We start from the raw sequence: 71,280 nt of genomic DNA, 5'->3' as shown, positions 1-71,280 counted from the left end.
GTGCAGTTACCTCATCAAGTTCTACTTTCCTCCCACTCACTTCTTTCGAGAGAAACTCCTTCTCTAGAAAGATTCCGAATTTAGCAACAAAAGTCTTGCCTTCGGATCTGTGATAGAAGGTGTATCCAACAGTCTCCTTTGGATATCCTATGAAGACACATTTCTCCGATTTGGGTTCGAGCTTATCAGGTTAAAGTTTTTTCACATAAGCATCGCAGCCCCAAACTTTAAGAAACGACAACTTTGGTTTCTTGCCAAACCATAGTTCATAAGGCGTCGTCTCAACGGATTTCGATGGTGTCCTATTTAACGTGAATGTGGTCGTCTCCAAAGCATAACCCCAAAACGATAGCGGTAAATCTGTAAGAGACATCATAGATCGCACCATATCAAGTAAAGTACGATTACGACGTTCGGACACACCATTACGTTGTGGTGTTCCGGGTGACGTGAGTTGCGAAACTATTCCGCATTGTTTCAAATGTACACCAAACTCGTAACTCAAATATTCTCCTCCACGATCAGATCGCAGAAACTTTATTTTCTTGTTACGATGATTTTCAACTTCACTCTGAAATTCTTTGAACTTTTCAAATGTTTCAGACTTATGTTTCATCAAGTAGATATACCCATATCTACTCAAGTCATCTGTGAAGGTGAGAAAATAACGATATCCGCCACGAGCCTCAACATTCATTGGACCACATACATCTGTATGTATGATTTCCAACAAATCTGTTGCTCTCTCCATAGTACCGGAGAACGGCGTTTTAGTCATCTTGCCCATGAGGCACGGTTCACAAGTACCAAGTGACTCATAATCAAGTGGTTCCAAAAGTCCATCAGTATGGAGTTTCTTCATGCGCTTTACACTGATATGACCTAAACGGCAGTGCCACAAATAAGTTGCACTATCATTATCAACTCTGCATCTTTTGGCTTCAACATTATGAATATGTGTGTCACTACTATCGAGATTCAATAAGAACAGACCACTCTTCAAGGGTGCATGACCATAAAAGATATTACTCATATAAATAGAACAACCATTATTCTCTGATTTAAATGAATAACCGTCTCGCATCAAACAAGATCCAGATATAATGTTCATGCTCAACGCTGGCACCAAATAACAATTATTTAGGTCTAATACTAATCCCGAAGGTAGATGTAGAGGTACCGTGCCGACCGCGATCACATCGACTTTGGAACCATTTCCCACGCGCATCGTCACCTCGTCCTTAGCCAATCTTCGCTTAATCTGTAGTCCCTGTTTCGAGTTGCAAATATTAGCAACAGAACCAGTATCAAATACCCAGGTGCTACTGCGAGCATTAGTAAGGTACACATCAATAACATGTATATCACATATACCTTTGTTCACCTTGCCATCCTTCTTATCCGCCAAATACTTGGGGCAGTTCCGCTTCCAGTGACCAGTCTGCTTGCATTAGAAGCACTCAGTTTCAGGCTTGGGTCCAGATTTGGGTTTCTTCTCCTGAGCAGCAACTTGCTTGCTGTTCTTCTTGAAGTTCCCTTTCTTCTTCCCTTTGGCCCTTTTCTTGAAACCAGTGGTCTTGTTGACCATCAACACTTGATGCTCCTTTTTGATTTCTACCTCCGCAGCTTTTAGCATTGCGAAGAGCTCGGGAATTGTCTTATCCATCCCTTGCATGTTATAGTTCATCACGAAGCTCTTGTAGCTAGGTGGAAGTGATTGGAGAATTCTGTCAATGACGCAATCATCCGGAAGATTAACTCCCAATTGAATCAAGTGATTATTATACCCAGACATTTTGAGTATATGCTCACTGACAGAACTGTTCTCCTCCATCTTGCAGCTATAGAACTTATTGGAGACTTAATATCTCTCAATTCGGGCATTTGCTTGAAATATTAACTCCAACTCCTGGAACATCTCATATGCTCCATGACGTTCAAAACGTCGTTGAAGACCCGATTCTAAGCCGTAAAGCATGGCACATTGAACTATCGAGTAGTCATCAGCTTTGCTCTGCCAGACGTTCTTAACATCGTCAGTTGCATCAGCAGCAGGCCTGGCACCCAGCGGTGCTTCCAGGACGTAATTCTTCTGTGCAGCAATGAGGATAATCCTCAAGTTACGGACCTAGTCCGTGTAATTGCTACCATCATCTTTCAATTTTGCTTTCTCAAGGAACGCATTAAAATTCAACGGAACAACAGCACGGGCCATCTATCTACAATCAAACATAAACAAGCAAGATACTATCAGGGACTAAGTTCATGATAAATTTAAGTTCAATTAATCATATTACTAAAGAACTCCCACTTAGATAGACATCCCTCTAATCCTCTAAGTGATCACGTGATCCATATCAACTAAACCATGTCCGATCATCACGTGAGATGGAGTAGTTTCAATAGTGAACATCATTCTGTTGATCATATCTACTATATGACTCACGCTCGACCTTTCGGTCTCCGTGTTCCGAGGCCATATCTGTTATATGCTAGGCTCGTCAAGTTAAACCTGAGTATTTCGCGTGTGCAACTGTTTTGCACCCGTTGTATTTGAACGTAGAGCCTATCACACCCGATCATCACATGGTGTCTCAGCACGAAGAACTTTCGCAACGGTGCATACTCAGGAAGAACACTTTTACTATGATAATTTAGTGAGGGATCATCTTATAATGCTACCGTCAATCAAAGCAAGATAAGATGCATAAAAGATAAACATCACATGCAATCAATATAAGTGATATGATATGGCCATCATCATCTTGTGCTTGTGATCTCCATCTTCGAAGCACCGTCATGATCACCATCGTCACCGGCGCGACACCGTGATCACCATCGTAGCATCGTTGTCGTCTCGCCAATCTTATGCTTCTACGACTATCGCTACCGCTTAGTGATAAATTAAAGCATTACAGGGCGATTGCATTGCATACAATAAAGCGAAAACCATATGGCTCCTGTCAGTTGCCGATAACTCGGTTACAAAACATGATCATCTTATACAATAAAATTTAGCATCATGTCTTGACCATATCACATCACAACATGCCCTGCAAAAACAAGTTAGACATCCTCTACTTTGTTGTTGCAAATTTTACGTGGCTGCTACGGGCTTAGCAAGAACCAATCTTACCTACGCATCAAAACCACAACGATAGTTTGTCAAGTTGGTGATGTTTTAACCTTCGCAAGGACCGGGCGTAGCCACACTCGGTTCAACTAAAGTTGGAGAAACTGACACCCGCCAGCCACCTGTGTGCAAAGCACGGCGGTAGAACCAGTCTCGCGTAAGCGTACGCGTAATGTCGGTCCGGGCCGCTTCATCCAACAATACCGCCGAACCAAAGTATGACATGCTGGTAAGCAGTATGACTTATATCGCCCACAACTCACTTGTGTTCTACTGTGCATATAACATCAACACATAAAACCTAGGTTCTGATACCACTGTTGGGGAACGTAGTAATTTCAAAAAAATTCCTACGCACACGCAAGATCATGGTGATGCATAGCAACAAGAGAGGAGAGTGTTGTCTACGTACCCTCGTAGACCGAAGCGGAAGCGTTGACGCAACGTAGAGGAAGTAGTCGTACGTCTTCCCGATCCGACCGATCCAAGCACCGTTACTCCGGCACCTCTGAGTTCTTGGCACACGTTCAGCTCAATGACGATCTCCGGGCTCCGATCCAGGAAAGCGTCGGGGAGGAGTTCCGTCAGCACGACGGCGTGGTGACGATCTTGATGTTCTACCGTCGCAGGGCTTCGCGTAATCACCGCTACAATATGACCGAGGTGGAATATGGTGGAGGGGGGCACCGCACACGGCTAAGGAACGATCACGAAGATCAACTTGTGTGTCTAGAGGTGCCCCCCTGCCCCCGTATATAAAGGAGCAAGGGGGGTGCGGCCGGCCAGGAGGAGGGCGCGCCAGGAGGAGTCCTACTCCCACCGGGAGTAGGATCCCCCCCCCTTCCTAGTTGGAATAGGATTCGGGAGGGGGAAAGAGGAGAGAGAGAAGGAAGGGGGGGCGCCGCCCCCCTCTCCTTGTCCTATTCGGACTAGGGGGGAGGGGCGCGCGGCACAGCCCTGGCCACTTCTCCTCTCTTCCACTAAAACCCACTAAGGCCCATTTACCTCCCGGGGGGTTCCGGTAACCTCCCGGTACTCCGGTAAAATCCCGATTTCACGCGGAACACTTCCGATATCCAAATATAGGCTTCCAGTATATCAATCTTTATGTCTCGACCATTTCGAGACTCCTCGTCACGTCCGTGATCATATCCGGGACTCCGAACAAACTTCGGTACATCAAAATATATAAACTCATAATGAAACTGTCATCGTAACGTTAAGCGTGCGGACCCTACGGTTCGAGAACAATGTAGACATGACCGAGACACATCTCCGGTCAATAACCAATAGCGGAACCTGGATGCTCATGTTGGCACCTACATATTCTACGAAGATCTTTATCGGTCAGACCGCATAACAACATACGTTGTTCCCTTTGTCATCGGTATGTTACTTGCCCGAGATTCGATCGTCGGTATTTCAATACCTAGTTCAATCTCGTTACCGGCAAGTCTCTTTACTCGTTCCATAATACATCATCTCGCAGCTAACTCATTAGTTGCAATGCTTGCAAGGCTTATGTGATGTGCACTACCGAGAGGGCCCAGAGATACCTCTCCGACAATCGGAGTGACAAATCCTAATCTCGAAATACACCAACCCAACATGTACCTTTGGAGACACCTGTAGAGCTCCTTTATAATCACCCAGTTACGTTGTGACGTTTGGTAGCACACAAAGTGTTCCTCCGGCAAACGGGAGTTGCATAATCTCATAGTCATAGGAACATGTATAAGTCATGAAGAAAGCAATAGCAACATACTAAACGATCAAGTGCTAAGCTAACGGAATGGGTCAAGTCAATCAGATCATTCACCTAATGATGTGATCCCGTTAATCAAATATCAACTCTTTGTCCATGGTTAGGAAACATAACCATCTTTGATTAATGAGCTAGTCAAGTAGAGGCATACTAGTGACACTCTGTTTGTCTATGTATTCACACATGTATTATGTTTCCGGTTAATATAATTCTAGCATGAATAATAAAGATTTATCATGAAACAAGGAAATAAATAATAACTTTATTATTGCCTCTAGGGCATATTTCCTTCACATTCTTCCTTAGAAAACTTTATTTTTTATTTTTAAAATTCTTATTTCATTTTCTTTCCTCTACCGGGGCAACAGCAATGTCAATAGTTCAATCTTCTTAGGAAACTACATTTTTGCGAACATTCAATTGTTATATGCTTATAATTGCATATTATGGAAATGTGCAATTTATGTGTAAATAACGTACAAATCTTTTCATTATTTGTTCTATTCTTTTTTCTTCTTCTTAAAGAGTAATACCAATACCACTAATTCATTCTTCATTAGAGAGCTTCATTATCTTGAATTTTGTTTTTGTTTTTTATTGTATTTTTCTTTCTTCTTTAAGGGTAATATGAATATCACTAATTCATTCCTTCTTAGTAAACTTACGTTTTGCAAAAAAAATCACTATTATATGCTTATTCTCACATATTATATATAAGTGCCATTTGAGTGAAAATTGTGTACAAATTTTGTATTTTTCATTTTATTTTTATTCTATTTTTTGTTCTTAAAGGTAATACTAATGCCACTAATTCATATTTCGTGAGAAAACTTCATTATTTTATTTAATTTTTATTTTTATTTTTATTTCAGTTTACCTAAGGGTAATACCAATGTCACTAATTCATTTCTTCTTAGTAAAAAATTTCACTATTATATGCTTATTTTTGCATATTATAAAAATTGCAATTTTCTGCAAATTGTGTGCAAATTATATCATTATTTTATTTTATTTCATTTCCTTTCTTCTTAATTGGTATTAATGCTGCTAATTCATTCTTTCTTAGAAAAGTTCATTATTTTGGTGTTGCCTTTTTTTCATTCTTCATTCTTTTAAAAGGGTAACCCAATGCCACTAATTCGGCCTTCGATACTAAACTCTTTTCTTACGAAAATTCCACTATTACATGCTTATTATTTCATATTATTAAAAAGTGAAATTGTTGTGCAAATTTTGTCATGATTTTCTATATTTTTCTTCTTCTTAAAGGTTAATAACAATGCTAGTAATTTATTTTGTCTTATAAAACTTCAATATTTTGATTTTTAGAAGTAGAGACGTGGATCAAATACCAATGCCACCAATTCATTCTTTCTTTATAAAACTTACATTTTGCAAAAAAGTATTATATGTGCATTTTTCGTATTACAAAAAAGTGCAATTTCTCTGTAAAATGTTTGGGTATTTTTTATTATGTGTTTTAGTTTTCATTTCTTTTTCCTTTTTATTTGAGGGTAATACTAATGCTACTAATATATTCATTTTAAAAAACTTATTTTTTTTGCAAAAGTTCCACTATATTATTTGTTTATTCTTGTATATTATATGTTCCATTAACGTAAATCTGAATTTTTGACTGAACCTGAAGATTATCAGTATTACTCTTAATTTCTGAAACAATAGTCTATGCAAATTTACTACACGAGGTTCTATGTTTACGTGCGGTTGAGCTTCTGTGTTCATAATAAATATTCACAGTAAAATCTGAATGTGTATAGCTAGAGTGGTCAGGGTACAAAAGCTAAGTACCCTACAACGCAGCCATTTAGAGCTACCTCATTGGAATTTGTATTGTGCGTAGCACTAGGCAAAGTAGCTAAACTGAAGATGCGTATTGTCCGCATGTCGAGCTGGTAATCCTGCCATTAGAGCAGTGGACATTGCGGAAGGATTCGAGTCAGCGGCGGCTTTGGAGTCCTCACAGAAAAAGTGGCTGGCTCAAAGTATAATATTCTGTCAATTTCCATCTAGCCGGTCCCATTTTTATCTATGTGGTCTTCGTCCGTTTCCTGTGTGGTCTTTGGCAGTTTTCCTTATTAACCGCGTTTGCTTTGTTTTTGGTCGGTTTCCCTCGTTAACTAAATCAACTCTTTTTCTTTTATAATGTAATGCGGGAGCTCCCTGCCCTCTAACGAGGTTTTGTCAAAAGAAAAATCGCCATTTTAATTAAATTATTATTTGTCCCTTGGCTGCTTCCGTAAAAAAATGTGCCTCTAAAATATCCAAGTGAAATCCATAGATGTATGTTGAAAGATGGAGTACCTACATGTAACATTTAGTTACAATAAATGAACGATTATTATCAATCAATGTAAAAATAAAAGTAAGAGTAGTAAATTCTACATAGTACCTTCTCAGTAACAGGATGACTTGGAGTTTGTATCCTAACCTCTTACAACTAAAACCGAATACTTTATAAAATACACCCACGCTTTCTCACAAGGAGACGAGGGAAGGATCTCTGGGTAGGTTGATGCTATATGTATGTACAAGTTGATACCATATACACTCCTCTCTTCTATTGCTGCAAGATGCTGGTAGTCTTCGTTAAGTTGGACTTCTCCCCTTTATTTTGGCATTTCTGCAGTTTAGTCCACAGAGATTACCCCATTCCTTCCATACCGAGGCATATCTAGCATAGTTCTGATGTAAGTCTTGCGAGTACTTTGGATGAGTACTCACTGTTGCTTTAATATTTTTTACATCCAACCTGGTTGCTCCAACAGCTGGTAGCACCGCGAATGCAGGTTATCCTGATGGTGCTTACTACATGAAGACCGGCGTCGACGAGTAGTTCGGAGGTCCCAAACACGAGGCATGCGCCTTTTCGATCTAGTGACGTTGTTTTGCTCAGCCTTCTTTAAGGCAAAACTTGTTTAACTCATCTATACCAGACATAACTTGCTATTTGTACTGATGTATTATGGGTCCTCATAACCCTAGTTTGTAATATAAAGATTTATGTATTCATCTGTGTTGTAGATTTGTGTCGTGTGAGTCACCGTTCGTGATCGTGCATCATACGTGTATGATTAGTGCACGATTATGAGCGGGGGTATCACAACTCGAGTATGGAGCATGAGCTCCAGAGCCATCCTCGGTGAGCAACATAGCCATCCTCTTGTTTGTTGAAGGCAGATAGCATAGCCGTCCTCGATGACGTTCTTTAGCAACGGTAGCTACTACATTCAGGGGCGATTTTACCGTCAGGTCATCCTGGGCACATGCCCGGGTTCGACGGCGCTGCTTATCATAACTCAGGCGATGTGTTCAAGCTGTCAGATTCGAGAAAAAATGGCTAAATATGCTGTAAAATCATAAGGGTACGCTGCAAAAGAACGAACTGACCTTACAGGGCCTGTTTTGGACATTTGCTTGCCTTTTGGGCCTTGCTCGGTGCAACTAGGGGGCAATAGGGCCAGCCATTTACTTATTGTTTCCTAACATGGGCCATAGCCCCATAGTGGTCGTCAAATTTTTTTCCATGAGGAAAATTGGTCCATCTCGTGCGACTTGACAGAAGCTGAATCAATCGACTCGTTGGCTTGCTCCCGCGCCCTATTCAACCGTTTTTTTTTGCGGGGTTACTATTCAACTATTTAACAGTTTCAAGTCATAAGGTTTTGGAAAGGACATTTGTCTAGGTCTAGTTAGCACATTATTTATATGTTTATTCTCTTCAATGTGTTTAGTTTCAATGAAATTTATATAATTACTAATGTATCTTGTACTCCCTCTGTAAAGAAATATAAGAGACACTTTTATATTTCTTTGGGGAGAGAGTATCACGTAGATTCTCTTGTGTGTACATGCATGAACATTGGAGATTACAATTTTGTCATTACATCGAAATGTTTGATTGTGTGTCTACTGTTCAATGAGTTATTTACTAGTGTATATACTATATATGACGCTATGGTTTTCGTAGAGGAAAATGAATTTTCACTTATGGCGTGCCCAGGTTTTGGCAAATCGCTAGCTCCGGCACTAGTGAGAATGTTTGACCTGTTTGCTGCTTTTTAATCAGTTTTTCGATCTTTTCATTTCGTTGAAGAATGTGAAACTAATCTTCGGATTTGCAGATAATTTTCATGTTACATGTAGCTTTGTCGCCGTTGTTAGCCAATTGTTGTGTCTGACGGACTTCGTCGCCCGTATCGCGGACATTGGGATAAAGATCAAGTACGAGTGCCAGCCGTCGACGCACGTGTTGCCAGTCGCGTGCACCGCGAGCACAGATGTTTACAACGCGCTATACCTCTCCTACTTTGTAAGCTTTTTCTGCTGCACCATGCAGGCGTACTGCGTCACACTCGTCATGTGCATCATCAGTTTCTCGTCCCTCACATTATACTAAAATTTTATACTTACTATACCACTGTGTTAAGGAGTATAAATTTTCATTGCTTATTTGGCATACTTAACAACAAAACAAAGTTAAAGATTAGTTTTATATTTATCTATTATATATTTGTAATGCATATCATTAAAAAATACTCATGCGGTGTGCTGGATTCTATTTCTACATTGTAACTAAAAGAATTGATATTTGTGTGTAGTTTATACATATCTATGTTAGACATCTCTAAAACACATAATGTTATAATAGTGATTGTACTATATGATTATGATGAATACATACTTGTAGAAAATTCTAGAGTGCCAATTTAATCATATATGAGGGACTACTTCAGATATACTCGTACAAATTTTAACCACATATTTATTAAACCATACATGAGGGATTAAACAATGTACAAATTTAACCATATATTTATTATACCATGTACTCATCTAGCTCTGGTCATGCCCATATTACTCTGTTCTGCAATTAGATTTGTTCTGCCATTAGCCCTCTACTCGTTCTGCTTTGAGTGCAACTCTGTCTGCAATTAGCTATGTTTTGCCATTAGGTACCATCTACCCAATCTGCTTTGTAGTGAATAATCTCAGTCAATGCAATGCAATTAGCTATTTTCTGTCATTAGATACCATCTGCTCAGTCTGCTTTGTAGTGAGTAATCTCAGTCATTGCGGTTCTTCTGCAATTAGTTATTTTTTGTGTACCCTCCACAAGATCTGCTTTGTAGCAAATAAACTTGGCCAGTGCAGTTCCTTATGTCCACCCGCCCCCGCCCGACATCATGCGCTAGCTCCGCCACTGCTTATGTCCTGATATTATGTTGAGAGATGGATGGCTAATCCTATGTACTGAAGAGAGTCATCCTCACTAATTTTTTATCTCAACATGCAAACATGTCACCTCATTGTTCATTTATGAATGGGGTAAGTCCCAGCTCAACATGCAATCATGCATGGGAAAAGACCCACCACAAGATTCAACCATGCATGTAAAAATATGTCTCATTCAATAAATATTGTTACAACTATAATAATCAAATATAATAACTCATATTTATTTTGAATTATGGTTCTGATTTGTCAACTCAAATTTTCATCAACCAATTCCCGCAGCAACCCGCGGGGTATCCTCTAGTTAAGGGATGATCTCTTACCAACAAATGTATCACCATATTTTTAGGAACTAGAGACAAGATTAAGAGACCATCCTTTTTTGAACATCCATTTTACATCATTTTTTGTGTCACCTCTAGATACATGGCGAGATTAAGATAAGATTATCATATCAACCGCTGTTCATGCCCTTAATTAGTTAATATCCCTGAACCTCCTTAATTTATGGCAAAAACAAAGCAAGAACACCTGCAAAAAAACAAAAAAAACAAAGCAAGAACACTTATGATAAAAGTATTAAAAGGTGAAGAAAAAGAAGGGAGCAGAAACGCAATGATCTCCAACATGGTGATGACCATGGGCGGAGACAGGCCCCAGGCAGCCCAGGCGGCTGCCTGGGGCGTGAGGCCCATCTCGCTCGTACACTGTAGCAAATATATTGTAGAACAACAAAGGCTGCCTGGGGCGTGAGGCCCATCTCGTTCGTTGCCTGCCTCATCTGCCTGCGGCCTGCCTGTGCGTCTACTTCGAGTCTGGACGAACACGAACCAGCCAGCCACCCGCAGCCCGTTCCCCTGACTTGGACGAACGCTAGGCGCCGCCCGCCGCCTACCCTGCCGGCCAGCTCCGTCCCCTTCGACCCCCTTCTGCGGCATCAGGTTGCGCCGCTGCGGTGCTGCGGGCTGCTGCCCTGTCCGACGAGGCGGCGACCTCGGCAAGGCGGCAGGCTACCCGGCGTCCGGCGAGCCGCAGCACATAGCAGACAGCAAAGCAAGAGGCCAAGAGCAAAGGTATCCCTTCCTTGCTTCCTAGTTTTCTTCGAGTTCGATGTACAGCTTTGTTCGGTGGAGGCGTGGAGCTCTATTCTGAACTTCTGAATTCTGATGTATAGCTTTTAGGACAGAGACAGTGCAGCGTTGAGCTCTGTTCGTTGGAGGCGTGGAGCTCTATTCTAATCTTGTAAGCATGGCCCCCTCACTTAGGATTCACTAGGTAGAGTTCCTGTACTCTGTAATTGCTAGATGCCACCATTGTTTGCTTGATGCCACTTTTTGTTAGATGTGGAAACCTATGTAGACAGATAGTAATTTTGTTTCTATAAATGTTACAGGAAGGCAAGATGAGTAAAAGAAACAAGACATTGAATTCATTTTTTCAAGTTCGAACCACGGAAACTGCAGAAACAGGTCCTTCAACTCGAACAACTGATAATGCCCCTAGTGTTACGGCTCAACTTAAACCTGGTGATATTGAATCAGACCCTGGTAAGAGAATACCAATTGAGGATTTGGATGCAGACATTAGAGATCTTGCTAGAAGGGAGTACATTAGTATGGGTCCATGTCAACCAACTGATCATACATATGAGCAGATAAATGGTAGAAGCTTTCATGATTACTGGTATAATGATCATCGCGGCTGGTTGGAATATAGCATTGAAAAAAAACAGCCTTTTGCTTTTATTGTTTTCTATTTAAGCAACCAAGAGCTGCAAACTATGGTGTTGAGGCGTTCACGAAAAATGGATTTAAATCTTGGAAGGATGGACCTAAAGTTTTTAATCAGCATGTTGGCAAGCATGATAGTGCTCATAATAAATCTAGACAACATTATGATGATTTCAAAAATCAAAGACAAAATTTGCCACATGTGTTTGATAGGGGTTCTAAGAAGAGAGAAGAAGAATACAAAGCTCGTCTCTTCATTATATTGGGTATTGTCAAATTTTTTACACTACAAGCTCTTGCTTTTCGTGGTCATGATGAGTCTGCTAGCTCAATGAATAAGGGTAACTTCAAAGAGTTGTTGGACTTGTTCATAAAGAAAGACCCAAAGGTGGAAAAATTGTTTGGTGATGCAGGAGGGAACCATCTACTGACTTCACATGAGATACAATTGGATTTATGCAAGGCTTGTGCACAAGAGACCACCAAAGTGATTATAGAGGATATTGGAGATAGGAAATTTGCTTTACTTGTTGATGAGTCCAGAGATGCATCTATGAAAGAGCAAATGGCTATGTGTTTGAGGTTAGTACCTTTCCTCGTATTGTATGTGTTTGTTGTTGTAGACTTGTAGGTGGATTTTGTTGAAGTTTTATATTAATCGTGCTCCTTTGTCTTATGTAGGTATCTCGGCAAACGAGGGGAGGTGATTGAGAGATTCATGGCAGTTGAGCATGTTCCTGACACAAGATCAACTTCACTGAAGGTAGCTTTGGATGGTATGTTTGCTACTCTTGGCTTATCTATGTCTAATTTGAGAGGACAGGGTTATAATGGGGCTTCAAACATGAGAGGGGAATTCCGTGGGTTGCAAAGATTGATCTTGGAGGAAAATCCTTATGCTCATTATATACATTGTTTTGCCCATCAGTTACAATTAGTGGTTGTTGCTGTTGCCAAGTGTTGTTCATCAGTAAGGGATTTTTTTGAATACACAAGCATGGTGGTTAACATTGTTAATGCTTCTTGTAAAAGACGTGATCAATTGGCCCAAGAGCAACATGATGAAATAGTGCGTCAAATAGAGGCTGGGGAACTTCTTGTGGGAAAAGGAAAAAACCAATTAACTAACCTTGCTAGACCCGGTGATACACGGTGGGGATCACATCATAAAACCTTGTGTCGTCTTGTTCAGATGTGGAAACCAGTTCTAAAGGTATTAGAAAATCTACACAATGATGCAGATAATGTTGCACAAAGAACCACAACCGCAGGATTGATAAAGCAAATGGAGTCCTTTGAATTTGTTCTCATATTGCATCTTATGATTACATTATTGGGCAAGGCTAACAATCTGTCACAATGCTTGCAACTGAAAAATCAGAATATTGTACGTGCTGTTGGATTGATTAAAACCACATTGGATGATATTCAAAATATAAGGCAGAATGGTTGGGGTGAGCTCTTTAAAGAGGTAACAGACTTTTGTGTCAAGTACAACATTGTAGTGCCAAATATGGAAGATACTAGAACTGCTAATGGGCGTTCAAGGACTTGGGGTGGGCAGTTGGTAACTTACAACCATCATTTCAGAAATGAAATATTTAATGTGTTGCATGATCAACTTATTGTGGAGTTAAACAACCGCTTTGCTGAAAGGTCTACTCAATTGTTGAGATGCATTGCTTGTCTTGATCCCAAGAATTCATTTGCCAATTATAATGAAGACAAGCTAGTAGACCTTGCTAATATGTATGCTGCTGACTTCTCTACATATGAAGTTACTTTTGTCCTTAGAAACCAACTAGACTCATTCATTCGGGAAGCAAGAGTTGATCCACATTTGATGAATTGCAATGACCTTGGTCATCTTGCCATAAATATGGTTACAAGTAATATGCACACAACTTTTCCCTTGGTTTACCGTCTTGTTGAGTTAGCATTGATTTTACCTGTTGCAACCGCAACAGTGGAAAGGGCATTTTCAGCAATGAGCATTATCAAGACTGGATTGAGGAACAAAATGGGTGATGATTGGATGAATCATAGAATGGTATGTTACATTGAGCGGGATGTATTTGTGAGTATTGAAGAATCAAAGATCATTGAGCGATTTCAAGGTTATCGCAGTCGCAAATGCCTTTTGCCTCGTCCTGGACGTAAGTTTTCAAATTTTGCATCTATTATGAATTATTTTTGCTTCCTTTATTATGCACTGATTTGCATTTCAAAATTTATCATTCAAGGTTTAGCTTCTTCGACTATTGAAGATGTTGTTATGAGAGGGTCAGATCAACCAATCCTTTGATTTGGTATTAATCTTTTGGATCATCTATATATGCTACATATTGTCTTTTGATTTATCTTGCTTTATTAGTTGACCCATCATGGAACAAATGCTGTCATGGAATATTATGTTTGATGTATTATTAGTTATGCAACATAAATTGACTTTCGTATGCGTTGAAACTGGAGTTTTTCTTGGGTAGCTTTTAGCCCTTAGTTTCTCGCCTGGGGTGTCAGCCAATCCTGGCTCCGCCACTGGTGATGACTATATAGTACTAGTGGGATCATCAACCAATTAGACAATCGATCGATCCGTTGAGCTACTGGGATCCGCCGGACGGCGCCGTCGACAGCAATCATCGTCCATTGATTGGTTCGCCGTACGTTCACCCTGATCATTACACCACACACACCCGATGTATGAATACTCTCATGGTCGAAGAGGAATGGATGGATCATCGATCAGGCCCGAAAGTAGTTCGTGCATGCATGATCCTCATCGCAGTTCCTTTTGGTTTTTATCTTGTTATATCAGATCAAAGGCTTAAAGTAACGAAAACAAACTGCAGAATAGAGCTGCATATCTGGAGATCGGAGGGACCGCATGCACCTACAGCGAAGGAAAGAAACGTACGCGTACACCTACAGCGATGAGCCTGTCAGTGAGTGTGGTCCTAGGTATAGAGAAAGGGTGCTAAGCTAAGCCAAGCCCATCATTACACCCACACTACGACCTAATAATAGCTTAATTAGCTACCTTAATCATCACCGCAAGGCACCTGTGCCGGCGTGGCTTTTGGCTGCTCAGTTTGTGCGGTGGCTGATCGAGAGAAAATAAATAACAGAAAATAACGAGTAGATTGTGGTCTGGGTTGCTTGGTACTAAGCCGAGAGCGAGTGTGCGTGTCGATACAACTTAGGAGTACAGTACATGACACTGGCATGTACTACCAACATACAGTATGGAAGATTGGTCCCATGCGTCAACAAGGCATGGCGCTCCAACGTCCACGTCTTGCCCGTCACTTTGGTCACCCCCCATCCACCGGTCACCTGCACGAGTCAAGTCTGTTTAAAACCTTGATCGAGCTAGTGGAGTCAATCATAATCAAACTCTCAAACTCACAATTCCAAAAATAATCAGCACCTTGCACTCATTGGTTCGTAAAATCACCATATATCAGGGGTCACAATGCCTTACGAACATCCTTGCACATAAACAATTTGAAAATACACCCAAATCTTTTGAGGTGCCCAACTCTTCTTCCTGCTGCATTCATCGGCGGCTCGCCGCCGCCTATGGGCTTCCATCTCAACAACTTGTAAAAGCAACGATCGGAACTTCATCGATGTAGACTAGAAGACGCACACGGTCGTGATCTGCATAGCCAATCACCGCCACAAAGAGGAAAACATGGAGAGGGCCTGCAAATACTCGAAAAGGCCACGATCATCGGCCATCAGTCCAACGCCACGACAAAGGTGCACAAAGCGTCCGCTCAGATCTAAAAGAATCTAGACGACACTACACTGTCTTCAGATCCAACGAGAGTCGACGCGTCGGAGGAAAATCTGGAGAAACTTTATTTGTTGCCGCCATATGGACAGCCCAGACCCTAATTGAGAAAACTTAGACTATTAGACGAAGGTATATCTGGTTCGCGGTCTATCCCTCGACTGGTTAGGGATAGTCTATTTTTAGATGGATCATATGTGTTTGGTTTATTGGCTAGAAAGGATAAAGAGGGTCGAGGGTAACCTAGATTCTCCGAATATTCCCACAATAACTAGTTGAGCTCGGCCACGAAAAACTAGTGGATATGAGCAACCACCCCACACAGTGAAGCGTTTTCTCTTCAGACTCTCACTCACCTCGTTTTCCCCATCTTTCTCCTCTTCTGACTCGCCGACGTGATATCATGGTGCCCGCTAAGGGTGGGGGTGTGCGGCGGTGACAACTCATCGTACTCGACGGGGCTTTCAGTGCCCGGTGTCCTGACGACCTCGCCGCCTGCACCTAGCCTCAGCCGTGGTTTACACAATCTCTCTTTGCAGCTACATCGTTGTTGGCCTCCTCCCCTCTCAATTTATGTCGATCTCGGGATGTGGCAAATGGTCCACGTTAAGGATTAAGGAAGGTGTGTGTGATGCAGTATGTAAAACTCAAATGCGTTGACTTGTATTTTCGAGTGGTTGGAATTGCAAGTTTTGAGGTAAACCTCGCCATCACAATGAAAAGCATCTCCTAATCCATTGCTCATCTCTCAAGCCAAATGTATGAGTCCCAACCATTTAACATCTCAGTCAACCAAACAGCAAAAAAATGGCTATCCCTTACCAGGTGGTTAGGATACCCACATCCACCAAAATTTATCATTTGAACCGAACGCGCCCACCGGGGCATACATAGTCCATCTCAATGTTATTTGTCATGTGTCCACTCTTTTTTTGTAACTTTTTTCATGTGTTTATTTCCATGTGCATTTTTTTCTTCAATGAAATCTGAAAGCAAAAAACTATAGGTATATCAACATCAAAATGGGTCCTAAATCAAAGCTTAACACATGATTGAGTCATCCACATCACGAAGGGGAAATTGAAAATCCCAGAGCTTTACTGAACCCAACGCTATAAAACCGGCGCCCATGGCACACACCAACACACACCCTCTCCGCTCAGCTCGGCTCCCAACACACACACACCACCCGCCACAGAGACACTCGCAGCCCGGTCGCCATGGCCGGCGGCAACCTCAAGAACATGGTCATCGCCTTCCTCGTCCCGCTCCCGTCCATCCTCTTCTACCTCGCCTTCGTCCGCCCCCACGACGACCACAGCACCGTCGCAGCCAACCCGGTGTCCTCGTGGTGCGCCGCGCACCCGCTCCTCCTCGCCAACGCCCTCTTCCTCCTCAACGTCGACGTCCTCTTCTGGCTCATCGGACACCTCCTCTCCAACAACTGGGTAAGCGAAATCCCATCTCGCCGCTCCAATGATTGTCATCGCCTTGCTATGTGTCGCTGGACGTCGCTCGCACTGAACCTGTTTGACGAAATGCCGGTTTGACGAAATGTGTGGCTTGCGTCGCAGCTCATCGACCTGTACTGGACCGTAATCCCGGTGATGCTGCTGCACTACTTCCGGGCGCACCCGGCCTCCGTGGCAAACGCGGTGAGGTCGGCGGCCGTGGTCGCGCTGACCTGGGTGTGGAGCGCCAGGCTGACGCACAACTACTTCAGGAGGGAAGGGTGGCAGTGGGGCAAGCAGGAGGACTGGAGGTTCTCCGAGATGCGCGGGCAGTACGGCAAGACGTGGTGGTGGATGTCCTTCTTCGCCGTCTACCTCTCGCAGCAGGTAAATTCAGGCATTTCGACCATTCAGTAGAATGCTTGCTTGTTTTCAGAACTTTTGGTACATGAGTGAATTGTGTTTGAAGAAATACCCTGCTGCTATTTTTGCTACATAAATCAGCTGGGTCGAAATTCATGGTGGTCATACACTTGTTATGCCTGATTGACAAAAGTGGCGTGTTTGTTGGACGCAGGTGTTTCTGATTGGCATATGCCTGCCGATGTACGCCATCCACTCCAGTGACCAGCCATTGGGTATCTGGGACCTCGTGGCGACAGTTGTCTGCATCGCCGGAGTCGTGATCGCCTATTTTGCTGACACCCAGCTGCACGAGTTCGTCACCAGGAACGAAAAACTGAAGCAGCTGGGCGAACCGACAGTCCCCACCCTCGAGGACGGCCTGTGGGGGTACTCGCGCCACCCGAACTACTTTGGCGAGCAGCTCTGGTGGTGGGGTGTGTATCTCTTCGCCTGGAACCTGGGGCAGCGGTGGATGTTCATCGGGGCGCTTGTCAACAGCATGTGCCTCGGCTACGTCACCGTGCTCGTCGAGCGCCGCATGCTGAAGCAGGAGCACCGGGCAGAGGCCTACAGGCTGTACCAGAAGAGGACCTCTGTTCTGATCCCCTGGTTCAGGAAGTCCCTCCCTGAACCAAAGGAAAAGGAGACCTAGAGTTCCAGGTGTATTTTCCGTTGGCCGTGTTCCTTCTCCATGTTGCTCACCATGTCGTCCCGTCGTCTCGTGTCGTGTCGTGATTATGTCGTTTGCGCTGTTTATGTGTAATTAACCGTACCAACTGTAACATGTATCCTGATCACCTGTTAATTTGTGTATCCCAAACTTGTTCATCATCTCCATCAGATATATGAAACTGATTGCGGATTGTCCAGACTCAGATCTTACTGCCAACTTTGTGTTTGCTCTGAGAATCATGACATTGAAGTTACCAATGCAATATGGACTGCCAAACCAGGTCAGTTGCATTTTGGCCATCCCCAGCCCATATGTTAACGCACCAAGGTCTTTTACATCAAATGTAAAAATAAAGTTAGTTTGTCCGACAAAACACTCAGCTAACTGGCAGTCAGTTTTGCTTCTCTGCAGCCACTGTGACCTCCTCGACGACGACGACAACCTCGGTATCCTCTTCAGCCTCAGTCACTGGTACCAGGAGCTCGCTGATCTCGAGGATAAGCTCTTCATTCACCTTGCAGGCATCCTCGGCTTTTGGTGTCGAGGGGTCGACCAATGGCGCTTCAACGACAAGGACCTCATACTTGTCCTCGACAACCGGAGCATCGGGTTCTACGGGTGCAGCGACAGCCTTAGGGGTGACCGGCATGTCATCCACCATGGGCTTCTCCCACTCAGGGAAACCCCTTGGACGGCTAGCACAGGAACCCATAGCCCGTTATGGATTGCTCCGGCTGTCGATCGCTGCCGGCCCCGACCACCGACCGGCGCGTTGGTGCCTTGGCAGCGAACGCGGGGAAGAATGGTGGAGGGGTACCGACGGCTGAGGAGGAAGGACTATTTGTAGTAGAGGAGCAAGGAAATTTGTTGGGCAGTAACAAGAGGATAAGGAGCAGACCATAATTAGGACATGCTTTGGCTGGTTTCCCGGGCTTTTCTGAGGATTCAAGAATTTGAATGGCAGTTATTTACCAGCTGTTATTTGCCGCCGTTTTGTTGGTTCCCACGTTGTTTCCTTGGTCTCCGAAAGCTGAAAGAAAGGCAGCAGCAATGGACACTGGAACATATGCTATACGGGTGGACTGTTCATCACACAGAGCAAATTGCTCAGCTGAAATTTTACTGAGGTTTCAGTGCCACCGCCGACATCGGCAAACCCTGGATTCGAGCCAGGCTCAGCAGTAACTCAAAATGTGGTTGAATTTCAGCCAAAATTTGACTGAAAAGGTGAACCCTGGTGAGCCCAAACAGGGCACATGCATGAAGATGATGATGCCTCGTCAAGGACGTGCCATCTATCTCTCTTCAAGAAGATTCATCATGGATCAACATCGGCTTTCGAAAGCACACTTCGATAACCCTAAAAAAAGGTACACTTTGATCAAATGCTGCACTTTTGCGATGCTATTCGACGCACGGTCCCCCCAACCGATGAACTTAGGAAACTCTCTCAGTGTGTAATCAACAGCCAGTTGCTCATCAGACAGGGTAAACTAGTCTTCAGACTGCTCAACTTTCGCCGAAAGGAACCTCTAAGCAGGAGAAAGGCAGTGTGCCTGTGTGAGTAGCCATAGAGGAAGTGATGATGGGTCGGCGTTTGGATTTTTAAAACTCTGAATTCATGCTTCTTACTTTTGCTCTGCTCTTTCCGGCAGATCACCTGGAAACGAGTCTCAGTTAAGCTTACCGACCCCAATGTATTGATTTGTATTGCTTTTGAAGCACTCAACTTTTGATTTGTATTACTATTTGTATTGCTATCAAAATTCAGTCGGCATGGCCGGATGACGGTGCAGAGTAGACATAGCAGAGTGAATATACAAGTTTGGAGGATTCAGTCATGAGGTTCAGAGCCTGAAGTGCTGGAGTGCAGAGATGCCGGCGAGGCCCTTGACCTTGTAGTACTGCCGGACCACCTCCTCCACCGTCGTGCTCCTGTACCGCGCCTCCTCGCCGTCGGCGATGATCGGCGCTAGCACCCTCGTCGGCGCGGCGGCGCGGTCCGTCCGGAAGAAGCACGCCACGGAGACCCGTGGCCCCACGCCGTTGGACACCACGCGGTGCTCCACGCTCTTGAACCTGTCGTTGGACATGAGCTGCAGGAAGTCGCCCACGTTCACCACCAGCGCCCCGGCCACCGGCGGCACGTCCACCCACGCCGGCGCGTCCTCGACATCGACGAGCACCTGCAGGCCGCCGACGGCGTCCTGGAGCAGCACGGTGAGGAAGCTGGCGTCGGTGTGCCGCGGGGTGCCGAGGGTGAGGTGCGGCTCCGGGCACGCCGGGTAGTAGTGACATGCCAGGCTGAGCCCCTCGAGGCACCCGTGCTCCTCCTCCAGGTTGCCGGGGCGGAGGCCCAGCGCCTCCGACAGCAGCCCCAGCAGCGCGCGGCCCAGCCGCTGCTGCACCAGACGCGCGTACTCCGGCGCGACGCGCCTGCACGCCGCCGGGAGCTCCTCGGGCGCCGGCGGCTCCGGCAGCATCTCCACGAAGAGCGTGTCCCGCCAGTTGGCCGCCGTCGACTGGAACAGGTCGAGGTTGCTCTGGTACCGGACGCGCCGGCCGGTGTCCCGGGTGTAGTAGGGCGCCTTGGCCTCCACGGGCTCCTCGATGAAGCCCCGCACCGCCGCCAGCATCGCCGACGTGGCCGCCTCCGGCACGCCGTGGCCCACCACCTGGAAGAAGCCGAACGTCTCCGCGGCCGCCCTCACCTGCGCGACCACCGCGGCCCGCGTGGTGGTGGTGCCCACGGCGGATGACAGGTTGATGACCGGCACGGTGAAGCGATGAGGTCGAGGCGCGCCGTGGGTGAGGGACTCCGGCGGGTGGTGGAAGATGGACGGGACGGCGGTGACGCCCGCGTCGACCAGGCCCTTGACGCCTGCCCTCGTCTCGTCGAACGCCTTGAGGTTGAGGGCGCGGAGGGGCTGGGCGGAGGCCATGGCGTGGACGCGCCGTGGAGTGATCGGTGCCGCCTGCTCCTTTTGATTCACCGGTCTGTGCGTGCCACGGGGTGAGGTGCAGTCGTGGCTCTTTCTTCATCGAACGTGTGCGCCAGTGTGTTGCCGCCGGTGATATCTCATGGTTGCTGCCCATCAGCAGTGGATCGTGTATACGTCACCGACTACTAAATTGGCCGTGTGCACGGCAGACAAGAGAAAGTATATGCAAAAAATATCTGGAAATTTTGTTTCGCCAAGACAAGACTTTTACCAATGATTTACAGAACAACTAAAACTCAGTCGACCGATTTCTTACAAAGTCTCAGTCGACCCTTCAATTGATTTTTTTTTATGCTAGTTTCTTATCACGTTTAATCGGCCTGCTAGGATGACGCGGCCGGCCAGCCTATTTTTTTTTGTCTGTTGGGTTGTGGATGGAAATAGACCATGCAAAGTGCAAAGTGTGTTGTCTTGTTTTTTTTAGTAGATCAACGTGTCTGTCCTATCTTCCCCTATATCTTTTAGCATGTCTTAATCAATAAACATTTTTATTTTCCTCCACGATGTGGGTCAAGGTTTGCTCATATAATATTTGGTAATGCGATAAACCATTTAATCTATGTGCCAAGATTCATGCAAATTTGTGTTGCATTTCCTTTTTCCGGTCACAACATTGTGTAATATATTTTTCAAAATGGATTGAGCCAATTCATTTTGGATTTGCAGGTTAGTTTTCCTTTTATTTTTGTTTGTTCTTTTAAAATTATTAGCTATTTTCATTCTTCTCATTCTTTTCTTGTTCTCTTTTTCTCTCATAATTCCTTCCTTGAAATATGTTTGTGTGCTTTTTTCATTTTTCTTTTTGGCTTTTATTAATTATTAATTGTTCACATTTATTGTCGTCAATGTTGTAACCATATTATTAGCTACATGTACATCTATCCACATGTGACTGCACACATCATATCCACGTGTAACTATGTTTTTTTATTAATTCGTTATTCTTTAGCCTCGAAGGAAAACTTTACAGTATGCATGTCTGTTAATCCATGCACAACTAAACACGTCTTACTACACATGCAATTGGTGAAGGAGTGGCCTTTGCGTATATTTCTCTTTTTTGTTCCTTTTTTCGTCTGAAGAGGGGGTAGTTGCATGTTTGTCAATAGGCACGCAACTGCAAGGGTCGTCCCCGACTACAACTGAATGTCTTTGACGCAACCGCAACTCAACGGTTTGTTTTGTTTTAGTGCGACTGCAACTTTGTGATGTTTTGTCGGGAAGGGAGAAGTTGCATGTTTGCCACTAGGCACGTAACTGCAAGTGTCACTCCCGCCGCAACTCTCTGTTGTTTTGTTCAGGGAGGCAGTTGCATGTCTGTCATTAGGCACGCAACTCCATGCCCACACACCCCAATCGAAACTGACCTTTGTTTTTTCTTTTGTAAGTGGGTTATGCAAGAGGGGTACAGTTGCATGTCCGGCACTAGGCTTTGCAACTACAAGTGTCGCCCCATCTACAACTGCATGTCTCCCTCCTGGCTGCAATTGGTCTTGTGTTTTTGTTGGAGGACGGCGGGAGAGGGATGGCAGTTGCATGTCCGATACTAGGCGTCGGGAGATATGGGGCCCAACTGCATGTCCCATGCTAGGCATGCAACTGCATGTCTTCTACCTTGGTCGCAACTGCATGTCTTATAACTTGGTTGCAACTCGACTTCCATTTCTTGTTGTACGGAGAGAGACACCAGTTGCGTGTCCCACACTAGACATGCAATTGCATGTCTTCTAACTTGGTCGCACCTGGGGACCTTTATTTTCTGAGAGAGAGGCCCAGTTGCATGGCCCACACCAGGCACACAACTGCATGTCTTCGAGCATGGTCGCAACTGCATGTCTTATAATTTGGCTGCAACTCGATCTTTTTTGTTTGTCGGATAAGGTGAGGGGCCAGTTGCATGTCGCAGAATAGGCACACAACTACATGTCTTTTCTAACCTGGTTGCATTTTTGTAAGCGCATTTGTTTTGTCGGAGGTGGCGGCGGCAAGAGAGTCGGGGGGGGGGGCAATTGTAGTCATGCAATTGCATGTCTTCCAACATGTTCGCAATTGCATGTCTTCAAACTTGGTTGCAACCCGTCTAGTTTTTGTCGGATCACGAGAGGGAGCAGTTTGCATGTCCCACTCTAGGCACGCAACTGCATATCTTCTGACTTGGTTGCAATTGGGGCCTTTGTTTGTAATAGGGGTGGTATCAAGAGATAGGGGAGGGCACTTGCATGCTCAAATGTAGTCATGCAATTACATGTCTTCTAACTTTGGTCGCAACTTGACTTTTTCTTCTGCCGGGTAAGGAGAGGGGCCAGTCGCATGTCTTCCAACATGGTCACAACTCGACATTTTTTTTGTCGGATGAGGAGATGGGCCAGTTGCATGTCCCGCGCTAGGCACGCAACTGCATGTCTTCTAACTTGGTTCCAACTGTAAGCGGCTTCCATTGTTTTGTCGGAGGAGGCGATGACAAGTGGCAGGGGGCACTTGCATGCTTAAATGTAGTCATGCAACTGCATGTCTTCCAATATGGTCGCAACTACGTGTCTTCTAACTTGGTTGCAACATGACCTTTTTGTGTTTTTTTTGTCGGATGAGGTGAGGGGCCAGTTGCATGTCGCATAATAGGCACACAACTGCATGTCTTCTAACCTGGTTGCATTTTGTAAGCGCCTTTGTTTTGTCGGAGAGGGCGGCGACAAGAGAGAAGCATGCCCAGCTATAGCCACACAACTAATCTCACAACTAGCTTTGTTATTTTCTCACAATGGGGAGTGGGCATTTTTCAAGACATATTGGTCTTTTTGTTATTTTTTAAAATCATATACAAATTTTTTTGCATTGATTTTTTTTCCCAAGGAACCAGAACAAAAAATTAATTTATTTTTGTGGAAAAAAGAGCATATTAAAGCTGAAATAGTTACTTTTGTCTAGATCCAGGGACACATAAATGTTTGTTGTGGTGGAATGGAGTATCTATAGACGGTGTCCTGCTCTTTTTTCTGTTTGAAGTCTCTGGAATGTGGACCGAGGCTCAACATCTTTCTAGAGGCCACCCCAACGGTATTGTTTGAACTGAGAGACGAGCGGGGACAGAGAGAAAACGGGCGAGGAAGGAAGCCGCATCACCGAGGTGGGCGCATCGAAGCTTTCCGCAGTGGAAGTCGGCGGTGACAAGATGCTCGGCGACGCGAGCACCCCTCCAGACTCCAGTATGTGAATTTATTATCAATTATCAATTTTTCATTTTTCATTTTGTAGTTTCTGTTTTTATTTCTATTTCTATTTTATGTTTTAGATTTGTGTTATTGTTTCTTTTCTAATTTAGTGATGTTTTGGATATTTATCTAAAAAATAATGCCACTCAATTTTGTGCACACATGGACCACACATTTTTTTTCTTAATTTATTTTTCTTCTTTTTTGTGGCAAAAATATGTGCTCAAAGAAATACAAACACGACACATTTTTTTAGAACAACTACACTTTTTGTATGCATTATGTTTGTTTGAGACACACTACAGTGCAATCGACTGGGAGAGCTGACACAGACACCCATATATTTAACAGCCCAAATACAAACAAAGAAAATAAATAAATAAACCAATCTAAAAGAAAGAGAATAAAAAACAATAGGAAGGCTGCCCACGTACAAGCAGGAAAAAAAAAGCCCAACACAAGACAAGCAATTTGGAAGAACAAAACAAAGAACAAAAGCAGCCCACCTAAGAAGACAAGAAATAAAAAGAACAAAAAAAAAGCCCTGTACACGTTAAACAAGTCTAAAGGAAAACGAAGGAACGACAATGAAATCGAACGGGGCACCTGCAGAACGCTGATACCGGTTAACTTAGACTTCGCGAAGTCTAAGTCGACTGAGTTCTAGACAGACCCAATGATTTACTCCGTTGTCAATATGCAATATTGGACGGTTGCAAAAAACGCACACCTGTTTTATTCGGTTTTGCTAATTCTCAGTCGACCGAAGAATTTGTTAGAACTCAACCAACACCAAGGGCTGTCGATCTCGACGTTGACGTCCATGTGAATTTTTTTTCTAAACAAACGCTATTGTTTTGCCTTTTTATGTGATAGATGAACAACTTTTTTCTAGCCCAGTCGAGGCTGAAACCAAAACTTGAAACTCATTAGCTAAATGAGTAGATTGTGACTCGGCTCAACTTGAGTCGAACTTGTTGACCAACGAATCGACCGAGTTTTAATCCGAGCTTATTAATAAAATAAAATGAGCTCAACGACTCGAGTTAACGAGTTAACCATTTACCTTGTAAATAAAAAGGGACGAGAGATAAGTATCACTATTGTTGTCATTTGTAGAGTGCACCAAATGTCTATTTAGTGTAAATTGTTGATTGTTGCGGTTTTGTGAAGAATATGCGTGTATTAATGCTTTTTTGTGGATTAGTTGCTTAAATAATGTGTGTACATATACTTTTTCTATTCACGTTTATAACGAGTTTAACAAGTTAGGCGAGGTAGCTCGCGAGTTACACGAGTCGAGCCGAGTTTGGGCTTGTTGTGTTGGCGAGTCAAGCTGAGCTACCTTGTAGTCCCCCTAAAGAAATATAAGAGTGTTTACGGAGGGAGTACTTAGTCTCTACTACTATAGTACACAAATTTTTGAATTCGGACTAGCTATCCGTCAAGATTCATGAGCAACTGTGAGCCATTGATTTGTTCTAGACGATGAATATCCACCGTTTATCAGTACCACACCCCAAGTGATCTAACGGTTCATGTTTCCTGGATTCGCTCTGTGCAAACATGCGCCAACATGACTCCACGATCTTGCTGGAACACTCAGGGCATCTCCAATGCACAGCCGCTTAACCAAGCGCTTAGAGGGGAAAAACTGTGGGATTTCATTAAGCACCGATTACAAAAATCTAGGTTCCCAACGCACAGCCGCTTAAATAGGCGCTTGGACTATATTAAAAAAGGGAAACAAATCACAGCAATTAAGCCAAGCGTCCGACTCCTTCTTTTGCGCCGAGGCATGACCATGCGCCAGGATTCGACGGCCCAACTGCCTATCGAGCAGGGAATTATTCCTGGCGCCTTGCTCTTAGCGTCCGCGTTGGACATGCCCTCACGACACCGAATGCTACCACACACCACTCATGCCGGTGCAAATTAAAGTGTTCTATTTTGGATCTTCTGCGGCTATTTTGAACTTCATTGCTCAATGACGGGAGGTCTGGAATATCTAGCAAACAACGACTCACCGAACAACTAACATTTGTCAAATCGATGGGTGAACATATACTCCCTTCATCTTAAAATATAAGACATTAAGCTTTTACAAATCAAAGCACTCGACGTTGTTTGTATCCACCGAATTCCAAATGCAGCACCTTGACAATCCTTTCTCAAAATCCAAAAAATTAAATGATGAAGTCACTTTTTCGCAAAAAAAGTGAAAAACACGTGCATACCACGTGACTTCTACTACTACCCCTCTCTCAGTTTACAGGGCGTGCGCGTGCCCCTAGGTCGTCAATTTGACCAACCTAACACAAGTCATATATTATAAAAAATATAACAATATAAACTTCAGATGTTCTATTTTCAAACCGTATAATTTTTATGTTATATAATTTATATTAAGGTGATAAAATTGGTAACCTAGGTATACGCGTAGGACTTGTAAACTGAAACGGAGGTAGTAGTAGTTTTAGGGTCTCTTTATGAGCAAAAAATTTATTTTCAGGTTTTCTTTGAGCAAATGCTATCAACTTAACTATTGATGGGCCACCCTTTCGGGCCGTTGCAGATAAATGTCCCGCAGGCCAGCCCAGCAAGCCCAGCCCAAGGGGTATATGTCCAGAACCCTAACTCTCCCCCAAATCCCCACTCACCCGTGCTCAGCTCCGGCGCGGTGCTCTGCTCTCCTCCCCGTGCCCGCCAGCGGCGATCGGCAAGCGACGTGCCTCGTGCGGCGCGGCAGAGCGTTCGTCGGAGGTCGTCGTGCAGCATTGGGACTCCTCCCCACCGCAGCCGGCCTCGCTGACTACAAATCCCCCCCCCCTCCCCCCCCCCCCCCCCCCCGCCCCACCCATCCAACCCCCCTCCCAAGCGAGTCCCCGAGAAGTTTCCGATCGAATCGAAGCCAAGCAAGCTTCCCTCCTCCTCCTCAAGGTACGCGAGCCTCCGACAGCTCCTCCTCCTCTCGCTGGTGCCCCGCCCGTCGCCGTTAGGGTTACTCTCGCTGGATCCATCGTTGCTGGTTCCGCTCGTTCCATGCTAGTAGTGCTGGTTTGGATTTGACTGCTGATTCGGCTCGGTAGTCGGCTACAGTGCGAACCCCTCTCGATTGTGCCTGGATTGCCGGCTAGATCTGCCGGTCCGAGATGCTGTTGATGCTGGTTCTGTTCGTCTGTCTAGGTTTGTGTAGATTGATTCCGCTCGTCTGCTGCTAGTGCTAGGTCGTCGTTGTGGGTTTCTGGACTTTGCAGCGCTCAGGATGTCTTTGATGTTGCACCTGAAATTTTCTATTCAAGTCGTTGTGCCTAGTAGTTGCTTCTAGGACTTGAGCATCGGTTCTGATCTGGAAATCACGTGTGTTTGATGATATTATTATTGTTGGTTCACCTAGACTTGGTAGCTTGTGTCAGGCTTAACATCAGGGTGCTAGACCATGGTTACCCTGAGTTTTTGCTCAGGTTCCTATTACAAAACAATGTCAATGTGTCCCAGTTTTGCTGCTCCGTTCGCTCCAGCGCCATCTGACGAGGCTCCTGGATCTAGGAGCATCGTCGCCATCCCGGCCTCTGTGTCCAGTGATTCAATTCATGGTTGTATAGTAGCGTCAGCGCTGTGTACTACTGTTTAGCACGGACGATGTACATACGGTGTGTCTGCACGCGAGACTGTATGTTTGTGCTATTTTCGGTTGGTTGCTGGTGTTAAAAGTGTACAAATGGACTAGTGCTAATGCCATTCTTCCTATGTTTTTAAGGCGTCTCTAAGGCGACGCCTAGGCGTCGAGGCGCCCCCCCAGCGCTTTGCAAATATGTCCGCTTTAGGCGCCTAGGCGTCGCCTAGGCGTCGAGGCGCCCCCCAGCGCCTTAAAGCAAAGCGTCGCCTTAAAAACATAGCATTCTTCTTTGTCCTTAAATTGCTCGATGTATAGATTTATGCCTTCTTTATCTTGTTTTCAAATTCGTTCACTTAGTTGGTGTACTGCTATGCTATAAAACAAGACCATAGGGAGTACTACAACTAAATCTCATATCATGTGTTTTGAATTCCCTGTTTGCTTATTTTGCAAATATTTTGACCTCTATCCACAATAGCACGAATAAGTAACTAATATTCGTTACTAACACAACATACACGTATCGCATGTGCTAGGCACATTGGTGTGAAGCGAGTCGTAAGGTGTTTGACCTCCACATTAGAGTGTTCTAAATTCTTTTTTTGGCCGTTTTTTCTCCATCCAGCTTACTTGTCCTACCGGAATGCACCTACATTGATTCTGTTGGTTTGGCGCAGCTTTAAAAACCATGCACTTAGCAAGACATATGCTGTTAGGCTGTTGGCAATTGAACATGTCTCATTGCATAATTTGCTTTTTATTAGGATACTATTGAATACATTTGTGAAGAGGACTTGAACAAAGGTTCGGCACGATGGCGAATACGAACATAACCGGCATATTGGAGAAGGTATCCATTATACCAATTTGCATTTCTTACAAAGGAATCATCAGTTTTTCCTCTTTATTCATGCTTTGTAACATTTTTTATTTTGTATATGTTCTTTCAGATGACAGGGAAAGATAAAGACTACAGATATATGGCTACATCAGATCTGCTTAGTGAGTTGAACAAAGAGAGTTTCAAAGCAGATCAAGACCTTGAATCAAAGTTGACTAATATTGTTCTTCAACAACTGGAAGATGCTTCAGGAGATGTTTCTGGTTTAGCTGTGAAATGGTACCTTCTCCTTTAAAATTACTCAATCCGTTGTTTTGATTCTTCATGTTTGGCATGCTTGCGTTCTTCATGTTTGTATTGAAATTATCTTGTGTATACATTTGTGGCTCACATTTCTTTCTAGTGTGGTTATTGCGAAAGTAAGGATTTTGCATGTTAAGATCCTGTTATTGTTGATTATTATCCCTTCCTTCCTGCTAGCATTTGGAACATTCTGATAATACTACTTGCCACGCTGTAGTACCTGTCAGATGCATTAGCCTGTTATTATTTGTTAAGAAGATGTCATCATACCTCTTCTATCTTCTAGATTGGCTATTGGCTTGCAATAACATTATTTTTTTAAGTACACTCATTTTCCTTATGCATTTGTGGGGTTAATTTTTTGCAGAGAAATTTGGTACCTAATTGGTTAATTGTATTACCTCCCCTACATCCATTCACTACATTTACTCTTGTTATTTCTTTTATTGTTTAGCTTGGCTCCACTTGTTAAGAAGGTTAACGAGGAAAGAGTATTGGAGATGACCGACAAGCTTTGTGATAAATTACTCAATGGGAAGGACCAACATCGTGATACTGCTAGTATAGCTCTGAAGGCAGTCATTGTGGAAGTTACTACGGCGTCACTTTCTGAAAAGATTTTAGTTTCTCTTGCCCCGCAGCTAATCAATGGTGTCACCAATGTAAGTTTTTAGTCTGTTTTGTGCTTGCCAGAATTTCCCTTTGTTATTGTAGGCCTATTTAAGTATTAATTTATTCAGATGTCTAGTTTTGGTCTGGTAATTGAATTTTCCAGTGCTTGCTGGTTAAGGTTTAATGCTCCTCATACGGCCTACTAATTGAGAAGGTGTTCATATGTGCAAGTCGGGAGTAGCTTCCTGTGTATCCATTGTATCTCACTATCTCATCCATTTGTTCCGTCTTACAATGGAAATGACCACTTCTATACCTTGTTCATTTGGTCATGCAGTATGGGTCGAGATATATTTTACCTGTACATTGTTGCTATTGTAGTTACCTGCTTGTTAGCAATCATGAGTCAACGTATTGTGGGCAAGAGAAGTGAAACCCAATATGTGTCTTTTTTTAACCTTTTATGGTTTGTTTGTTTAATAGCCAATATGGATTTCCAGGTTGGTCAATATTGATTTCTCTAGTTAATAGAAGTTATGTGCTTTAGTTTTAACCACCACATAGAAGCTAATGGAGTTGTTTATGGAATAAATGGCATCTATTATCGCTTCTGTGGAACAAGTATGATGCTAATCCTTTTCGACACTGGAAGGCACTTAGCTGGAAAATCAGCAACAAACAACATACACAGTTTGGCATAATTTATTTGGGGATGTCCAATATATCCGTTTATTAGGGCAGTTTGGCAGCATTTTGTTTACGTTCATTGCTTCTTCCTTTTTCTTTTGCCTACTTGTGACATTATCTGGAAGTTTGTACAGCATACTCTTAAATTAAATGCAATTGTCTTGATACATTTTTTCTTTTGTTGACAGGGAAAGAGTGCTGAAATTAAATGTGAATGTCTTGATATATTAAGTGATGTGCTTCATAGATTCGGCAACGTGATCACGAAAGATCATGCGTATATGCTCACTGCACTTTTAACTCAGCTGAGCTCCACTCAAGCAAGTGTCAGAAAGAAGTCTGTTTCGTGCATTGGTATACCTGATTGCATTTTACAGTTATTTGTATTGTTAATGCTTGCAAAGGATTGGCAATCTTAATTATTTATAGTGACTAATGTTTCGCTTTATGTTGCAGCATCGCTTGCTCCATGTTTGTCAGATGATCTATTAGCCAAGGCAACTCTGGAGGTTATCAAATTGCTGAAAATTAAAAGGGCAAAGTCTGACATAACCCGAACAAATATCCAGATGATTGGTGCTCTAAGGTATATGCTTTGACCTACCAAGTGCCGCAAATTTTTGTTCATAACTGCTTTTATGAGCAACAGCATGTGTGAGCTATGCAGCTTTAGATTTGGCTAGTTCAAACATCGATAAAATATCTAGAAAATAAATAAATCTGCTGGATGATATACCCAAGGATAATTGTGTTAGTGAAGTACAAGAGCTTTGGTAGGTGCAGCTCAAGTTCTAATATAATTTAATTTGACTTACAGTCGCTCAGTTGGATACCGGTTTGGACCACACCTTGCCGAAGCTGTTCCTTTGCTCATAAACTATTGTACAAGTGCATCAGAAAATGATGAAGAGCTCCGTGAGTACAGCTTGCAGGTGAGAATTTATGTTCAGTACTTACCTTAGATTACTCTTACCGTTGCTTCACTATGGCTATAAATTACCTCCCATCTTGTAGGCCCTTGAGAGTTTTATGCTCAGATGTCCAAGAGATATTTCCCCATATTGTGAGGGTATTTTGAATCTTGCTTTGGAATATGTAAGCTATGATCCTAATTTCACTGATAGCATGGAGGAGGATACTGATGATGAAGTACAGGATGAGGAAGAGGATGAGTATGTCACTTTCTTATAATACAGAAACTGTGGTTCCTATTAATGTAATTGATACATCTTTAACATTTTCTTCCAGTGAGAGTGCGGATGAATACACAGATGATGAGGATGCAAGCTGGAAGGTTCGCCGGGCATCAGCGAAGTGCCTATCTGCAATTATAGCATCTCGTCCTCAAATGTTGTCTAAGATGTATCAAGAGGTATGTTGGCGACAGCAAGTTAAACCAACATACTGTACATTAACAATCTTGTTCTTCATGATAGCATAATTCTATTGTGTCCATATTGTTAGTGATGCTTTTGAGCTGATGCCAACCATTTATTACCTGTTTTGAAAATTAGCCACTCAATGAAGTGCCTCTATGAAACTTTTTATAATTTATTCGGTTGCTTGCAGGCATGTCCAAAGTTAGTCGACCGCTTTAGGGAAAGAGAGGAGAATGTAAAGGTAACTGTTTGGTATTTCATTGCTAGATTGGATTTGAATTGTCATTGTATATCAATCTTACGAAGCTTCTCCTTGATCCTAGATGGACATCTTCAACACATTTATTGAGTTGTTACGCCAAACTGGTAATGTGACGAAAGGACAAGGTGACATGGACGAGTCTAGGTAAACAAAATGTCTTTATTATTACCTGTTTACACATTCTTACCGTATTCTTCTACAATTTGCCGTAAGTAGTATACGATTCAGTTTTTTCTTTTTTGGATTAATAGCCTAACTGAGCCTACGTTAGCTAAAACTTGACAAGACTTCATATTTGGATGCAAAAATCGTTGGATTTGACTTATTATGCTTAGAGGGGAAGCGTATGTTTATTGTGATTGCATGTTCTTTTCACTGAGCCTGTATTGTCAATCGGTATACTTTGCAGCCCTAGATGGTTGCTGAAGCAAGAGGTACCCAAAGTTGTCAAGTCTATCAATAGGCAGTTGCGTGAAAAATCAATCAAGACAAAGGTTTGTTGTTGAACGATCTTGCAAAGTATCCGTATTGAGTTTGGACTCAATTTTGATTTATATATTTTTTGGCATTTTCAGGTTGGAGCATTCTCAGTATTGAAGGAGCTTGTTGTTGTGTTACCAGATTGTCTTGCTGATCAGTTTGGGTCACTTGTTCCTGGGATTGAGAAGGCTTTGAATGTTAGTGTATTTCAGTTGCTGAGTAGTTTCTTATGCAGTACTTCTGTTTGTTTTAACTTACTGTCTTTGTTTTATAGGATAAATCTTCTACCTCCAACCTGAAGATTGAGGCCCTTGCATTTACTAGGATTGTTATGGCTTCCCATTCACCCTCTGTGTTCCATCCATACATCCAGGTATTATAGCTACCATCTTTGATAAACCACTTGAGACACTTGTGATCGTTACTCATTTCTCAATGTGAAATAAAATTTGCAGGCACTCTCTGGTCCAATATTATCTGCTATTGGAGATAGGTATTACAAAGTCACCGCTGAGGCTTTACGGGTGTGCGGGGAGCTGGTCCGGGTGCTCCGTCCAAACTTTGAGGTCAGCCTTATACTCCAGACGGTGATGTTATAAGCACCCAATTACAGTGATATTTTAAGCTCTTGTTCTGCTGTTACACAGGAACGTTCCATAGATTTTAGGCCATATATTATTCCAATCTATAAAGCTATATTGGCCCGCTTGGCGAATCAAGATCAAGATCAGGTTTAGCCCACTCTCCTCTACGTACATTGTACATACCTCTTTCCCTCTCTCATTTTATTCTGTTTTCCAGGAAGTTAAAGAGTGTGCCATATCATGCATGAGCCTTGTGATCGCCACTTTTGGTGATGGTCTTCAAAGGGAATTGCCTTCATGCCTTCCCATACTTGTTGATAGGATGGGCAATGAAATTACTCGACTTACAGCGGTCAAGGTAAGCAATCAACTGCACCTCCAGAATCAAAACTAATGGGAATGTGATGGTTAATGTTGAGTTGAATTTGAGTATTCTAGTCAATGGTAGAAAAACAAATGTAACCATTCTTATCGGTGCATCTTGCTGAGTTGCTTGGGAAGTTAGGATAGAGATGGTTTTGTGGTGGGTTCATTGATCTAAAGATAACTTTTATTGTATATATGCTATTCCCTCCACCCCACAGTGCAAGATGTTTTTGCAAGCTAAAACAGCTTGAAAAAATGTCTTATATTATGGGACGGAGGGAGTATAATATACCAATCTATTTGCGTTGGTCTTGTCCACTGTACCCTGTCATCATTTGCTTAATGCCAACTTGTTGTGTTTTTAGATAGATTTGTTTATTCTCTGTTTTCCTGTACTAGTCGATTATATGCCTATCTCTGGTTTTGTTGGTTCTGTTGCATTTTCAAAATGTTCATTCCTTTACAGGCATTTGCGGTGATTGCAAATTCACCTCTTCGTATTGATCTTTCATGTGTCTTGGACCATGTCGTTTCTGAGCTCACAGCTTTCCTTCGAAAGGTAGAGATATATTATACACATAGTTTCTTTTGATTTTTAACTTGAAACATCCTACATGGGTATATGTTAAACATCACATCAAAAGACAGCACATAAAAAATTGAAGACTAATGTTTTCTTTACCCGCCCGTTTCCACAGGCCAACAGAGCCCTTAGGCAGGCAACATTGGGAACCCTAAATTCTCTGGTTGTCACATATGGGAGTCAAATTGGCTCGTCCTCTTATGAAACGATATTAGCTGAACTTTCTACTCTCATAAGGTTTTTCCCTTGCTTAGCTTTCTTCAACAAAACTCCATTTTCTGTCTACCATGATGACTGATGTTGGAATATCTGTTGTGGCAGTGACGGCGATTTGCATATGGCCGCTCTAGCATTGGAACTGTGTTGCACAATAATGGTCGACAGAAGATCCGTTAAAAATGTTGGTTTAGCTGTGAAACAAAAAGTTTTGCCTGAGGCCCTTACTTTGATCAGGAGTGCTCTGTTGCAAGGACAAGCACTGCAGGTATATATTTTCGTATTTAAATATAAATACTTGATTTGCTCTTATTCTCCAACTGACAGGGGACATTGTTTCTGTTACAGGCGCTACAGAAGTTTTTTGCTGCACTGGTCCAATCTGCAAATATAAGCTTTGAAACTTTGTTGAACTCCCTTATTTCCACCGCTAAACCATCACAGTCTGGCGGTCTTTCCAAGCAGGCACTATTCTCTATTGCACAGTGTGTTGCTGTGCTATGCCTAGCAGCTGGTGATCAGAAGTGTGCATCAACTATTGAAATGCTTAAAGGCATTCTAAATGATGACAGTTCTACTAATTCTGTAAGGCTTTTCTGATCATGCTTGTCTTCTGTTCACTAGATTTGCACATTTATATCTATGTCATACTTGCAATCTTTTGACATAACAGACCTTAATTCATGTAAGCTAGCTTTTCAAAACATCACTTGTGGGCATCGTCAATCTAGTAGTATAGCATTGTGAATTTGGGATACTACATGTTCTCTACTTGCAATATTTGACTCGAAGATAAATTATGCCCTTCTCTTTGTCAGTTTTTAATTGTTTATAATGTGTTTCCCAGGCTAAACAACACATGGCCTTGTTATGTTTGGGAGAAATTGGAAGAAGGAAGGACCTCAGCAGTCATATTCAAATTGAGAACATCGTCATCGAATCATTCCAGTCACCTTTTGAGGAGATAAAGTCTGCAGCATCATATGCTCTTGGAAACATTGCTGTTGGCAATCTATCCAAGTATTTGCCATTTATCTTGGATCAGATTGACAATCAACAGAAGAAGCAGTATCTCTTGCTTCATTCACTGAAAGAGGTAGGTTCCTAATGGAATTATGTTTGTAAAAAGCACCTCCCATAAGATTGCTGTTTAATTTGTGCTCTAATGCAAAACCTATCAGGTAATTGCGCGACAGTCTGTTGATCATACTGGCCAGAGTGAGCTACAGGACTCAAACATTGTGAAGATATTGGCATTGCTCTTTAATCACTGCGAAAGTGAGGAGGAAGGAGTTCGGAATGTGGTTGCTGAGTGTTTAGGCAAAATTGCACTTATTGAACCTAACAAATTAATCCCTGCTCTGAAGGTATGACGTGTGGACAATTAGCAAAGTTACACCCTATGTTTCATTTACGTCATGATATGGGATCTAATGTGCCATTCCATATAATTTTGTAGGAACGCACAACTAGCCCAGCAGCAAACACAAGGGCTACAGTTGCCATTGCTATAAAATATTCAATCGTTGAACGGACTGGAAAGATAGATGCAATCTTGTACTCTGAGATTTCTACTTTCCTTATGTTAATTAAAGATAGTGACAGGGTAATTTTACTTGAAATAATACCTACATCCTTACTAACTAATGTTCATAAAGAAAGATGTGAAGATGATAATTGCATTTTGTCGTTTGCACTTTGCAGCATGTGCGACGTGCAGCTGTCCTTGCGTTGAGCACAGCTGCCCACAACAAGCCAAGTTTGATCAAAGGTCTTCTTCCTGAATTACTGCGTCTTTTGTATGACCAGACTGTCGTGAAGGTATCGTTTCCTAATTTTGGTTGCTTATTTCTTTTCTTTAGTTATATGATCTGGCGGTGTCACATGCAATTTATAGCTTAGGAAGTAATGATCTCCTTCTTTGCAGCAAGAATTGATCAGGACCGTTGATCTAGGGCCTTTCAAGCATGTCGTTGATGATGGGCTTGAGCTTAGGAAAGCTGCCTTTGAATGTGTGGACACATTGCTGGATAACTGTCTTGATCAAGTGAATCCGTCGTCCTTCATCGTTCCTTTCCTCTTATCTGGCTTAGGTGGTAAGTACAGTTACGACATTATATATTTCAGTTCATCGCGGCATTTTGGGTGTGTTTGGTTGGTGCCCTGGATTAGCTTACCGATAAATGGAGGACTATTGCCAAATAATCGGCCATGTGATTCCTTGGCAGAGTTTGCATGGGTCTTGGGTCATCAACCAAACATGTCATTCGTCTCTACTTCAGAGTACTTGTATAGGCCTGAACTGCATAGAACCATTGGTGTCAAACTTATTTTTGTTTATTTCGTAAAAAAACATCCTTTTGTTTATTGTTAAAGAAAATTTTGTATTTATAGGTTAGCTTTTCAGTTTTTCTTCAGGATATGTATGGTTCGCATTATCTATTATTATGTACTTCTCCTGTGTTTCTTTCTGAACTCTAAGATGGTATATCACCTATATTAGCATAATCTTATTCAATGTGTATTTTCAATAGAAGATGCTAATTAGTTGTGCTTATTGCAGATCATTATGATGTGAAAATGCCCTGCCACCTGATTCTCTCGAAGCTAGCAGACAAGTGCCCGTCTGCTGTACTTGCAGGTTTGTTATAATCAAGGACCTTCAACGCGATGTTTCATATGCTGCAAATGCCTTCTTCTAATATGTACTTATTGTCCTATTTCAGTTTTGGACTCACTAGTTGAACCTCTTGAGAAAACCATCGGTCACAAACCCAAGAGTGACGCAGTGAAGCAGGAGATTGATCGCAATGAAGACATGATTCGCAGTGCTCTTCGAGCAATTGCTGCTGTAAACCGCATAAGGTAAAGCTTGATTCTGCCCTACTAGTCAATGACTGATTCTGGTTTAGTCAAGAACTTGAGATTTGAACTGTCTTTTCATCCTTTTGGTTACTTGTTTATAGCTACCAAAACAGGGCTGCACAAACCCACTGGTGGCAATAGCAGCCTTTATGCTTGTCAAAATAATGGTGGTGTACTACACCCTGCCCTAATCTAACCAGTTTGACGCCGACTTTTGATGTGCAGTGGCAGCGACTACAGCATGAAGTTGAAGAATCTGATGAGCAAGATAACGGCCACTCCTTCACTTGCCGAGAAGTACAACTCGGTGCGCAGCGAATGAGTGCTGAATATTTTTTTTTTGTATATATGTTAGTGAATAGGTGAGTCAAGTTGGCACACATGCCTGCCGGTTTCGAGGCGATGATCCAACCTAAATTTGCGATAGTAGATTATACTGTACCGATTTTTGCTGAAATGTGGTTGTGAGGTAACTAACATGCAGAGAAAAGGATGTTGAATATCTTTTTCTGTACAAAATATGGTTTTAGACCATTAGAAGCTGGTGTGGCAATTTAAAAATTGAAATCATGCGTCTTTGGTACCTATGCTCTCGTGCCCACCGCAATCTACATTGTGATTTTGTGCACTCAGCATGTGTCGAGAAAGTAACATTGTGATTTTGGTTAGAATTTACTTATCTAAGTATTTTGAATCTCCCAAGGCAATACAAAAAAACCACCTGGTATCTTGTTCATTTTTATGTTAAAGTAGACCAGTGAGATTAAGGCCCTGTTTGGCAACTCTCCAGCTCCGCAAAATACGGGAGTGGACGGGGCGTGAGTCTGATGACTCCACAAAAATACGCTTCAGACCCTGATACCCCATGGATGTAAAGAAGGAATGTTCTCGCAAATCTCTGCGCGACGCTAGTGTCAGATTCTGTTTGCTTAGGTATGCAAAATGAGCGGCTACCTCTGGTCATGAATGCCATGGAACGTTTTGAATTTCACTTTCCCGTCCCCATGGTGTGTTGGTGCCCTTCCATGTCTTCTTCTCTTTAAGTCCGACTTTGATGGTTGCACCTGGCAATGATGGTGTTTTATGTAGCTTGTCCTTATTAGCCATTGCTTTGTAATCTGCTTAGACGCTCTTCGGGGTGAAAATCCAAGATATTAACTGCCGGGGTTGCTGATCCACGGGCATCTATGGGACCGGCGGACCGGGTCCCTTTCGGTTCGGCGGGGGCGGAGGTCGCGCAAAGAGCAGATCGAGGCGGAGCACGCGAGCGATTTACCCAGGTTCGGGCCGCACAGATGCGTAAAACCCTACTCCTGCTTTGTGGTTTGGTATTGATTTCTAGCTCGGGAGCGCGGAGTGCTACAGTACACATCGGCGGCTGGCAGGACCGAGCGTGAGTGTTCCAACTGGCTAACCCCTCCACCTCGTTGCATACGGGCCTCTTTTTATATGCTCAAGGGGTTACCGACATGGTATCGGAGGTAAAGGGCAAAAATGGAAAGGTGCTGTGGTAGGTACAGCTACCTGCTACAGTGTTATCATACCTAACCCTGGCGGCAGGGGACAAGGGCATTAATTGCCCGTCTGTGTCGCCTAAACAGTACCGAAAGGGACCGCTAGGGACACCATCGTTTGCCACGATGGTTATCTTGTCAGCGCCTGCTTGCCACCGCGCACCCCTAGCTGCACAGCCTTCCGCCACGTACGCCTGGAAGGGCCCCAGAGCGACACGTTGGTAGATGTGCTGGAGCGCGGGCACGAAGTGGGGGTTTCCCGCGGCAAGCTCCTTGCCGCGGTCGCCGTCTTGTCGTGTTTGGGAGCTTGTCGCTCGCCGGGCCTTGCCGGGACGCGCGGCGCGTCGCGACAAGTCTTCTCGGTATGCCTTGGTTGGCCTTCCCGGCAAGCTCCTCTTGCCGGGGTCTTGTCTCCTTCCCGGCAAGCTTCTCTTGCCGGGGCCTTGGTTTGAGTACTTTGTTCTTGAATGGTCTCCAAAGTAGCCGCGGAGGGTCTTGGCGGTCACTCGGCAAGCCTTGCCGCGGGATGCTGCGACTGCCCGTGCACAAGTTCGGGGTACTAGGGTACCCCTACTCTAGTGCACCGACAGGAGCCCCCGGGCCTGGGCCAGACACGGTGCCGAGCGCTGTTGTGCCAGGCCCAAAACAGTGCACGGGCACGCGCGGCCTAGGTCATGCCGCATATCTCTCCGCTTCACCGCGCACGCCCAGAACGGCACGCGTCAAACGCGGCGTCGTGGGTGACGTGGGCGGCGTGCGTGGGGCTAAGCCCCGCGAGCATGCGTCAGGCCATGATGAAGGGGACGGTTCACGCCCTCCCCCCTAAACGGAGGTAGGCGTGGGGGCGTGATGCATCTACTGGACGGGGCCGGTGCGCGGTTTTTCGAGGCGTCCACTCCCCGCGATCACGGGATGGGGCGAGGCCGCCTCATCTGTCGCCTTGGTTCTGCATCTCCGCCACGCGGCTCCCATGCGCTTGGGGCCGCGGACGGTGGACGCGGGAAACGCGAGCAGAGGCAGCGGGTCGGCCCCGACTCCCTGCTCTTCCCGTGCCTTGATTCGCTGAGCGGGGCGGCCGAGCCCCCACCTCGCTCCTTTATAAAGAGCGGGAGGGGAGCTCAGAAGCCCGCACTCTCTCATCTCCTCCTTTCTTCAGCTTCTGCTCCCCTTTCTCTCATTCGCCATGGAGAAAGGGAACCCTGGCCCTTCATCGGTGGCGGCGAGGGTCGCCGCCAGACAGCGCACCCCTCTCTCTCCCGCGCCCGTGGTGGCGGAGCCAGCCATAAGGGGAAGAGGGAGGGGGCGAGGTCGTGGACGAGGCCGAGGACGAGGTCGAGGCGTTCGGGGAAGAGGCGGACGGGGCGGCGCGCCAGCTTCGCCTCCGCCGGCGGTTCCTCTCCCCACGGCGGTCCATATAGGGGACGACCCTTGCGAGTTCTTCGTCAGGCTGCGCCGGGCGCCTCGTCGTCGCCTCCGGCTTCCAGCTCTGTTTGCAGCGCGATGGAGTTGGACCCGCCCGAGACACTGAGACTGCAGATGAGGGGCTGCGGGATCAGCGGCATGCGAGTCCGCGTTGTATTCCCAGCCCCTAATGTGATGTATCTTGATCGAGGGTGGAAGACGTTCGCCCGTATCCATAGCCTGATGGAGGGGTTCACCCTCCATTTTAAGTTGATGGAGGGCGATCTCCTCTCCGTCAAGGTCTTCGGGTGCTTCGGCACTCGGGCGAAGTGCTGCGTGGACAGCTCCTCCGATAGTGAAGGCTCCTCCTCGAGCGATAGTGACGAGGAGGAGAGCGACAACAACGATGAGGGTAACGGGCTGCGGGATGATGGTTCCGACTAGGTGTCGGGCGCCGCTTCGTGCGGCACCGGTGACCCCATCATCCGTGTCGCCGGCGTCTTGAACTCCCCGGGGTCGTCTCCTTGGGCGGCTGGCGTAGGGAGGCTGCGGAAGGGGAAGAGGGCTGGCGACAAGGCCGTCAGGTCGGAGTACGAGGGCGTGGTGCCCTCGACAGCGTGCTGACGTCCTGCCGCCCCGTCTTCGAGCCCCGCTTCCGGCGCCGCCATCGCCGTCCAGCCTTCGGACGGCCCCCGGGATGTTCTCTTGGTGTCTTTTGGCACCCGTAGCTCGCCTAGGCTCTCCTTTTGCCCTTTTCGCCTCCTTGACCTACCTCCTGAAGAGAGAGACAAGAAAGGGATTACGGGCATCTTATCTTTTTAATTTGTAAGCCTTCGGGCCTTAGCTGCATCTAAAACTTGTAATCCTCTCTTTCATGTTTTTCATCCTCTATGGACTGTACCTGAGTGGGATGTTTTTTAATGAAAAGGGGATGCTTGCCGGGTTATTTGTCTCGCGGGTTGAACCCACGCCAAGGAGCAAATCCTTGGTATCCCTCGGACAGACATTTCATCTCCCGGCAACAGGCCCTGCCGCCTTCCCACGTCGCTCGACCTTTCTCACGCCTTTGACAGAGGCGGGAACGAGGTGGGTGCGGCCTCCTCGTTTCATCCTTTTGCTGCCGCGACTACGACCAAACTCGACCCCGGGAACGAGCCCCAGGGCCTAGAGTTGAGGGAGCACGGCAGTTTTCGGGAAGAAACGTGGTTTTGCATTCCCCAGTCCATAAGAGGATGCATGAAGAGGGACGAAAGACTTATCTGATATCGCAGCCCCCGGCAACTCTGGCTTGCCGTGGATGAATCTTGGCACCCGCAGCCCCCAGCAACACTGGTTTGCCGGGGCCCAGGTGCCGGCGCGCCCTTCTTCTCCTTTTCGTCCTCAAGCGGTCCGGCCAGGATATGCGAGCCCTGCGAACGAAGGAAAAGCGAAGGGACAGACTCTCGACCTCTAAGCTAGGGGTTAGCCGCTGTTAGGCACTATCAACCCTAACCAAGGACGAGACTCGACCTAGCATGCATGCTATAACCCCAGGGTGTCAGCGCTTCATTTACTTGTGCTCAGGGTCTGCGCCTGGCTCTATACAAAGGATTACATGCAACAGCGGCAAGACTTGTACAGAAGGGTGGTTGCCGGACAGGGTCCAACAACCGCGGCTTACGGGTAAAACTTACGAAGATGCTCGATGTTCCAGGAGTTGCTCACTGGTACGCCATCTTCGGTCTCAAGGCGGACAGCGCCAGGCCTTGTGACTCGCTTCACCCGGTAAGGGCCTTCCCACTTCGGCGTCAACTTGTTGAAATTCTTGGCGGACTGAACGCGCCGAAGAACAAGGTCGCCTTCCTCGAGACTCCTGGCATTGACTCTGCGGCTATGGTAGCGACGCAGAGCTTGCTGGTAGCGAGCAGCTCGCACAGAAGCCTGGAGACGGTCTTCCTCAAGGAGCAGCGCGTCATCTTGCCGCAGCCGCTCTTGCTCGAGCTCATCATAGGCGAGCACTCGAGGTGACCCGTATACGAGTTCCGTGGGGGTAACTGCCTCTGCTCCATAGACTAGAGCAAAGGGTGTCTGTCCAGTGGCTCGATTTGGCGTCGTTCTGATCGACCAAAGAGCCACCGGCAGCTCCTCGATCCAGTTCCTTCCGCACTTGTGCAGCCTGTCGAAAGTTCTGATCTTGAGCCCGCGCAGCACTTCAGCATTTGCCCTCTCCGCTTGACCGTTGCTTCTTGGGTGAGCAACAGAAGCGAAGCAGATCTTGGCGCCAAGATCTTGGACGTATTGCATGAAGGTGCGGCTCGTGAATTGTGTACCGTTGTCGGTGATTATCCTATTGGGGATCCCGAAGCGGCAAACAATCGACCTGAAGAACTTGACGGCTGACTGTGCGGTCACCTTCCTCACTGGTTCCACTTCCGGCCATTTTGTGAACTTGTCGATTGCGACGTACAAGTACTCAAAGCCCCCGACAGCTCGGGGAAAGGGGCCGAGGATGTCGAGCCCCCAGACCGAAAATGGCCAGGATAAAGGGATCGTCTGGAGAGCTTGAGCTGGCTGGTGTATCTGCTTGGAATGGAACTGGCACGCTTCACACTTGGTTACTTGTGCAGTTGCATCCTGGAGGGCTGTTGGCCAGAAGAAACCTTGCCGGAATGCTTTGCCGACAAGTGCTCTTGCGCCAATGTGGTGACCACATATGCCTCCGTGTATCTCTGCCAACAGCTTTTGTCCGTCTTCCCGGTGAATACACTTCAATTTCACACCGTTGAGTCTTCTTCTGTACAGTGTCTTGTCGACAAACTGGTACATACTTGACTGCCGGGCTACTCTTTCCGCTTCTTCTTGCTCTTCGGGAAGTTCTCCTGTCTGAAGGAAACGGACAATCTGCTGCGCCCATGTTGGAGCCTGCGGCTCGACAACAAGGACTAAAGGCAATTCTGCTGCTGCGGGAACATCCGCTTCTACGGCAAGAACCTGCGGCTCTGCCGGAGCTTGACGTTCCCCGACAAGCTTGCCGGGGCGAAACTTGCCGGGAGCTTCTGCTTCAACGGAACAAACCCTAGGGCTTGCCGGAGCATCTTGCTCCTCAGCGCTCTTAGTGTTGATCTTGGAGGCTGCTGCGGGAACATCCGCTTCTACGGTGAGAAGCTGCGTCTCTGCCGGAGCTTGACGTTCCCCGACAAGCTTGTCGGAGCAAAACTTATCGGGAGCTTCTGCTTCGACGAAACAAACCCTAGGGCTTGCCGGAGCAGACTGCTCCTCAGCGCCTTCGGCGTTGATCTTAGGGACCTTCTTGGCGGCGGCTTCAGGAAGCTCTGCCGGCAAATAGTCACCCGAAATCAACTTCCTCTTCTTGCTCTATCCAGTTGATGGCGTTACGGACGGCTGAGTCAGCTTGAGCACAAAGGTCCCTGGTTCCACAGGTAACTTAAGTGCGGCACACTTTGACAGGCCATCAGCAATGTCGTTGTGAGCTCTTGGAACATGCTCCATTTGTAGGCTGTCAAAGCGCTCTTCTAGCTTTCTCACTTCGTCAACGTAAGCTTCCATCAACAGACTCTGATAATTCTTGTTTACTTGGCGGACGACAAGCTGTGAGTCACCCCTGACAATGAGCTTCTTGATCCCAAGGTCTGCCGCGATCCTGAGATCGGCAAGCAATCCCTCATACTCTGCAGTATTGTTTGTTGCTTGCTCCTTGGGAAAGTGCATCTGGACTACGTACTTGAGGTGCTCTCCGGTGGGTGCGATAAGCAGCACACCAGCACCGGCGCCTTGCAGCGAAAAGGCACCATCAAAGTACATCAGCCACTCTTTGCTTGCTTTCTTATCGGGATGCTCGTTTCTGGAATTTCTTCATCTGGTGTTGGCGTCCATTCTGCTATAAATTCTGCCAATGCTCTGCTCTGGATAGTTGAAGTGCTTTCAAACTTGAGGCCAAAGCTTGACAGTTCCAGTGCCCACTCAACAATCCTGCCTGTCGCTTCTGGATTCTGCAGTATCCTCTTCAGCGGAAAGCGAGTGACAACTGTGATCTCATGTGCTTGGAAGTAATGGCGCAGCTTTCTCGAGGCCATGAGAAGGCCTAAAAGCAATTTCTGCACACCAGAATACCTTGACCTAGCTCCCTGCAGGAGGGAACTGACAAAGTAAACTGGGCGCTGCACCATTTTCTTCTGTGTCTCCTCGTGCATCTGCGCAGATCCATCTTTGTCGGGACCAGAGCTTGTCGGGGAAGCCCCCTGCTTGTCGCTGGATGCGCTTGCCGCGGTTGCTGGCTCATCATCTGCCTTCCTCTCTGCTACTAACGCAGCACTAACCACTTGATTGGTTGCCACTATGTACAGCAGCAACTTCTCTTGTGGCTTAGGTGCGACAAGTATTGGAGGGGAGGACAGGTATCTCTTCAGGTCTTGCAGCGCAGCCTCCGCTTCCGGAGTCCATTTCATTGGACCTGCCTTTTTCAATAATTTAAAAAACGGCAGGGCGCGCTCAGCAGACCGAGAGATAAACCTGCTGAGAGCAGCCACGCAACCGGCAAGTTTCTGTACATCCTTGACGCGCTCTGGTGCTTCAATCTGCTCAATGGCCTTGATCTTGTCGGGATTGGCTTCAATTCCCCGCTGAGACACGAAGAACCCAAGAAGTTTGCCGGAGGGAACTCCAAATACACACTTCTCTGGGTTGAGCTTGAGGCTGATCTTGCGCAGATTTGCAAAGGTCTCGTCTAGATCTTGAATCAGGGTTGTTCTGTCCTTGCTCTTGACCACTATATCATCCATGTAGGCTTCCACATTTCTGTGTATCTGTGGCTCAAGAGCAACATGGACTACTCTTGCAAATGTCGAACCAGCATTTTTTAATCCGAAAGGCATCCGTACGAAACAGTACGTGCCACATGGAGTAGTAAATGCGGTCTTCTCCTCATCCTCTTCTGCCATGAAGATCTGATGATATCCTGAGTATGCGTCAAGAAATGAAAGCAAATCACATCCGGCTGTGGAGTCAACAATCTGGTCAATGCGCGGCAAAGGAAATGGGTCTTTGGGACAAGCTTTGTTAACATCGGTAAAATCGATGCAAAGTCTCCATTTCCCGTTTGCCTTGCGCACGACTACAGGATTGGCCAACCACGTGGGATGGAGCACTCCTCTGACAAGGCCTGCTGCTTCCAGTTTCTTGATTTCTTCTGCAATGAATTCTTGGCGTTCCACTGCCTGCTTCCTGACTTTCTGCTTGACGGGCCGCGCATGAGGACAAACGGTAAGGTGGTGCTCAATCACTTTCCCGGGAACACCGGGGATGTCAGACGGTTGCCACACAAACACGTCGACATTCGCCCGCAGGAAAGCAACGAGCGCGCTTTCCTATTTAGGGTCGAGAGCGGCACTGATGGTGAAGGTACCACCAGTGCCGTCCTCCTTGGTGGACACCTTTTTTGTCTCTGGCGGAGCTGCCATCATCTTCTTGTACTTGCCGGTGGAGCTCGATGGTGCGTCCTCGACGGCAGCGCAGCACTCCGAAGAGGTGCGCTTGCCGGAGTGGGCATCAGAACCCTTGCCGGACTTGGTCTTCTTCTCCCCAGGAGCTTCAGCGGCAAGTGGATTGCGATCTGCCGTGGCTGCTGCTTCCCGGTAGATCTTGTCGGCACAGATAAGAGCATCCTTCTTGTCGCCAGGGACAGAAATGACGCTTATCGGGCCTGGCATCTTCAGCACGTTATATGCGTAGTGAGAGGCTGCCATGAACTTGGCGAGTGCTGGGCGGCCAAGTATCCCATTGTAAGGCAATGGAATGTCGGCAACGTCAAATGTGACCCTCTCTGTCCTGAAGTTCAGCTCGCTGCCAAATGTTACCGGCAGCGTGACCTTCCCCTTCGGCTTGCTCCTTCCCGGGTTGATTCCTTGGAATGTGCCGGTCTCTTCGAGCTCGCTGTCAGGGATTTGGAGTTTCTGGAGCACAGCGGAGGAGATCAGGTTCAAGCCGGCCCCGCCGTCAACTAACATCTTAGTGACCTTGAGGTTGCGGATAGTTGGTGAAACCAACATCGGCAGGCACCCGACCGCGGTTGTGCGATCAGGGTGGTCCTCAATGTCAAAGATGATAGGCGTGCTGGATCATTTCAGAAGCTTGCGCGATTCGACAGGTGGTTCCGCTGCATTGACTTCCCGCGCCCACTGCTTGAGTTGGCGGTGTGAAGTGTGCAGAGAAGCACCGCCGTCAACGCACAAGACCTCTGTGGCTTTCTGAAACTCCTGTTCACTGGCCTCAACGTCATCCATGTCTTCGTCGTCGTCATCTTCATCGTTGTCGCGGCCGTGGGGAGGCCTGTCTCCTTGCCGCTGCTTGGCCATGCCGCGGCGTCCTCCCCGTCCGGCGCGTTTCTTGCCGGATTCTTCAGCACCCCCCTGGGCCCTCTCCTTGTCGCGCCGCTCGTACTCAGCTCTTTGCTGCTGGACAAGCTGCTCGACTTTCTTGCAGCTCCGGAGGTCATGGCCCTTGGTGCGGTGAATCTTGCAGTATTGGTTGTCGGAGCCGTCCTGCTTGTCGGCGGCCGCCGCAGCCTGGCAGTTGGTGCATGCGGCAACCTCCTTGCCGGAGCTACCGACCTTGGCTCGCTTGGCGCCGCCGTCGCTGCTGGACTGCTCAACGACCAGCACCTCTTTGGTCTGCTTCTTCCTGTTGTTGCGCCGCCGGTTTTTCTTTGCCGGGGCGGCATCCTCGCTGTCAGATCCCCCTGCTCCAGTGCTTTCTCCGGGGAATTTCCTCCCTTCCTCAGCGCGTGCACACTTGTCGGCCAGGGCATATAGCTCGCTGACGTCCCGAATCTTGCACATCGCCATCTCCTCCCGCATCCTGCGGTTACGCACGTTCTGATGGAACGCGCTGATTACCGCGGCAGGGTGGATATTTGGGATGTTGTGCTGTACACGGCTGAACCTCTGGATATACTTGCGTAGGGGCTCTCCTTCCTTCTGGACGAGCAGGTGAAGATCGCTCTCTTGGCCATGAGGTTTGTGGCCGCCTGTGAAGGCGCCGACAAACTGATGGCATAGATCAGCCCAGGAGGATATGGAGTTGTCCGGCAAGTGCATGAGCCAGGACCTGACGTTGGGCTTGAGCACCAACGGGAAGTAGTTGGCAAGGATCTTATCGTCCCGCCCCCCAGCAGCCTGCACCGCGATGGTGTAGATGCTGAGGAACTCCGACGGATGCGACTTGCCGTCGTACTTCTCGGGTACATCTGGTTTGAAATTCTTCGTACTGGGCCACTGGACTTGCCGCAGCTCACGAGTGAACGCAGGGCAACCTACCGCGTACGGCAAGTCGCCTGGCTCCTCCGGCGCATGCATGTCAACAGAGGGCCCAGCGCGCTGGTCTGATTGACGCCGCGCTTCTCTCCGGCGCTCGATGCGAGTACGAGCGTCTTCTTGTTGTCGTTCTTGAAGAACTTGGCGCTGATCGCGACGAGCTCGCGGATCTGACGACGCGGTGGAGTCACTGTCGAGGTGGACCCGGCGAGTCGACGATCTTGGCCTTCGGGGTGGAGAGTGCACAGTAGTTGCACCCCCACCAGTCTTGTCGTCTCTGGCTCGTGCCTGGCTGGCTTGCCGCGGCTGAGACGCGCTCGGCTGCCGTGGAGTGTCGCCGTTGGCGAAGCCGATGAGACTCTGGATAGTGGCCCTCCAGTCGTCGACCTTGTCCGCCGCTGGAGGGTAGTCTAGGAGCAGCTGAGCTCGCGCCAAAGCTTCTGCTGCGGTGGCGGGTGGCGGTGGCGAACGGTGCGAGGAGCGGGATATGCTCGGACTTCTAACTACGTTAGAAGGAGCAGTATCTCGTCCAGGCGACCGTGTCTCGCTCGCGCCAGCAGGTTGACGTGCATGGTGGTCCTGAGCGCTCCGAGATCCACCAGCTCGATCTTGATCTAGCGAACGCATGGTACCGTGAGTACCATGACGCTGCCGGTCCCGCGCCTCTTGAGATGGGCGCGGTGCATGCACGGACGCCGAGGTCTTGGAGTGTGCCCGGTCATTGTGGGAGCCGGCTACACCGCCGATGGGCAGCGCAGCCTTGTCCTGGGACCTGGCAGCACCGTGAGTTCCCTCGTCGACGCGTGTCCTTCCGCCGGTGCCTGCCCCACCAACCGTTTGCTCCGGCGGTGGCTGGCTCGGCGCGGACGGAGCAGCTGCCTCCGAAACTTTCTTCTTCGGCGGCATGTTGATGAAGATGATGAAGATCTAGCTCGCGAGAACGCCGGATCTGGTTCACACGACTTCGACGCCCCCTACCTGGCGCGCCAGAGATGCCGGGGTTGCTGATCCACGGGCACCTATGGGAGCGGCGGACCGGGTCCCTTTCGGTTCGGCAGGGGCGGAGGTCGCGCAAAGAGCAGATCGAGGCGGAGCACGCGAGCGATTTACCCAGGTTCGGGCCGCACGGATGCATAAAACCCTACTCCTGCTTTGTGGTTTGGTATTGATTTCTAGCTCGGGAGCGCGGAGTGCTACAGTACACACCGGCGGCTGGCAGGACCGAGCGTGAGTGTTCCAACTGGCTAACCCCTCCACCTCGTTGCATACGGGCCTCCTTTTATATGCTCAAGGGGTTACCGACATGGCATCGGAGGTAAAGGGCAAAAATGGAAAGGTGCTGTGGTAGGTACAGCTACCTGCTATAGTGTTATCATACCTAACCCTGGCGGCAGGGGACAAGGGCATTAATTGCCCGTCTGTGTCGCCTAAACAGTACCGAAAGGGACCGCTAGGGACGCCACCGTTTGCCATGATGGTTATCTTGTCAGCGCCTGCTTGCCACCGCGCACCCCTAGCTGCACAACCTTCCGCCACGTACGCCTGGAAGGGCCCCAGAGCGACACGTTGGTGGATGTGCTGGAGCGCGGGCACGAAGTGGGGGTTTCCCGCGGCAAGCTCCTTGCCGCGGTCGCCGTCTTGTCGTGTTCGGGAGCTTGTCGCTCGCCGGGCCTTGCCGGGACGCGCGGCGCGTCGCGGCAAGTCTTCTCGGTATGCCTTGGTTGGCCTTCCCGGCAAGCTCCTCTTGCCGGGGTCTTGTCTCCTTCCCGGCAAGCTTCTCTTGCCGGGGCCTTGGTTTGAGTACTTTGTTCTTGAATGGTCTCCAAAGTAGCCGCGGAGGGTCTTGGCGGTCACTCGGCAAGCCTTGCCGCGGGATACTGCGACTGCCCGTGCACAAGTTCGGGGTACTAGGGTACCCCTACTCTAGTGCACTGACATTAACTGTAGTGGTTGGATCCCGCTACTGTGGCGGCCGCGTGTCATCATCTTCTTGGAAGCGTTGTTTTCGATGAACCTTTCTCGTAGCTCACGTGTTCTCGAGGCGTTGTTGCTAATCTATCGCAAGTCGTTGGCCGTGTCGGCTTTCTTTGTTTTTCCTTCTTTAAAAAAAAAAAATCTTTTTTGACCGTGTGCATCCTTGTTTTCTAGACTACTTAATTTTGTGTTCATTGCAGAAGTTGGGTGTAACTAATATTGTCTTGATTAATATATTATTTTTTCTTGAGAAAAAAGATCTTTACCACATGGTATGTGTAGCAAGCAACTTCATATTTGAAATTGAGCTATGATGCTTTAGGTCGTTATAGATAAAAAACAAAATCCAAAAAAAAGGAAAAAAAGATCTTCCATATCTGAACCCAAAACCCTTCACAATAGACCTTTCGCATTTGTATTGTACAGGTGAACCTATAAGTTAGTGTGGTACAAAAGATATGGTACCATATGTATGTTTTGTCCATCAAGTGTTTTCGCGGGTTCCATTCGCCTTTGGTGGTTGAGCTGACAAACACCAAATCAACCAATGTATTGCAGTTTGTCACTCATCTCCTACTATGCTTTACATTTATGTGTTGCTCGCACCGTTGTTTTAAAAAAGATGACCATCATGTAAGAAATAAGTCTTTTATGACAATTTTACAAGAAGTGATGCTTTTCCGGATGTTGTGTTTGTCCTCGAGTTGCTTCTTTCTACCCAAATCTCCAAAGTGGGGGCTCACTCTATGGTCCTTAGGGACGACAAGTCCTTGACGACCTTGTTCATGCAACGACAACATCTTGAAAGCCTCTGCCTATTGGAGGGGTTAGTTCATGCCGACTCACCCTCAAGCTTCAATCTCAGAGTCATCATTGTCGTCTCCTTTGGCTCATGTTGCATGTTTGTCCAAAACATCTTTGGGGCCAAAAGCTATGTCAACCTCTTACTTGGGAGGCATGTTATGTTTTCCCCTCCCATCTGTAGGTGGCGGCCGACGGTGGGTCGGTTGAGTCGTTCTTCTCACCAGGCAGGGGCTTTTTTTTGCGGGATAAAGGGAGTTTTTATTGCAAAGTTATAGTGTTACAATTAAGAGGCCACAAATCCTTAATACAAGGTGGAACCGACTATAACCACACAATTGTGGTTCTCTCGGATCGGTTGTAAGTGGCCAAACGATCTGCGACACAATACTGACTACGGTGATTTTTCTATGGTAAAAACTCCCTACTACTCATCAACTCTTTAATCTCAAGAACCAACTGCCCATAAGCTGACTTCATCAGGCAGGGGCCTATGGTTGGCAGTCGTTTCATTTTCGTGGCATGTAATGTTTTTGCCCCAAGTTGATACTATGCAAGGCTATATTTGTAAAAGAAACTCATGCACATGCCGTACAGGTCATCAGTTATTAATCTATGCCTTCACGAAATGAATAAAGCGCCGTAGGATTAAAAAAAAAGTTATTAATCTATGCGATATAAAAAACCAAAATCATAAATAAGTATTTGAAAATATAAATCTATACATTGGTGTTTTGTGTCATGTATATATTGCATAAATATAGTGCTAGTATAGTAAAATCTTGTCTTATACTAGTGCATATATAAGCAAACAAATGCGCACTATGTTTCAGGCTATTATTTCTTGACATTCTCTAGCTTTTGCATGCACAGAATCAAACATTTAGTGGCCGGTGACGCGGCAGCAGAATGCATCAAAAGAATATATATGTGCGGCCCCTACACGTTCACTCGATAAAGAGAGAGCCACGACTCCACTTGTGGCTCGCACAAACTGAAGAATCCAAAGAGCACGAAGCAGTAGCACCGCAGCACCGCAGCACCGCCGTCCATGGCCTCCGCCGACCACCTCCGCACCCTCGACCTCAAGGCGTTCGACGAGACGAGGGCGGGCGTCAAAGGCCTCGCCGACGCGGGCGTCACCGCCGTCCCGTCCATCTTCCACCACCCGCCAGAGTCCCTCCCGGACGCCGCGCCTCAGCCCCATCGCTTCACCGTCCCGGTCATCGACCTGTCCGCCGCGGTCACCACACGAGCCGCGGCGGTCGCGCAGGTGAGGGAGGCCGCGGAGACGGTGGGCTTCTTCCAGGTGGTGGGCCACGGCGTGCCGGAGGCGGCCACGGCGGCGATGCTCGCGGCGGCGCGCGGCTTCTTCGAGGAGCCCGTGGAGGCCAAGGCGCCCTACTACACCCGCGACCTCGGCCGGCGCGTCCGGTACCAGAGCAACCTCAACCTGTTCAAGTCCCGGGCGGCCAACTGGCGCGACACGCTCTTCATGGAGCTGCCGGCGGCGCCGGAGGAGATGCCGGCGGCGTGCAGGAGCGTGGCGCCGGAGTACGCGCGGCTGCTGCAGCAGGGGCTGGGCCGCACGCTGCTGGGTCTGCTGTCGGAGGCGCTGGGCCTCCGCCCCGGCCACCTCGAGGAGGAGCACGGGTGCCTGGAGGGCGTCAGCCTGGCATGCCACTACTACCCGGCCTGCCCGGAGCCGCACCTCACCCTCGGCACGCCGCGGCACTCCGACGCCGACTTCCTCACCGTGCTCCTCCAGGACGCCGTCGGCGGCCTCCAGATTCTCGTCGACCTCGAGGACGAGGACGGCGCAGAACGGAAGCAGCCGGCGTGGGTGGACGTGCCGCCGGTGGCGGGGGCGCTGGTGGTGAACGTGGGGGACTTCCTGCAGATCATGTCCAACGGCAGGTTCAAGAGCGTGGAGCACCGCGTGGTGGCCAACGCCGTCGGGCCGCGGGTCTCGGTGGCGTGCTTCTTCCGGACGGACCGCACCGCCGCGTCGACGACGGTAATAGAGCCGATCGTCGTCACCGACGGCGACGGCGGCGCGCGGTACAGCAGCACGACCGCGGAGGAGGTGGTCCAGCGGCACTACAAGGTGTCCTCTGCACTCCAGCAGCAGCACTTCAGGCTCTGAATCTCATCATCGGTCGAAGCCCCCAAAATGTACTATTTTTTTTACGAGTGCCAAATTGCCAATCACCCAGTTGCCGAGTGCTTCTAAAAAAATAGCAAAACAAATCAGAACTTTGGGATCAATATGCTTAACACAGCCTCGTTTCCAAGTGATGGCTCAGAAAGAGGAGAGCAAATGTAATAAGCATCAATTGGAGTTCTAAAAATCCAAATGGCGACCCATCACTTTCGGTCTATATATGCTACTCCCACAGTGACACCGCCTTTCGGCAAAAGTTGAGCAGCCCGCATTAGTTTACCCTGTATGATGAACAACTAGCTGTTACTTAAATGTACAGGAGATATTCCCAAGTTGATAACCTGTGCGGAGGGGAGCTTATTGAATAAAACCGAAAGCAACAATGTACTTAGCACAAAGAGCATCATTTTTTCTTCTTCAAAACGGAAGCAAAAAAGAATTGCCTCGTCGATTAATTAAGAAGAAAAAAACTGCCCAATTAATTTATGGAAAACCGGGCTAAAACCGACAAGGAGCACCATTTGATCAAAGTGCATCTTCAAAAGATAATGGATCGACTGTTTGTCCTTGTTGAGGTACAATCATGATGTTCATGTGCTTCGTTTCGGATGTCCAACCTTGATCGAGGCTCGCATTGTAGAAGTGCAGGCCGGTGAATCATCTTCAACATAACACCGAGGGAAGATTCTAACTCCATAAAGAATCAAACCAACAAAAATGACATGACATGTACACTCATCACATCCGAATTATCAAACCCGTGACTAATGTAGTGCTATCTCTTGTAAGTTTTTTACTTGGGAATGCAGTTTTCAAATTTGGGGCATACATGAAGAGTTTTTGTAGGTCGGTGTGACCCAATTTAAAATTACCTCTAGCGACAGGAAGGTTTATTGAAGATTACTGGCCCATGCTAGCACATTTTGGATCGCCAATAGTGACGTGAAGATATAGATCACGGTCATATTTGGGGATTGCCACAAGCAACATGAAGAATAATCGTAGAATTATGAATTGTCAGATGCTACATCAGTTCTAACTTCAGTTCACTTGAGCAAGGAGTAACCAAATTGGAGTTGGCATGGTAAACTTTTGTCGCATTGAAGAACATTAAATAAAATTTGTGAATTGTCCCCCGTGACATGAATAATTTAAAAAAATCTTGTAGTGTATCATGATTGGTAACATGCTATCTCATTAGTAAGTTCAGTTTACTTTAGGACGGAGTTGTCAAACTCGGATCACCAAGAGAAAATATTGTGGCATAGAAGAATGTTGATCAAATCTGATATAGCCTCTAGCAACATGAAGAAGACTTTTTGTATTGACCAAGCAGGGGGTGTATATTTAAAAATTTCTCCTACGTATTCAAACCATGAAAGGAGTGAGTAAATAATGTTTTTATTATTTTTATCTTTCACTATAACTTCATGTGGAAAAGATAGAATCTTAGAGTTTTTAATCACATCAGATGACCATGGTAATTTATAATATTACAAAACATGCATACTCTTGCTTCATATGAAATGCTCGATCCTGAAATATGAAGATGACAAATAATATTGTGCATAAGAAAACACATATGACAATGTCACAAAAAAATAAGGTAAAAAACAATAAGCTTAGTCCACTAATACTTAGGAAAATCTCAAAATACAGAACAATAGAAAAATCTTTAGCATATGATATACTCCCTCCGTCCCATAATATATATAAGAGCGTTTTTTAGGGTTAAAGCATAGCTTTATTACGGAAACAAGTTAGGCATTTCGCCCAATACAACTGTGGCCACGGAAGGCGGTACACTATCAAAAATGATCTTATATTATACTCCCTCCGTAAACTAATATAAGAGCATTTAGAATACTAAAATAGTGATCCAAACACTCTTATATTAGTTTACAGAGGGAGTAGAACGGAGGGAGTATTTAGAATTACTTGGTAAAAATATTAGTTGACATATAAACTAGTATAGTACATTTTTTTGGAAGGAATGCAGTAGGAGAAGCCCCTACAACGATTTTTGTTTTAGAAAGAATAAGAACCCAAATTCTCATCCACGAGAACTTGAACATTGGTGGTTGGGCCGTACATCCACTTCACTAACCAAGTGAACTAGGCTCACTTTCTTAGCGTCGTACAATTCAAAGAGCACGAATCTAACAACCGATGCATATTTGTAGTCCACCTATATAGCACCATTCATATTGGTAGATATATTTAGAAAAATCAACGGATATAATAAAATCTAGTATCAAGAAATATTATAAATTAAGACTTCAAATGTTATATTCGCATTAGCATTAATTCTCTGGCGTGTGGTTGATTTTCTTCTAAAACTTAAAACAACAACAACAATTACAATATAATTATTAATATTAGAAGAAAATATAATCCAATATAAAATTGTACACATTTATTTCATCAGTTTTGCTAAAGCACATCTAGATGTGCCATAAGTATTGGACATCTAAGTCCTATGTTATTGATTTTACGCGGAGATTCGTGTGGGCATTTTCTTTTTTCTTTTCCTTTTATGTTTGAGTGAGTTATTTAGATGGATGTGCCCCAGTCACTTTATTTCATATATGAAACTCTGTTGTAAAACATAAAGACCATTAAAAGATGTTGCCCGCATTGCAAGGGCCAGCTTGCTAGTTTAGTGAAAAGCACAACTTGCATATTTCCACCTAGTTGCACTTTTCTATAAAGTGAACTGAAGAAAAAAAAAATCTTCAATCTTGATCCGTTGGGATTTAGCAAACTTGTTTTTTTTTTCAAACGAAGGATGTCTATATACTTGACCGATAAATAAGAAATTCTAGGTACATGCAACACCTATCTGTCAAATTCTCTATTGCCTCGAAAAAATATCCATTTTCTCATCAAAAGGCACTAATGAGTACCAAGTGCAAGGCTCCGACTCCGCGGACGTGCCATGTCCATCCGTCCTGAGCATACACGACATCACCTTGTCACGGACGTCGGGGCCGAAGATGTGATCGGGGACGTCGTTGTACACCGTCACCTCGACGTCGAGCTCCAGCGCCGCCGACCCTCGCCGCTCCTCCGCCATGCGCTGGCGCAGCCCCCTCGAGAGCCCCACCCCCTTGCCTTGTGCCATCACCGCCACGTCTCTGCCGGGGCGCTCACCGGTGCAGTCGTGCGGCTCCACGCGCCCCCAGCTGAGCGCGACGTCGGCGTAGGACACGACAACATCGGCGCGGTCGGCACACGTCTTGTTGATGCGGATCGTGAGGTTGAACGCCGGCGAGACGACGCGGGCCGGGCGGGCCGCGTCGATGCCGTCTTAGCTGGCGAGGTGCACGGTGAAGGAGGGGATGTTGGCATACACCATGGCCTCGTAGAAGTGGCGACCGAGCCATATCGCCGCCACAACAAGGCAGAGCACCGAGTAGCAGATGATTTGCCTGCGCAGTTCCTTGCGATGTCCCGCGGGTGATGGTGGTGCCGCCTCGCCCAAGAACGGCGGCGCCTCCTCGTCGGAGATTGCATGGTAGGGTTCTTCTAGGTCGACGCCGCCCTGACCCATCCTTTCTAAGATCTCCCAGCAGTCCCAAATCGAACGAATGACTAGCTCGTGAGTTCGTTGAAAACTTGGCCCGGTTCCGTTAAGAGTTACAGTACTATTTCTACTGACAAATGTATCTCATACGCCGAGACAATATCGGATCGCTAGTCCGTTGGGTATACCTTCCCTTTGCCTTTGCATGCATTGCATGGTCACAAATGTGCTGGATGCATGCAGGTGCAGCCCATCCGTTGGTCAGCTACGTACCCATAAACATCGCTAATCAGTTGGTAAACCAGTTCATTTCTCCGGATTATTGCTCGCTCCATCGATTGATCGGTCTTGGCATCAGCCAAGCAAACCGTTGATCATCATCAATAGAGATCCATGGAGGAAGCGGGATTCCTGCAGAGAGGCATCCATGGTTCGTGTATGTCATTATGCTGCTCGCCGGATCGGCCGGGGTCAGCCAATTCTGCATGCTTTTCCTTACCCATACTAGTGCGCCGCTCTTCTCCGTGGCCGTCTCCGGCTTCGAGGGCCTCGACGCCCGGAGCGGCGACGCCAGCGCGCCGCCCACCTTCCACGTCCTGCTCCGCGTCGAGAACGACGACTTCCTCCCGCGGCACTGCTTCAAGGAGGGGAGCGCCGTGGTGGAACTGGACGGCGTGCCGCTCGCGCGCGCCGACCGCCTCGGCGGGTTCTGCGTCCCGGGACGGACCGCCGTGGACGTGCCGTTCGTGGCCACTGGCGGCGGGCTGGGGCTGCCAGACGCGGTGTACGAGCGCGTGCGCGGCGGCGGCGTGCCGTCGTTGGTGGTGCGGGTGAGGCTGGACGGGAACGCCGTGAAGACCACCTCGGATCTCGGCCGCTTGACTCCCATGCTGGTCAGGTGCACGGTGACGCTGGATGGCCTGCCATCGGCTGACTGCCGGCGGTTTCTCATGTTGGAACGAGGTATTAATAACTTCTAAACGACTAACGACCACTAGGCACTAGCAGACTAGCTGGTTATGCAGTGTAAGGTTGTGTGTATCTCGTGATGTCGAGGTCGATCGGGTGTAAACTCTTGCTGGTTATATAGTCTTGATGCAACATTAGGTGTTTACTAAACTTCCCTTTCTCAGATTCTTGCCATCAAATTTGCTCCCAATGCCCATGATGCAGAATCATCCATGGGTGCAATGGTGGTGTAGTTTTGTTTTACGTTTCTTCACTTGTCAACTGTTGATCTGTGGGGGCTTCACATATCGATGGGGCATAATTTTTGCCAATGCTCATATCTACCAGATTTCCAAGTTTATATGGACCATGGAGCAAATATAAACATCACAAACAAAAGCGACATCAACAACAAACACATGTACCAACAATAAATCATTAAAATTCCGACACAACATTATATCAGTAAATAAGTCACACACATTAACTAGGTACTTTATGATTAACCTTCTATTATTTGGGTATGTCTAGGGCACATCTAGATGTGCCCTAGTTATTGCACATCTAAGTGAGTGAATCAAGCATAAAGAGGAAAAAAAAATAAAAAAATATGCACACGAATCTCGACGTAAGATTAATGATATAAGACTTAGATGTGCAATACTTATCGCACATCTAGATGTGCTTTAGCAAAACTACTATTATTTATGTGAGCTTGACATTTAACCACCAAGTGAACATTGTGAGGAACAACAAATTAGTTATTAATGTCAAATCCATTTTTATTGCATAATGTGTACAACTATTCTCCAACATAGTGTTTTTCTCATAGAAAGCTTTATGCTTTTTTTTTTACATTATCCTAAGTAACCTTCATTCCTAAGATGAACACTGCCGGTGGTTATAGTAAGAAGTAGATTGGCTTATTTTAGGGCTGACAATAGGATGTGACTAAGTGAAGAAACCCTACCAGATAATATCTCATACGACGAGAGATAATATCGGATCGCTAATCCGTTGGGTGCATTGCATGGTCGCAAATGTCCTGGATGCATGCAGCCTAACCGTTAGTCAGCTACCCTACCAGTAAACATCGCAAATCGGTTAGTAAACCAGTTGTTCCCCTGGATTATTGCTCGCTCCATCTGTTGATCGATCTTGGCATCATCCAAGCCAACCGTTGATCATCGTCAATAGAGATCCATGGAGGAAGCGGGATTCCTGCAGAGGCATCCATGGCTCGTCTATGTCATTATGCTGCTCGCCGGATCGGCCGGGGTCGGCCAATTTTGCATGCTTTTCCTTACCCATCGGAGCGCCCCGCTCTTCTCCCTCGCCGTCTCCGGCTTCGAGGGCCTCGACGCCTGGAGCGGCGGCGCACCACCTTCCACGTCGTCCTCCGCATCGAGAACAACGACTTCCTCCCGCGGCACTGCTTCACGGAGGGGAACGCAATGGATGAAGAAGACCCGCCCTCGATTGCTCCTTCAATATATCTTTTGTTTTTGCAACCACGTTACTATGTTAATTTGGTAATTTGGAACCATGTACTCCCTTTGTAAAGAAATATAAGAGTGTTAGTTTATACCGGCAAGCCAATCTTTTAAGAGCTTTTCTTTCACCTTTGGCATTCTAACGACTAGTTGTTCTCCCTTGGTTTTGCTATCGTCTTTTTAACTCTTGCAGTGGTTTGTAATGTTATATGTATCATATGTTATGCTGAGATCGAGTGTTGTAAACTCTTGTTGGTTATATTGTCTTGATACAACATTAGGTGTTAATAAAAGTTTCACTTTTTAGATTCTTGCCATCAAATTGTGTTGGTGTGACGGGTGTTGCTGCGATGGTGGTGTGTGAAGGTTGCCATTGCACCAACACCACGATTGACAAGTGAAGGTTGCGTTTGGTGCCTTCGGGAGAGGATGCAAGACTTCTTCAATTCAGATCGAGGGGATTTTCAATTGATGGAAGGGAAAGCTACATTGACGATTGCGGTGGTCGTAGAGGATTTGATGGTGTTGGATTCTACGCCGCGGCCGATCTGGTGAGTAATTTGGGAGAGAAAGGGGCAATTCCTAGTGCGTTCAACATCCTGGCGAAGGGGGGATTTCAAGACAGTTCCATTTCTTGTGCGAAATTAAAGCCAAGAGTTATCAGTTTTGATTTTGAGACAAAATTTGAGGATCGTGAGGCCTATTTCACTGGAGCGGGGCATGATTTTAGGTCTCAAATTTCAGTCAATGCTTCCAGTTGCTTCGCTGTTTGTCTGTTTCAGGGAAAATATGACAGGCTAGGACTCCCCTTCGGTTCAGGCTGGGAAGAACCAAGTTGATGAGGCTGTTGTGGCTAGTATTAGCAGTGGTATGGATGGGCTGTTGGTGGTGCCGCCTTTCTCACATGTCATGGTGAACAACGAGCCGATGGCACCAACTGACTTGTCATTGTTGATGAAAGGGAAGGGCGTTGTGGGGGTGGGGGTGGGTCTGAGTGGCCTGGTTCTGGCTTCGCTGAGGGCCTCCATTGGCTTCGCTGCCACAGCAACGACGCCCCCCTACGCTTTGTAGGAATAGCAAGGCCAATGTGCGCTCTCCGACAATGTTCAACGAGAAGCCGATCGTCATCGACATGGAGGTGGCTTTGTGGGCGGTGGCTGACAAGCTGGTGGTGGGTCGGGTACTCTCACCATACCCGGCTGATCCCCAGGCCGTCGTCAACAAGCTAAAAGGGACATGGAGGGTGCGCGGCGAGGCGGTGGCCCAGCGAGTCAAAAGTGAAGTTGGGCGGTTCGTCGTCACCTTCTCGGAGGAGGGTGATCGGCATCATGTACTTCAAGATGGACCGTGGCACTAGAGGAATGATTATGTCCTGCTCGTGGCATTTGATGGAAGTGGTGATCCCGTGGATGTTCCCCTGGATTCTTTCGGAATTGGGGTGCAAATCCATGGGTTGTCGGTTCCGATCAAGACCGTGGAAATGGAATGGACCCTAGGCGACAAGCTCGGCACTGTCATTGTGGTGTCACACAAGAACAAGAAGATCACCGATGAGTACATTCGCGTCCGCGTCGAGCATCAGGTGGACGAGCCAGTGAGGAAGTTCATCGACACAACCGACGTTGAGGGCACTAACAAGATATACTTTCCTTTTAAATATCAAAAGTTGCCTAATTTTTGTTCGCGCTGTGGCGTCGTGGGGCACACTACAGCCAAGTTCTTGTTGGGTAACGTAGTAATTTCAAAAAATTTCCTACGCACATGCAAGATCATGGTGATGCATAGCAACGAGAGGGGAGAGTGTGATCTACGTACCCTTGTAGATCGACAACGGAAGCGTTTAGCACAACGTGGTTGATGTAGTCGTACGTCTTCACGGCCCGACCGATCAAGCACCGAAACTACAGCACCTCCGAGTTCTAGCACATGTTCAGCTCGATGACGAACCCCGGACTCCGATCCAGCAAAGTGTCGGGGAAGAGTTTCGTCAGCACGACGGCGTGGTGACGATCTTGATGTACTACCGTCGCAGGGCTTCGCCTAAGCACCGCTACAATATTATCGAGGACTATGGTGGAAGGGGGCACCGCACACGGTTAAGAATATGATCACGTGGATCAACTTGTGTCTCTAGGGGTGTCCCTTGCCTCCGTATATAAAGGATCAAAGGGGGGGTGCGGCCGGCCAGGAGAGGGCGCGCCAGGAGGAGTCCTACTCCCTCCGGGAGTAGGATTCCCCCCCTTTCCTAGTTGGAATAGGATTTGGGAGGGGGGAAAGAAGAGAGAGAGAAGGAATGGGGGGCGCCGCCCCCCTCTCCTTGTCCTATTCGGACTAGGGGGGGAGGGGCGCGCGGCCTAGCCCTGGCCACCTCTCCTTTCTTCCACTAAGGCCCACTAAGGCCCATATACCTCCCGGCACTACAAGAAAGTCGTTAATCTGTGACAGTCAGTGTCTGTCACAGACATGGAAAAAACTGTCAAGGATGACCAGGCGTGACGGTCCAAAAATCCGTCATGTATATCGCGTCATAATTTGCCCACCCGCCCATCCTTGACGAATTTTTGTTTCTGTCATGAATTATGACGGTCTGTCACCGTCACCGATCTGACCCCGGCCCGCCCAAGGCCCGGTCCTCTGTGACGGACTATTCCGTCACAGATTTACATGACGTGTAGAAAGACAAGTCCCATGTGGCATCTCCCGCGATCTGACGTGGCACCAGCGTGGAGATGACGTGGCGCCATCGTGGAGCTGACGTGGCACAGTGTAAGCCGATGGCATTCGGCCCAGTGTGGTCTGGCCCATTTATTTTAGTACAGCCAGGCCTATGGGTCCATTTTACCGTAGCTGGTTGGCCCGTTCATTTTGGTCCATAATCATTTACACTCTCGTTGGCCCATTTCCATGTGTTCAATATGCACATCAGCCCATTAAAATTATGCGGCACTTGTGTTTTTTTTAGCCAGAAAGTGTGTTTCGAGGCTCACTTTATTCGGCCCATTAGTGTTTACTGTACCCAACCTAGCCCTTCTTTGTTTCTACACAAAATGGGTTTCCAAGCTTAAGAGCTTACAACTCCAGATCCATCACAAATACATAAAAGAAGAACAACATCACAAAGCACAGTAACATTGAGCTTACATCTCCAAATCCACCAACAATGGAGCAGCAAAATGCAACCAGTTTGCATCCAACAGTGTGTAGTTTGCACAACAAAATCATTACAAAATAAGAAGGTAGGTTCTAGCAGTATATCGCATTCAGATAGCTTGCATGCATCAAGTAGAGACGACGGCTGATCTTGGACAAACAACTTACCCTTGAGCCGATCTTGCTTGCAACTGACTTAGCAAAAAGTCCAGTTTTGCATCCATCTCAGCTTGATTCTTCCTGTTCTCCTCATCTCTCTTCATGTGCTCCTCGTCTTGCCTGGTCCTTGCTTCTTCGGACTCCTTCAACTGCTTGGTCAAGGTGTCAACAAGTGCCCGAAGCTCGACATTGCCCCTCTTTGCCAACTCTGCTTGACAGTTGCTATCGCCAGATCTCGCATGGACATGCTGGATCCCCACATGCTGAAGAAACCTTGGCTTCTTAGTGTGCTTAGCAAGCACTTCAGCTACAGCCTCGGTCGCGGAGTTCGATTCCTGTCCATCTTCTGTAGGCTGAGAGGCCTTGTTTTCCATCTCGGTCTAGCAATGCAAGCAACAAACATGGTTATAAGACGGCTTAAGCCCAAGTAGAGAAGACAACATCAGCAAGCTTACATGCATCGTCTTTGTAAGGAAAGCTATCATGCATCCTTTACAACTAGACACTTGTGATAACAGTCAGATTAATCTTTTTTCTGTGCGGAGGTGATTCAAATTATTCATATATACTATCATCTACAACAAAGTGGACTATTTCCTGATTTAACCAGAAGTGAGTAATGTTTAAATCAAATTATTTCTGGAGGTCAGTCTATAATATATATATATATATATATATATATATATATATATATATATATATATATATATATATATATACATACACACACACTAAAAATGTAAGACACTGAGGATGGCCAAAACTACAATATATAAAGCCAAATAATAGACTAAAAAAATTCTGTAATTTTAGGTGGCTGATTGGTCACATGTCAAAGTGATTATGCGCATTTATTAAAGACATTTCATCTAGCCATATACTAAATCAAAACTGATGTTTTTCAATCGCTTCAAAACTTATCAGTTGTATGAAAATAAAAAAGGGTACAATCATACAGGACAGGCTATTACAAGATAGTTAAGTGAACATGTTAACATTTTCAATTAAGATATACTGACATTTGATTATCAGTTTCAATCTGGTGGAGTAACTCAAACAATATTAGTTCTAGTAAGCAAAAAGGTAAAATTATGGTTGGTAGTCTTTTGAAGCTGACTTACAATTGCAGCTTGGACAACACCGGTGTAGCTTTTCTTTTTCTTGCTGTAGTGGCACTCCTTGAACAAATCCAATGCAGTGGGTTCTTTATCTTTGTATTTGTCTCCCTGGAAACAACCAATATGAAGGCAAGGGAGCATCATACACAGTTACTACATGGACGCAACAGTTTACATGAACCTATGGTCAAGAATATTTCTCATGACAATGCACATCTAGAGCCACATGTTTGACTTACCAGATTATCACAGTGCACAGGGTAGCTGCGCGAGCCAGTGGTTTGGTGAAACTTAACTTGAGCTCGATTATTTTTGTTAGTTTCACATATCCCCTACATCAAGAGACCAAATACATGTAAGGCACAATTTCTTGATTAGCATGTAGAAGGCGAGAGATTGGTCTCGAGGAAGAAACATACCATCTTTTTGGGATCCTTCCAGCTTTCCACTAGCTCATTCCACTGCTCATCAGTCATCGAGGGGACAGGAGACGTTCTCGTCACCAAATGGAGTGGGTGAGGGTCAAAATACTCTTTCTTGAGCCTGTATCGTTGTTGGCGAGTCGCACGTTTCAGCATTTCAGTACAAGCCTTCCTAACTGGCACAGCATCAACGTCCATCTGAAACTTGTTCTAGCCCAATGAAAAAACATGTGTAAGTATCATGATTGCACATAATTGACACAATAGGAAAAATTGACAGGTTGATAGCAATTTGAGGGAGAAAGGCTTGGACTTTGTACTTACACCAACTTTTCCTACAAAGTTCCTGAAGATCCCATCTCGGACATGTCCATCTGGGTCCTTGTAATCCTTCCAGCGCTTAAACACGGGCATATGGTGTCTAACTGTGACGTTGCATTCAGTTGCGAAGTTTGCAGCAAGAAGAGGTGCCTCCGGCCTTAACTTCCCTTCTGGAATGACAAGCGGCAGTTTGCCCTGCCGACGTCGAGTGATCCTCTCCAGACCTTTTCCCAAATTGGGGCCCCTTTCCCTTGGCTCCTCATAGGATTGTGGACCTGAAAAGAAGGTAAAATCAATAATGGATACAATTAAACCGCAATTACATGTATAGAAGTGTACTAATAAATGGAGAACATCGTTTCAAAATGAGTAACTATAACAAGAGGTTTGCTGCACAGTTCTCTGAAAAACTTGCCTAACTCAACTATTGCTTGATATATATCACTGTCCAAAAATCCTCTCATGCCGGCAGGTAAGATTCTCTGCAGAAGAATGTGACAATCATGTGTTTTCAGGCCTTGTACCTTGGTTCCATCAGCACTTGTGCATCTTGAGATGTTGGAAGCAAACCCATCTGGAAACTTTAACTCTCGTAAAAATTGACAAAATGCAACCACTTGTTCTTTGGACAAGGTATATTGGGCCCGAGGCATCACATATGAGTCTCCCTCCTTCCTCAATTGCAACTTCTCTTTAATATTCAAATCTTTGAGATCAATCCTAGCATTAAGTGTGTCCTTTGTCTTACCCTCCAGATTCAGAATTGTCCCAATGAGGTTTTCACAAATGTTTTTCTCAATATGCATGACATCAAGATTGTGTCTCAGCTTCAACTTTGCCCAATACTTCAAATCCCACAAACAAACCCTCCGGCCCCAAATTGGCACATGATCCTTCTTGTTGCCCAAGTCAGAATGCTTCCTTTTCCTACTTTCTTGTTGTATCCCAGGTCTAACCTTCTCCAATTCTGCCTGCAACTCTTTCTCAGAGAATTTACCTGGCTCATCATTGCTTTCATGAAGACCAACAAATTCATTGTTTCTCCGCAAACGATGACCCCTTGGAAGGAAACGATAGTGACCAATATATCCAATTTTACTCCTTAGGCTGTAAGAAAGAGGGTGTTTGTCACAATGAATACATGCAAAATAGCCTCTTGTGGTACGCCCTGAAAGAGTGCTCAGAGCTGGGTAATCGTGAATGCACCATAGAACTGCAGCATGAAGATCAAACATTTTTCCACTAAGAGCATCATATGTACGCACACCCTCCCAGAGCTCAAGTAATTCTTCTACAAGTGGTTGTAGAAATACATCGAAGTGCTTGCCAGGTGATTTGGGACCTGGAATCAGCAGAGCCATCATAAAATTTGACTGATCCATGCATGCCCAAGGTGGAAGGTTGTATGGTATAACAAATACAGGCCACATACTATAGGTTGTGTTAAAATTTCCAAAAGGATTGAACCCATCAGTGGCAATGCCAAGCCTAAAGTTTCTGGCATCTTTTGCAAATTCTGGAAATTTTTCATCAAAATCTTTTCACGCGTCACCGTCTTTTGGATGACTCAGTTCCTTCTCATTGGGCTGCCTCTTTAGCTCATGCCATTCTGCTTCTTCTGCACCTTTTTTGGAAAGAAACATCCTCTTTAGCCTAGGCACCAATGGAAAATGCCTCAACACTTTCTGTGGAATCTTCTTTCTAGCAGGGTCTTTCCACCTTGACAGTCCACAAACTGGGCAGTTGTCATGATTGGCATATTGCTTTCTGAACAGAGCAATTATTGAAGCACACATGTATAGACTCATACCCAAGGCCTAATTCCTTTAGAAGATTCTTTGCTTCCTTATACGATTTTGGGAGCGTATTGGGTTCAGGGAATGCTTCAGCTAATAGCTTCAAAATTTCAGTAAATGCACTATTCGGGATCCTATGGTATGACTTCAAGTGAAGAAGCTTTACCACAAAGGAGAACCTTGAAAACTTGGTACAACCGTGATAAAGCTGCCGTTTTGCCTCCTTCATCACATTCTTCAAAAAAGACTCATTCTCAGAAGGGTTTCCACCATTGGTAGCATCTTGATTTTCAGTTTCACTCTGAGCTTGTTCTACTGCTGTGCGTAGGTCTTCAAACATCTCTTCAAACCGGTCAGCGCCATTGTCTCCATCCTCGGTATCATGCACATCAACAGGACGTTCAATAACATCTACATCAAAGTCTTCTCCATGATATATCCAGCGAGTATACGTACTTTCCATGCCATACGTCAGTATGTGCGTGTTCGCAACGGTCTGATGCTGGTAGTGATGATTAAGGCATTTTCTACATGGGCAGAGTATTTTATCATCCTCGCTGAATTTCTCTTGAATGAAGTTCATAAATTCTTTGACACCTTCGATGTACTCACGGGAAAACAATGTACCATGAATCCAATGTCTATCCATCTACATTGCAGAAAAAGAACCAACTCAATCAAAGGTTTACCCCGGCCATCAAATTAACATGTACAGTATAGCAAACTAGAATATCTTCAGATTTAAAATTATACTGTTTCACACTATAGTGAACACAGTTCATCAAAAGATTTTTTTTCTTTTGCTGTGACAAAGGAACATACACCACTTGACAATATTTCACTGATTATTCGACATTAATGTACATTGTTCAAGTATCACATCCATGGTGTCATGAAAACAAGGAAAATGGAACTAAAATCCCAAATGCTAACTACACTGAGATAATATTTTCTGAATATGTATCTGGACATCCCCACTATCTCGTTAGTGCTGGACATAATACTAGGGACTCACCTGAGTGGTGGTAACCAAGAAGGCAGTCGTGGGAGCCGACACCAAGATTATGGGGTGACAACCCCACTGTCTCGTTATACACAAGGAAGTGCACCACCGCAGCCGAAGATCACGACGACAACCATCAGATGGCGGCAACAAGAGCTGATCTCTGGGCGCAGAAAACAGACAAGATTAATTAATGGCCAAGTAATAACTATAACCCCAAAAAAGAAACCCATAAATTTATGTGTGAATTCTTGCATTTTGCATTCTTAATGGTAAGTATGATAAGAGCACACACAAAATCCGGCATTTGTTATGAAAATATTTTGCTTGCCCATAGTACAACGTTTCTGAAGAAGTCAACATGATAGTGTGCATGGAAGATTTTAGTATATTACAACATCATAAACAGAGGATGTGTAATAGTGCAAAAAAAAGTTCGATCAATTCTCGCTTAACCTATTGGTAAAATCTATTCTTAGCATCCTGCAGTAGGATGTAGCAACATCTCTACAGCCCCATCGACATCATTCAGTTTAGTGTGAATTTAAGTAAGCGTCTAACTTCAGCATATAAAATTGTACCCCAGTGTACTGAGCCACTGAACTAAATGGGCTTAGTTGTTAACTGTATGTGCCACTCCATCAGTGAGAAAATTCAGTTAACTGACTGGTATAGTTCTGAAATTCAATTATCTTAGTGATTTGTGGTTTGTTTTAAAACTGGGATGTCAACAGATAACTTAGCTGCTACTTAAGCCATTAGGCTAATGGATCACTTAAATCTTTGTAATCGATCTTCACATACCTCACAGGATTTTAGCTAAAGCAGAGTGTTAACTTCTCAGCAGTTAGTTGCAGCCTTTAGGTAGAAATCTGATTGTTTACTTAAACATCTGCTGATGGTTACAACCCATCCCGTTGAAACGAAATCTTGCTCACCAAATTGAGCGAGGAACAACTGTACCCATGCCTCAATTTAGTATGTATTATAGTGAGCATCTAACTTCAGCATATAAACTTGCCAATGAAGTGTATTGAACAAATGAGCATGATTAGCATATAAACTTGCCACTGAAGTGTATTGAACAAAAGTGCATCCCAAATTTTGAAGGGGGGAATTGCAAATCACAATATTTAGTCAACAAATTCTGAAGGAGAGAGATGATTTGTGTCGGAGACATACCACTCGCTCCTGGCTGGCGTTGATGTGGGGAAAGAACGGGGGAGTGTCCGGTGCAGCAAGTGCGGGCAGCGACTGGCTCGTCCGTGCGGCAATGGCGGGCGGCGGATGGATCATTGGCGCGGCAATGGCGGGTGGAGGCTGGCTCGTCGACGCAGCAAGGGTGCCCGGCGGCGAGGAGAGAGACTGAAGGGATCCTGAAGATGGCGCCGAGACGGACCACCCCGCCGGATCTGACTACCCTCGCCCGGGCAGTCGTCCGTGGCACTGACGGCGGCGGCGGCGGTGGCGGTCGATGGGATCTGGAGAATGTGAGAATCGGGGAAAAGGAAGTATCCACTATTTTTTTATGGGAAGCAACATAATGCAAAATACACTGTCATGTGGGGCATACAATGGCACCCACGTATCCTCACAGTTTTATTTTTAAAGCAAAACGTATGGTCTGACCGACATGTGGGCCAACGAATGGGCATGTACGCCACATCAGCAGGAGCACAATCCATGACGGTCTGGATGGTGTATATTAAAAAAATGCTAGGCCCGTCTAAGCCCACTTGGTCGATTCATGACAGTTTCTGTGACGGTAGCATGTGGTTCGTCATCAAGGGCCTGCTGTTTTCCGGCCCAACCACGGCTTACAAATAGGTGACTGTATTGGTGACGGGCCGAGGTAAACCGTCATAATCTGTGACGGATTCTAGGAATGTCAAAAAGAATCTGTCATGGATTAACAAGTTTCTTGTAGTGCGGGGGGGTTCCGGTAACCTCCCGGTACTCCGGTAAAATCCCGATTTCACCCGGAACACTTCCGATATCCAAATATAGGCTTCCAATATATCAATCTTTATGTCTCGACCATTTTGAGACTCCTCGTCATGTCCCTGATCCCATCCGGGACTCCGAACTCCTTCGGTACATCAAAACTCATAATATAACTGTCATCGAAACCTTAAGCGTGCGGACCCTACGGGTTCGAGAACAATGTAGACATGACCGAGACACCTCTCCGGTCAATAACCAATAGCGGAACCTGGATGCTCATATTGGCTCCTACATATTCTACGAAGATCTTTATCGGTCAGACCGCATAACAACATACGCTGTTCCCTTTGTCATCGGTATGTTACTTGCCCGAGATTCGATCGTCGGTATCTCAATACCTAGTTCAATCTCGTTACCGGCAAGTCTCTTTACTCGTTCCGTAATACATCATCTCACAACTAACTCATTAGTTGCAATGCTTGCAAGGCTTATGTGATGTGCATTACCGAGAGGGCCCAGAGATACCTCTTCGACAATCGGAGTGACAAATCCTAATCTCGAAATACGCCAACCCAACATGTACCTTTGGAGACACCTGTAGAGCACCTTTATAATCACCCAGTTACGTTGTGACGTTTGGTAGCACACAAAGTGTTCCTCCGGCAAACGGGAGTTGCATAATCTCATAGTTATAGGAACATGTATAAGTCATGAAGAAAGCAATAGCAACATACTAAACGATCGGGTGCTAAGCTAATGGAATGGGTTATGTCAATCACATCATTCTCCTAATGATGTGATCCCGTTAATCAAATAACAACTCTTTTGTTTATGGTTAGGAAACATAACCATCTTCGATTAACGAGCTAGTCAAGTAGAGGCATACTAGTGACACTCTGTTTATCTATGTATTCACACATGTATTATGTTTCCGGTTAATACAATTCTAGCATGAATAATAAAAATTTATCATGATATAAGGAAATAAATAATAACTTTATTATTGCCTCTAGGGTATATTTCCTTCAGTCTCCCACTTGCACTAGAGTCAATAATCTAGTTCACATCGCCATGTGATTCAACACTAAGAGTTCACATCACCATGTGATTAACACCCATAGTTCACATCGTCATGTGACCTATACCCAAAGGGTTTACTAGAGTCAATAATCTAGTTCACATCATTTATGTGATTAACACCCAAAGAGTACTAAGGTGTGATCATGTTTTGCTTGTGAGATAATTTTAGTCAACGGGTCTGTCACATACAGATCCGTAAGTATTTTGCGAATTCTTTGTCTACAATGCTCTGCATGGAGCTACTCTAGCTAATTGCTCCCACTTTCAATATGTATCTAGATCGAGACTTAGAGTCATCCAGATCTGTGTCAAAACTTGCATTGACGTAACTTTTTACGACGAACCTTTTGTCACCTCCATAATCAAGAAATATTTCCTTATTCCACTAAGGATAATTTTGACCAATGTCCAGTGATCTACTCTTAGGTCACTATTGTACTCCCTTGCTTAACACAGTGTAGGGTATACAATAGATCTGGTACACATCATGGCATACTTTATAGAACCTATGGCTGAGGCATGGGGAATGACTTTCATTCTCTTTCTATCTTCTGCCGTGGTCGGGCTTTGAGTCTTACTCAATTTCACACCTTGTAACACAGGCAAGAACCCTTTCTTTGCTTGATCCATTTTGAACTTCTTCAAAACTTTGTCAAGGTATGTGCTTTGTGAAAATCCAATTAAGCGTCTTGATCTATCTCTATAGATCTTTAATGCCTAATATGTAAGCAGCTTCACCGAGGTCTTTCATTGAAAAACTCTTATTCAAGTATCCCTTTATGCTATCCAGAAATTCTATATCATTTCCAATTAGTAATATGTCATCCACATATAATATCAGAAATGCTACAGAGCTCCCACTCACTTTCTTGTAAATACTGGCTTCTCCAAAAGTTTGTATAAAACCAAATGCTTTGATCACACTATCAAAGCGTTTATTCCAACTCCGAGAGGCTTGCACCAGTCCATAAATGGATCGCTGGAGCTTGCACACTTTGTTAGCTCCCTTTGGATCGACAAAACCTTCTGGTTGCATCATATACAACTCTTCTTCCAGAAATCCATTCAGGAATGCAGTTTTGACATCCATCTGCCAAATTTCATAATCATAAAATGCGGCAATTGCTAACATGATTCGGACAGACTTAAGCATCGCTACGGGTGAGAAGGTCTCATCGTAGTCAATCCCTTGAACTTGCCGAAAACCTTTTGCGACAAGTTGAGCTTTGTAGACAGTAATGTCAGCGTCCGTCTTCTTCTTGAAGATCCATTTATTCTCTATTGCTTGCCGATCATTGGGCAAGTCAACCAAAGTCCATACTTTGTTCTCATACATGGATCCCATCTCAGATTTCATGGCTTCAAGCCATTTTGTGGAATCTGGGCTCACCATCGCTTCTTCATAGTTCGTAGGTTCATCATGATCTAGTAGCATGACTTCCAGAACAGGATTACCGTACCACTCTGGTGCGGATCTCACTCTGGTTTACCTACGAGATTCGGTATTAACTTGATCTGAAGTTACATGATCATCATCATTAGTCTTCCTCACTAATTGGTGTAGTAGTCACAGGAACAGATTTCTTGTGATGAACTACTTTTCAATAAGGGAGAAGGTACAATTACCTTATCAAGTTCTACTTTCCTCCCACTCACTTCTTTCAAGAGAAACTCCTTCTCTAGAAAGGATCCATTCTTAGCAACGAATGTCTTGCCTTCGGATCTGTGATAGAAGGTGTACCCAATAGTCTCCTTTGGGTATCCTATGAAGACATATTTCTCCGATTTGGGTTTGAGCTTATCAGGATGAAACTTTTTCATATAAGCATCACAATCCCAAACTTTAAGAAACGACAACTTTGGTTTCTTGCCAAACCATAATTCAGATTGTGTGATCTCAACGGACTTAGATGGTGCCCTTTTAAACGTGAATGCAGCTGTC

The 71,280-nt window shown here is 45.9% G+C and overlaps 4 protein-coding genes across 4 annotated transcripts; 3 read left to right on the top strand and 1 right to left on the bottom strand.

Annotated features, from left to right (window-relative positions):
- The first annotated feature begins 16,817 nt into the window (after positions 1-16,817).
- On the top strand, positions 16,818-18,405 carry LOC125535189 (uncharacterized protein C594.04c). Its single transcript, XM_048698233.1, has 3 exons — positions 16,818-17,128; positions 17,255-17,518; positions 17,709-18,405. The coding sequence occupies exons 1-3, from the start codon at positions 16,901-16,903 to the stop codon at positions 18,186-18,188; spliced, it is 972 nt and encodes a 323-aa protein (XP_048554190.1). The 5' UTR covers positions 16,818-16,900; the 3' UTR covers positions 18,189-18,405.
- A 1,534-nt stretch (positions 18,406-19,939) lies between these two features.
- Positions 19,940-21,271, bottom strand: LOC125535188 (1-aminocyclopropane-1-carboxylate oxidase homolog 1-like). The gene has a single exon (XM_048698232.1). The coding sequence runs from the start codon at positions 21,149-21,151 to the stop codon at positions 20,057-20,059; it is 1,095 nt and encodes a 364-aa protein (XP_048554189.1). The 5' UTR covers positions 21,152-21,271; the 3' UTR covers positions 19,940-20,056.
- Positions 21,272-27,066: 5,795 nt separating this feature from the next.
- LOC125535187 (cullin-associated NEDD8-dissociated protein 1-like) lies at positions 27,067-37,802 on the top strand. Its single transcript, XM_048698231.1, has 29 exons — positions 27,067-27,360; positions 28,804-28,889; positions 28,990-29,159; positions 29,638-29,845; positions 30,671-30,836; positions 30,939-31,068; positions 31,300-31,414; positions 31,497-31,654; positions 31,731-31,854; positions 32,052-32,102; positions 32,185-32,267; positions 32,533-32,617; positions 32,699-32,800; positions 32,878-32,976; positions 33,059-33,169; positions 33,251-33,334; positions 33,405-33,545; positions 34,020-34,112; positions 34,252-34,373; positions 34,458-34,620; positions 34,701-34,937; positions 35,200-35,448; positions 35,534-35,719; positions 35,812-35,958; positions 36,057-36,173; positions 36,280-36,448; positions 36,916-36,993; positions 37,079-37,217; positions 37,443-37,802. Exons 2-29 carry the CDS (start codon positions 28,854-28,856, stop codon positions 37,537-37,539), a joined length of 3,660 nt encoding a protein of 1,219 aa, XP_048554188.1. The 5' UTR covers positions 27,067-27,360; positions 28,804-28,853; the 3' UTR covers positions 37,540-37,802.
- Positions 37,803-51,165: 13,363 nt separating this feature from the next.
- LOC125535185 (DIBOA-glucoside dioxygenase BX6-like) lies at positions 51,166-52,597 on the top strand. Its single transcript, XM_048698230.1, has one exon. The coding sequence runs from the start codon at positions 51,266-51,268 to the stop codon at positions 52,358-52,360; it is 1,095 nt and encodes a 364-aa protein (XP_048554187.1). The 5' UTR covers positions 51,166-51,265; the 3' UTR covers positions 52,361-52,597.
- Positions 52,598-71,280: the final 18,683 nt, after the last annotated feature.

The sequence above is a fragment of the Triticum urartu genome, chromosome 2, assembly GCF_003073215.2.
Source record: "Triticum urartu cultivar G1812 chromosome 2, Tu2.1, whole genome shotgun sequence".
Classification (NCBI taxonomy): domain Eukaryota; kingdom Viridiplantae; phylum Streptophyta; class Magnoliopsida; order Poales; family Poaceae; genus Triticum; species Triticum urartu.
Note: the sequence above shows the minus strand (reverse complement) of the source record. Positions and strands in the feature narration are given on the sequence as shown.

Coding starts and splice junctions, on each gene's coding strand:
- LOC125535189 (XM_048698233.1), top strand. CDS start 16,901: ATGGCCGGCGGCAACCTCAAGAACATGGTCATCGCCTTCCTCGTCCCG. Junction 17,129..17,254: donor ACCTCCTCTCCAACAACTGG/GTAAGCGAAATC, acceptor CTTGCGTCGCAG/CTCATCGACCTGTACTGGAC. Junction 17,519..17,708: donor CCGTCTACCTCTCGCAGCAG/GTAAATTCAGGC, acceptor TGTTGGACGCAG/GTGTTTCTGATTGGCATATG.
- LOC125535188 (XM_048698232.1), bottom strand. CDS start 21,151: ATGGCCTCCGCCCAGCCCCTCCGCGCCCTCAACCTCAAGGCGTTCGAC.
- LOC125535185 (XM_048698230.1), top strand. CDS start 51,266: ATGGCCTCCGCCGACCACCTCCGCACCCTCGACCTCAAGGCGTTCGAC.
- LOC125535187 (XM_048698231.1), top strand. CDS start 28,854: ATGGCGAATACGAACATAACCGGCATATTGGAGAAG. Junction 34,374..34,457: donor GAACTTTCTACTCTCATAAG/GTTTTTCCCTTG, acceptor CTGTTGTGGCAG/TGACGGCGATTTGCATATGG. Junction 34,621..34,700: donor TGCAAGGACAAGCACTGCAG/GTATATATTTTC, acceptor TTTCTGTTACAG/GCGCTACAGAAGTTTTTTGC.